Source organism: Taudactylus pleione, unplaced genomic scaffold (genome assembly GCF_031769625.1).
Source record: "Taudactylus pleione unplaced genomic scaffold, aTauple2 ptg000110l, whole genome shotgun sequence".
In the NCBI taxonomy this organism is placed as follows: domain Eukaryota; kingdom Metazoa; phylum Chordata; class Amphibia; order Anura; family Myobatrachidae; genus Taudactylus; species Taudactylus pleione.
The window spans coordinates 7,667,636-7,738,153 of NW_028284512.1; the positions used below are offsets into that span (position 1 = coordinate 7,667,636).

At 53.4% G+C, this 70,518-nt stretch overlaps 2 protein-coding genes and 2 pseudogenes across 2 annotated transcripts; all 4 read right to left on the reverse strand.

Moving 5' to 3' along the window:
- Positions 1 to 35,748: 35,748 nt before the first annotated feature.
- On the reverse strand, positions 35,749 to 35,848 carry LOC148525201 (U2 spliceosomal RNA; annotated as a pseudogene).
- Positions 35,849 to 36,687: 839 nt separating this feature from the next.
- Positions 36,688 to 39,787, reverse strand: LOC148525202 (uncharacterized). The gene is made up of 2 exons (XM_088471149.1): positions 38,923 to 39,787; positions 36,688 to 38,214 (listed from the first exon to the last, which is right to left on the reverse strand). The coding sequence occupies exons 1-2, from the start codon at positions 39,785 to 39,787 to the stop codon at positions 36,824 to 36,826; spliced, it is 2,256 nt and encodes a 751-aa protein (XP_088327275.1). The 3' UTR covers positions 36,688 to 36,823.
- Positions 39,788 to 40,242: 455 nt separating this feature from the next.
- On the reverse strand, positions 40,243 to 41,697 carry LOC148525203 (uncharacterized). The gene has a single exon (XM_088471138.1). The coding sequence runs from the start codon at positions 41,695 to 41,697 to the stop codon at positions 40,243 to 40,245; it is 1,455 nt and encodes a 484-aa protein (XP_088327264.1).
- Positions 41,698 to 42,176: 479 nt separating this feature from the next.
- On the reverse strand, positions 42,177 to 42,276 carry LOC148525204 (U2 spliceosomal RNA; annotated as a pseudogene).
- Positions 42,277 to 70,518: the final 28,242 nt, after the last annotated feature.

The window sequence follows — 70,518 nt, forward strand, 5'->3', positions numbered from 1 at the left end:
GGCACAATTGCTCCAGTGTGTACCTGGCTTTAGGGCTTGATTCATAGGTCGATGCCAATGCATCCATGACTGCATCTTTTTAAGCAGTGTGACTGCGTCTTCATGCTAATGCCACAGCCAATGGGATTCATAGAGAGATGCCCACCGGCTGTGGCGCTGATCTGCCGCTGTACGTATTTAGACTCGCCATCGGCCACCATGGAACATCACAGCAGCACTCTGGAGATACAGATTATCCGTCTGAACATGGGCTCCCAAATCGGCACAACTGCAGCATAAGTCGCTGTCGCTGAACTCAACGCCCACGTCTGTCCAGCCAACCTCCAGGAATGCCAAATGATATTGCCTCTGTCTGCATCCATGTGGGTTTTTAGAAGTGGAGATGATTCCCATAGCAACCAATCAGTTTCTAGCTATTATCTTGTAGAACAGGGGTGGCCAACCCGCGGCTCTCGAGCCGCATGAGGCACTTTTGAGCTTCTAATGCGGCTCCCGGCTCGGCAGACCCCCATTAATACTGAGAACAGTGGTCTCTAAAGCCATCAGAGACTAAAGAAACCGCTGATCTCTTCAGAGGCCAGCGTTCCCAGTAATGCAGTGCGCGTGTGACGTCATGACGTCAACCGCGATGTGATGAGCCTGCGCGTCTGCTAGATCCAGTTAGATCCAGAAGGTGGCGGAAGCAGCAGCAGTTACGGCAAGACTCGGGAGCCCTGACGGCGTGGAGCGGTGCCAGCATCAAGGTAAGTTTCTTCATAAGGGTGTGGGCGGTTAGGGGGAGCTAGTGCTGGGGGCACTTTCTTAGGGGGCATAACTACAGGGAGCATTGCAGGAGGGGCACAGCTATAGGTGGCATTGCAGAAGGGGCACAACTGCTGCAGGCATTGCTTAATGGGCACAACTACAGGGGGCATTGCAGAAGGGGCACAACTACTGGGGGGCATTGCATAATGGAGCCAGCTACAGGGGGCATTGCAGAAGGGGCACAGCTACAGGGGCATTGCATAAGGGCTACAACTACTGGGGGCATTGCTTAATGGGCACAGCTACAGGGGGCATTGCATAAGGGCCACAACTAATGGGGGCATTGCTTAATGGGCACAGCTACAGGGGCTTTAAATAAGGGCCACAACTACGGGGGCATTGGTTAATGGGCACAGCTACAGGGGGCATTGCATAAGGGCCACAACTAATGGGGGCATTGCTTAATGGGCGCAGCTACAGGGGACATTGCAGAAGGGGCACAACTACAGAGGTCATTGCATAATGGGCACAGCTACAGGGGCATTGCTTAATGGGCACAGCTACAGGGGGCATTGCATTAGGGCCACAACTACTGGGGGCATTGCTTAATGGGCACAACTCCAGGAGGGCACTGCATATGGGGCACAACTACAGGGGTACAGCATAATGAGCACTGGCATTCTCAATGTATTTTATGTGGATGTATATTTTATGTGGATCTGGCTTGTTTCTGTGAACGCGGCTACTTCGATGTTTTCTATATTCTATATTGCTCTGGCTTTTTCTTTCACTTCAACAGTGAAAAATGTATATTGGGAAGATTATGTAAAATGTGTATTTTCAACGTGCTGGGCTCACCCCCAGCGTGACTAAAAACGGGGGTGTGTCACAAGGTCATGCTGCTGCAAATGTCATACCAAAGGCGTGCTCATAAAAATGGGGCGTGGCCTTGTGACAGCTAGGTCACGCCCCATATGCCCCATATGCGCGTGCATGCTATTGGCTCTTTCGCTTGACTAAATATATATTTTGGCTCTTTGCCTCTGACTAGTTGGCCACCCCTGTTCTAGAAGGTGCTAGATAAATGTTAAGTAGAATCTGATTGGTTGCTATGAGCAACATCTCCACTTCTAAATACCTGCACTTTAGTAAATATACCCTTTACTCTGCTCTGGAACTCCCGTCCCTGGAGAGCTATACTACAGGGCAGGATAAGGCAGAGACAGTGGGAAAACAAGGATGGAGGGATAATAGTCCTTTGTAGCAATGCATTGCAGAAATTAAACTTAAAAACATGATACTATGGACTCTGGGCTGGATTCTCAGTCAGACAAGACTGCAAGTGCGGATGTCCAGATTTACTACCTCATGCTAATGTGAGTATCAGTCCGTCTATGCGAGTATCTGTCTGTCTTCATGCGGATAGTTGCATCGTCCAGGGTTTTTCTGTCCACAGCCACAGCAGTCATCCTATGTATCGCCACTTATCCCATATGGCAGTGGTTCTCAAACTTGGGCCCTGATTTAGAGCCGGTCGCTATTTGCGCTCGCTTGTCCAGAAAATAGGGGTGGCTATTCAAATGAACCGTTCGCTGTTTGCGGTCTGTTCACGCCTCTAGGTCTGAACGAGCGAACAAAACTTGCGGTCGTTTTTTGGGAAACTACGCCCCCTGGCTGCTCGCATCCGACGTCATGTCCGCTATTTATTAGATTAATCGAGTACATCGATAAGCGTATGAACTGCTCGCTGTTCTTGTGGTTGGTTTTTGCTACCACAATTTTGCGAGCAGTTCTGGCTAAAAAAAAACCCAGTGACGTGGTCAATGACGCTGCTGTTTTAAATATGCACACCCATAAAACGCCCGTTTTGACCTTTAAACACGCCTGCGTTCTGATTTCCACTCCCCGTTTTCAAGCACCTTCCCCTGTTACCACCCACATACGCCTCATCCTGTCGCTCAAATTAGCAGGCATATGCTATTTTGCGAGCACATGAATTTTGGCCGCACTGACTGGTTCGCGCATGCGTATAACAATCTGTACGCATGTGCAGTTTGGCAAACATCGCTCGGAGCGAACGAGCTGCCGCTTATGAGTGGCTCTGAATGAGGTCCTTGGTCCTCAGGACCCCACACAGGTCATGTTTTCCAGGTCACCCAGCAGGTGCACAGGTGCATTCATTACTCACAAACACATTTTAAAAGATCCACAGGTGGAGCTAATTATTTCACTTGTGATTCTGTGAGGAGATCTGGAAAACATGCACTGTTTGGGATCCAGAGGACCAAGTTTGAGAACCTGTGCCATATGGAGTACAAAAGATCAGTCAAAAACAGACGTCTCTTTTCTGTCCGCACGCATAAAACAAGCGAAGTTTGGTTACACGCCCTCAGCCGCTCCCATGGCACTCGCTTAGGTTGTATCTTTTCCATGCCTTCCTGAGCTAACTGCCCAGTTGCGTTTCAGAAACGCCCATCTAGAGAGGACCATCCGAAATGGCATCCTCCATCATGACGCATATGCACGGTGCGGCACAGTCTACTGATTTATAATCAGGAGAAACATCGGCTTTTGGGCTTGCATTCATTTCAGGATCAGGATCTCTATGTGGTTGTATTAAGCTATAAATGTACCAATGTTGCTCTGCAGTGTACTGTGGCTGCTTTACCGGCTCAGAAAGAACATAATTCTGCAAGGATACAGCAAGGAGGATGGAGAAAATGTGGAGAGAGGGGGATGAAGACGTTATATGGGCAGGAATAAGCTATAGAAACATTAATACAATAATAACAGTGGTAATACAATCAGGCAATATGGAAAATATAGATGGTAGAGAATTCCCTGGATCACAGTATAGCCGCATACACACTGGACGACAATTGTGAATGATATGAACGATAACGATATAGTTGAACGATATATCGCTCATATTGTTCAGTGTGTATGCAGTAAACAACGGACGATGTGCGCTCCCGCGAGTCGTTAACGATATCCCCAGTCATCTGAGCATGCAAGGGATATCGTTAGCAATACCATGCTGTAGAATGCAGCATGGCCCCGCTCCCCCAACCCCCTTCGTCGCTCGTCGTTGCTGGCATCGGCAAGTGTGCATGCACTTACCTGTGCCGGCACTCCCGCCAGGCCCGTCGCTGCCGATGTTGCTCACTGGACACATCATCCAGTGTGTATGCGCCTTTAGACTCCATGTTATTCAGTGAAAGGAGAACCTGTTCCAAATGTAAATCAGGACATCAGTTAATTTGCATATGGAACCAGTGAGATGTCTGCAACTGAAGATAAACCGACCTCTGAATGCCGAGACTACCGACGTTGCTTATGGCTAATTTCCACAAATTCCATTTTTTTATACTAGAGATGTGAGCCGACCCCTGTGTTTTGGTTTTGTTTTCGGTTTTGGATCTGTATCTCCTTAGTGTTTTGGATCTGGATCTGGTTTTGCAAAACCACCCTTGCGTGTTTTGGTTTTGGTTTTGGATCTGGATCTTTTTTCAAAAAATTATAAAAACAGCTAAAATCACATAATTTGGACCTGTTTTTGTTCCTACAGTATTATTAACCATAATAACATTTATTCCCAGTCATTTGCAGTCAATTTTGACCACCTCACACTATTGATTTTTTCATCTAGGTTAGGACTAGGGCCAAAATGTTGCATCCAGCTAGCTGGCTGACTAAACTATGTTGCTGCTGTCTGATAATAAGTGCGGCTAACGCACACGCAGAAAAAAAATACATTTATATATATATATATATTAGGGGTGTGCACCAGCCACTTTTCGTGTTTTGTGTTTTGGATCTGGATCTTTCTTCGTGTTTTGGATCTGGATTGGTTTTGCCAAAACCACCCTTCCGTGTTTTGGGTTCTGGGTTTTGTGTTTTGGATCTGGATTTTTTCTTAAAAAATAAAGAAAAACGCTAAAGTCACATAAAATGGGCCTTTTTTTGTTCCTACGCTATTAATAACCCCAATAACATTAATTTCCACTCATTTCCACTCTATTCTGAACACCTCACACCTCACAATATTGTTTTTAGGCCAAAAGGTTGCACCGAGGTAGCTGGATGACTATGCTAAGCGACACAAGTGGGCGGCACAAACACGTGGCCCATCTAGGAGTGGCACTGCAGTGGCAGACAGGAAGCCAATCAGCGTTATGGTGCCCATTTGCATGTAGCACGAACCTGGGAGATCCGTGCTACATGCATCTGTGTGATTGGCACAGAGCAATGACAGGTCCGTGAGACCCGTCTGTGCTGCTGTGGTAAAAAAAAAAAAAAAAACCTGTGTAAAAAAAGAAAAAAATGGCGTGCACCCCCCAAAAAAGAGCAACCAGCCCCGGGCATTAGTAACCCAGTGCTGGGTGTGCTTAAATACAGGGGACAAATGACGTAGGGGTCCCCTGTACTTAAGCACAACCAGCACCGGGCTAGTCAGAACCAGCGCTGGTTGCCAAAATATGGGGGACAAACGACGTAGGGGTCCCCCGTATTCTGCGCAACCAGCTCTGGGCTCTGATCCGGTCCTGGTTCTGGAAATACAGGGGAAAAAAATGAGTAGGGTTCCCCTGTATGTTCCAGAACCAGCACTGGACTTTTTCTAGCGGGGGGCTGATGCCACAGCCAGGGGAGCCCTTTCACCGGGCCCCCCAGCCGCAGCATCAGCCCTGACCGCTAGTCAGCCCAGGCCGGGGATCCCTGGAGAGCTGGGGACCCCCCCAATAAAGGGGTCACCCTCTCCAGGGCACCCAAGGCCCAGGCTGATAGCCCGGGGCTATCCCCGCCACCCCTGGTGGCGGTGGGTGGCGGGTTGATTGTGTGGTGTGGTGTAAATAAAGAATATCAAACATTGTCTTTACAAGTAGAACTGCAAGTCCCAGCTAGCCTGCCCCGCATGCTGGTACTTGGAGAACCACAAGTACCAGCATGCAGGGCATTAAGGGCCCACTAGTACCTGTAGTTCACCTGTAAAAAAAATGTTTAAAAAAACACAGGACACACACACCGTGACAGTATAAGTTTATTTAACATACACACACACACACACACAAATGTACACATACTCACCTATGTAACCTGTAGCATCGGTCCACTTGTCCGGTAAAGTATCCATAGGGGACCTGTGAAAAAAAACATACTCACCATCTCCTATGCGAGGTTCTGTCCTCTTCGTTCCAAAGTAGGCATCCCCGGACTTGGCAAAAAAAAAAATCGAAAACGCGATCCACGAACTTAGTACCGTTCTATAGAACGGTACTTCCCGAATGAGAGCTTAGCGGCGGGGTATCACCATGGAGTCAATGGTGGGAACCGCAGGGTAAACTTTAATAGCCTTGCGGCTCCCACCATTGACTACAATGGAGGGAGCCTTTCATTGGCTGAGAGAGACGGGAGATGACCTCTCTCAGCCAATGAACGCTTAGCAGCAGGGTTTCCATGGTGATACCCCGCCGCTAAGCTCTCATTCGGGAAGTACCGTTCTATAGAACGGTACTAAGTTCGTGGATCGCGTTTTAGATTTTTTTTTTTGCCAAGTCCGGGGATGCCTACTTTGGAACGAAGAGGACAGAACCTCGCATAGGAGATGGTGAGTATGTTTTTTTTCACAGGTCCCCTATGGATACTTTACCGGACAAGTGGACCGATGCTACAGGTTACATAGGTAAGTATGTGTACATGTGTGTGTGTATCTATGTTTAATAAACTTATACTGTCATGGTGTGTGTGTCCTGTGTTTTTTTTAAACATTTTTTTACAGGTGAACTACAGGTACTAGTGGGCCCTTAATGCCCTGCATGCTGGTACTTGTGGTTCTCCAAGTACCAGCATGCGGGGCAGGCTAGCTTGGACTTGCAGTTCTACTTGTAAAGATAATGTTTGATATTCTTTATTTACACCACACCACACAATCAACCCGCCACCCACCGCCACCAGGGGTGGCGGGGATAGCCCCGGGCTATCAGCCTGGGCCTAGGGTGCTCTGGAGAGGGTGACCCCTTTATTGGGGGGGTCCCCAGCTCTCCAGGGATCCCCGGCCTGGGCTGACTAGCGGTCAGGGCTGATGCTGCGGCTGGGGGGCCCGGTGAAAGGGCTCCCCTGGCTGTGGCATCAGCCCCCCGCTAGAAAAAGTCCAGTACTGGTTCTGGAACATACAGGGGAACCCTACTCATTTTTTTCCCCTGTATTTCCAGAACCAGGACCAGATCAGAGGCCAGAGCTGGTTGCGCAGAATACGGGGGACCCCTACGTCGTTTGTCCCCCGTATTTTGGCAACCAGCGCTGGTTCTGACTAGCCCGGTGCTGGTTGTGCTTAAGTACAGGGGACCCCTACGTCGTTTGTCCCCTGTATTTAAGCACACCCAGCACTGGGTCACTAATGCCCGGGGCTGGTTGCTCTTTTTTGGGGGGGGCACGCCATTTTTTTCTTTTTTTACACAGGTTTTTTTTTTTTTTTACCACAGCAGCACAGACGGGTCTCACGGACCCGTCAGTGCTCTGTGTCAATCACACAGATGCATGTAGCACGGATCTCACGAGTCCGTGCTACATGCAAATGAGCACCATAATGCTGATTGGCTGAGAGCCATGACAGACGGCTCTGTCAGCCAATCAGCACTTTGCCCATTAAAAGCAAAGGCATTTTTTTTAAAATGGCCGCTCTAGGCAAAACCTCGAGATCCGACAGCAGATCTCGAGGTTTTGCCTCGGGAGAGGGATCCGGGGCAGACAGGGAGATCCGAGCTTGGGCTCGGATCGCCCCGGATCCCCGAAGTTCGGGTGGGTTCGGTTCTCAGGGAACCGAACCCGCTCATCCCTAATATATATATATATATATATATATATATATATTTGATATATATTTTTTTTTTTGTCCAGAGCTTGGGGTCCGGAGCACCCCTGACCGAGGCATCAGCGATTGACAACACAGGCAGCACTAGGTTGCTGCTGCCTGATGATAATAGGTGTGGCTAACACACACGCACACACAGAAAAAAACAGGCAGCAGCGATTGACGACACAGGCAGCACGCTACCAGCCCAGATGGACACAGCAGACGGCACCAGCCCAGATGGACACAGCAGATGGCACCAGCCCAGATGGACACAGCAGACGGCACCAGCCCAGATGGACACAGCAGACAGCACCAGCCCAGATGGACACAGCAGACGGCACCAGCCCAGATGGACACAGCAGACGGCACCAGCCCAGAAGGACACAGCAGACAGCACCAGCCCAGATGGACACAGCAGAAAGCACCAGCCCAGATAGACACAGCAGACGGCACCAGCCCAGATGGACACAGCAGACAGCACCAGCCCAGATGGACACTGCAGACACCACCAGCCCTACACTATCCACCCTCCATTTTCACTCTCCACAGCCGTAGTGAAATGGCGCCGATGCAGGGAATCCTTATAAAGCAGAGACGAAAGCACGCGAGCCGCGAGATTTCGTCTCTGAGAGGTTTTGCCTCGGTTTGAGATCCGGGGCCGGCGGGGGAACCGAACGCACGTTCGGTTCTCGCCCGGATCTCTAAATTCGGGTGGGTTCGGACCTATGAGATCCGAACCCGCTCATCTCTATTTTATACTAATAAAAATATCCAGCAGAAGGGACTTTAAAGACACTTTGCTGCACTTTGCAAAAGGCTACAACCACCTACTTAGCCCAGCCAAACAGAACGCCTGCTTGTATGGATGAATACAGACCACACCTATCAGTATTCTATGCGGCACTGTAAAAGAATGACATGATGGAATATATAACAGAATCAGCAATGGCACAAAACACGTGTAACCTCATGTAATATAATTTATCTCACTAGAATTGATCTGCAGCATTGATGACAGTACTGCTGGTTACTCACTCTACTTCCAGTACCATATCCTCATTTCCTAAATAGCCCCTGATTTATTTTATGCTGACAGACGCCTGGGATTGGCAGTGCATCAAGGCAAATTTTACCGTGGAGGAAAGTAAAGGGTTAACACTTGCACAATGCAATGACCAAAGCAATCTTACTCATAGAGGCTTAATATCTAAGGGAGTCTACACTATAGTTGGTCAAAGTGCTCCATCCATTCCACCATGTGCCATCTTAACACATCATTACCAATTAGTTTAGCAGCCATGTGAATTGCTTACGTTTTTTATTTAAAGCTATAAGTTTGGATATTATTATTATCCTTTATTTATATGGCGCCACAATTGTTCCGCAGCACCTAATAAAGTACATAAACAATTAAGCAGAACAAGAGAAAAGTGACTTACAGTACAAGACTGCAGAACAAGTACATGGAGTATAAATATTGCTGCAACAGCGGTCATAACACTCAAATACTGTAAGTAGTACGGTGGCAGAAGTCAAGGGTTAGGTGCCATAAATAATAGTAAGGGAAGGAAAAGTACATGGGGGAAGAGGGCCCTGCTCATGAGAGCTTACATTCTAAAGGGTAGGGGCAGACAGACAGGGGTGACACAGATGGGGTAGACAGTGAGCATGGGACAGAGTGTTAGGATGAGAGATGGAAGGCATTGATGAAGATGCATGTCTTAAGGGGCCATTTTAAGTTTTGTAGAGAGGTGGAGAGTCTGACAGGGAGAGGTAGAGAATTCCAGAGGTAGGGAGCAACATGTGCAAAATGTTGGAGGCAGTCATGGGCAGTAGTAATCAGTTGGCAGGAGAAGCAGGACTCATTAGTGGAGTGAAGAGGGTGGACAGGAGTGTGAAGCAGAGCTGGATTAAAGCTTTGGGTGGGCTCCCGGAGCACATAAGACTGGGGGGCCCTAGAGGGCAACATATGGGAAATGGGGATCAAGTGCTCATGTGCAAGCCTTGGCCACGCTATATATACGGCCATGGCCAAAAGTTTTGAGAATGACACAAGTGTTGGTTTTCACAAAAATTGCTGGCTCAGTGTTTTTAGACCTTTTTGTCAGATGTTACTATGGTATACTGAAGTAAAATTACAAGCATTTTATAAGTGTCAAAGGTTTTTATTGACCATTACATTAAGTTTATGCAAAGAGTTAATATTTGCAGTGTTGACCCTTCTTTTTCAAGACCCCTGCAATTCACCCTGGCAAGCTGTCAGTCACCTTCTGGGCCACATACTGACTGATGGCCGTCCATTCTTGCCCAATAAATGCTTGGAGTTTGTCAGAATTTGTGGGTTTTTGTTTGTCCACCCGCCTTTTGAGGATTGACCATAAGTTCTCAGTGGGATTAAGGTCTGGGGAGTTTCCTGGCCATGGACCCCAAATTTTGATGTTTTGTTCCCCGAGCCACTTAGTTATCACTTTTGCCTTATGGCAAGGTGCTCCATCATGCCGGAATAGGCATTGTTCGTCACAAAACTGTTCTTGGATGGTTGGGAGAAGTTGCTCTTGGAGGATGTTTTGGTACCATTCTTTATTCATGGCTGTGTTCTTAGGCAAAATTGTGAGTGATCCCACTCCCTTGGCTGAGAAGCAACCCCACACATGAATGGTCTCAGGATGCTTACCCTTTGTGCCCCCCCCCCAAATCATGCTCTAGTGTGAAGGGAGATAAGGTCAGAGATGTAACTGGGAGAAGAATGGGAGAGCAGGGCCTTAACTAGGGTGGTGCGACCGGTACACTCGCACAGACTGCACATGCCCTGTGGGCAGAACCGTCCACTTCCGCCCTTGATCACCCCCGATCAACTACCGCGGCCGCCCACGGTAATGTATAATAGTAGTGGTGTGCCCGGCTCCTTCTCTTCCGGGCGCACTGCTATTAATACACATTATAGCGGGCAGCGTTGCAGCTGCCTGCCCCCTGAGCTCTGCCATGTCCCCATCTGCTGTAATGTCTTCAGGAAATAGGAGAGAAGTCATGACTTCTCTACCAATACAGTCCCAGAGTGTCCTGTGCCAAGGAGCCGCCCGCTCCTTCGGCGTTGGGCTGCAGCCCAGAGCAGATGAGGTGGCACAAGGGAGAACAGAGACTGCGGCTTAACCCCGGGTCTCACAGTGACAATCTGAGGAGCTGAAGCTGTACAGGTAAGTGCTGAGAGACTTCAGGGGAGGGGGGACATTGTACTGTGTGGCATAATGTGTAAGGATGGGAGGAATTTGTACTGTGTGGCATAATGTGTAAGGGGGGGGATTTGTACTGTGTGGCATAATGTGTAAGAGGGGGGATTTGTACTGTGTGGCATAATGTGTAAGGGGGGAATTTGTACTGTGTGGCATAATGTGTAAGGGGGGGGAATTTGTACTGTGTGGCATAATGTGTAAGGGGGGGGAATTTGTACTGTGTGGCATAATGTGTAAGGGGGGGGATTTGTACTGTGTGGCGTAATGTGTAAGTGTTGGAATTTGTACTGTGTGGCATAATGTGTAAGGGGGGAGGAATTTGTACTATGTGGCATAATGTGTAATGGGGGAATTTGTATTGTGGGCATAATGTGTAAGGGGGGGATTTGTACTGTGTGGTATAATGTGTAATGGGGGGATTTTGTATTGTGGGCATAATGTGTAAGGGGGGGATTTGTACTGTGTGGTATAATGTGTAAGGGGGGGAGGAATTTGTACTGTGTGGCATAATGTGTAAGGGGGGAGGAATTTGTACTGTGTGGTATAATGTGTAAGGGGGGGATTTGTACTGTGTGGTATAATGTGTAAGGGGGGGAGGAATTTGTACTGTGTGGCATAATGTGTAAGGGGGGACTGTGTGGCATAATGTGTAAGTGTTGGAATTTGTACTGTGTAGCACAATGTGTAATGGGGGAATTTGTATTGTGGGCATAATGTGTAAGTGGCATTACTGCTATGTGGCGTAATGTGTAAGGGACACTACTATGTAGTGTAATGTGAATAAGGGCACTACTTGTGGTGTAATGTGAATTGGGGGTACTATAGTGTGTCCATGCCTTTTCCCTACGAGACCGCACCCCTTTTTTGGCCCATAGCACTTACTGTCCCTGTTTACAATGGGGGGAGGAGGGGGTCACCAAAGCTTTTTCTGGCACACGGCACCAAAATGTCTAGTTATGGCTCTGTGGGAGAGGATAAAGTTTACACAATTAAAAAGAAAGCTGGATACCAGTTAAGAAGGTTATATGAACATTGTTTGCTGCTTATGAAGCTCTGAGCTGCATGCAAAGTAGCTCAGTCGTCAGTATTTATACTGAGTAATACATTATATTCACTATATAAGTGTTCTTCGACATTGTAGTGTGCTGCTGCTGCTCTCTGGTGGTCACAGAGTATAACTACATTGCTTGTATAAGTATAGAAATGGTGTTAGAGAAATTAATAGCTTTCTACAGTAGTATAGAAGAATTGACAAAGCGGAGAAATGAGGGTGGTGTATTATTATCATAAATAGTGACTATTATCATAAGGAATGCCTCAATATATTGTCAGATCAGGATACATATAACATCTATAAACAATAAAATGCATAAAATTTTCAACGAGCAATTCAGATTACTGTACGTTTGTAAAAGGGATTTGATTAATTCAAAGGTGGAATTTGTGTTTAGATTTTAAAAGGCACATCATTCCTGCTTCTCATCAGTAGCCGTAGATCCATAAGAACCCCCCCCACCCCGACCCCCAAATAATAAGCCCATACAACAACGGGTTACACACATTTGCAAAAATATGATACGCAACCCACTGTTATATAGAAACCTGGATTATTACAGTGTGCTTCAATTACAAACACATATTTAAGCCTATAAAAACTGATTGAGCAACTTGCATGTTGTGCACTGTTTTGAGAAGTACAGTATATGGGGCCAGGTGGGGGTCCCCACCTCCCAGGAGATCCCCGGCTTGGAATGACCAGCTTGGGGTGATAATGCTTTGGCTGGGGTGACCTAGAGAAAGGATCCCCTCCCTGACTGTAGCATTACACCCTTACTGGAATTGAGGCTGGTTATGCTGGGGTTTGTGTTTTTTTTGGGGGGGCATGTCATTTTTTAAAAAACATTTAAGCATTTCATTCACAATAACAAAACAGAAACATACACAAATCACACTGGTCTGTGTATGTTTCTGCTAGACACGCTGCTCAGGAAGGGGTCTTTTTGAAACTTCTATTTGGACACCAAGGCCCTCATTCAGAGCCGTACGCTCTGAGCAGAGCGCACGCTCTGCATGAGGGCCGGGCTCCTTTTTCATGGAGCGTCCTCCTGGACGCTCGTATAGCTGTGGGTCACCACCCACAGGCTATACGAGCGTGCATTTTGATGGCCGCGATGGTCGTGACCATCGCGACCATCGAAATTGCGAGCCGGAGCCTGCGGTTGAGGTTTTCAACCGCAAGCTCCGGAGTGATTTTGGCTCTATCAGAGCCAAAATCACTCCCACTGACATCACTAGTGATGTCAGTGGGCCGGCTTCTGACGGGAGGCGTTCCCGTGGGAACGCCCCCGTCAGGGAGGCACGCCCCCGGCACGCCCACCAAAGGGGGCGTGCTGTCAATCAACATTGACAGCACGCCCCCTTTGATCGGACACAACGAGCGAAGGAAAGTCCTTCACTCGTCGTGTCTGGCGCATGCGCACGACGGAGCTCCCTCCGTCGTGCGCATGCTCAGTGCAGACCATCGACACACTTGCGGGCGTACAGCCGCTCGCGAGTGGGTCTGAATCAGGCCCCAAGTTTGCTAGTACTACACCCGTGATTATAATCACGATTTGTGGTAAATTCCCATGTTGTATTCCTGTCTAGGGAAAGTCTGCTGTGTTGAGACAATGGTGTATTAATTTCTATTTGTATTTCAGCTGCCTTTTAACTGTGAATTTGCCCGTGATTAGCTCTAAAGGTGCGGGAAATACTCCAGTTTTTGCAATAGTACATACCCGTGTTTGAAAAAATGAGTCAACACTTCCATACAGCCACATTCGGACCAACACGATTCTTAGTACATTTACCCCTTAGAATCTGTTGAATTGAACACGTCCCTTTAATCGAGCAGAATGTGTGTGCATGGAGGGGGGGGCTGAGAATTTGGATTTTCATGTTTTTGTAGACGGGTGAACGATTTCAAATATTTATACATTGTTCTTTTATTTAAGTGGGTATTTAATGTTTGCTTCTGTTGTGACCACATGTTGTATTATGAGTTTGAGTTGAGTACTTAGATCATCTGTGGCAGGGGCGGAACTAGCGGCGGTGCAGCTGGTGCCTTGCACCGGGGCCTGCTGTGGTGCAGGGGCCCATGGCCGCCTGCATCCAACAGCGCCGCTGCCCGCCTACCCGGTCGGACCCCATTAACTAAATGGTTGGAGCCGGAGCGGGCCCGCTTCGGCCGCTCCTGCTCCTACATGACAGAAACCAGCCGCAGCTCGGGCTCCTTGTTATGACACAGCGCGCGTGACGTCATGACGTCACGTGCGCTGTGTCATAAAAAGGGTCCGGGCTGCTGGAGTAAGAGGATCGAGAGGAGCCGCAGAGGAGAAATAAGGTTGCGGTGGTATGGAGGGAGTAAAAGAGGCTGACACACACATGCTGGGGCTGGGGAGGGAAACAGGCTGACACACGCTGGGGGGGGATGAAAGAAGCTGACATGCTGGGGGGGGAGAGGCTGACACGCTGGGGGGGAAGAGGCTGACACGCTGGGGGGGAGAGGCTGACACATGCAGGGGGGGGTAAGGCTGACCGGGGCTGGGGGGGAAAGAGGCTGACACATGCAGGAGGGGAAAGAGGCTGACACACGCTGGGGGGGGATGAAAGAAGCTGACATGCTGGGGGGGGAAGAGGCTGGCACGCTGGGGGGGAGAGGCTGACACGCTGGGGGGGGAGAGGCTGACACGCTGGGGGGGGAGAGGCTGACTGGGGCTGGGGGGGGGAAGAGGCTGACACATGCAGGAGGGGAAAGAGGCTGACACACGCTGGGGGGGGAAGAGGCTGACACGCTGTTGGGGGTGGAAAGAGGCTGACATGCTGGGGGGGAAAGAGGCTGACACATGCTGGGGGGGAAAGAGGCTGACACACGCTGGGGTGGGAGAGGCTGACACACGCTGGGGGGGAAAGAGGCTGACACGCTGGGGGGGGAGAGGCTGACACACGCTGGGGGGGAAGAGGCTGACACACACTGGGGGGGAAAGAGGCTGACACACTGAGGTTGGGACACACACTGGCAGGAGAACGAGGCTGACACACTGGGGCTGGACAGACTGGATTTACTTACCGGGGGGGCAGTGAGGGGTGGTGAAAAAACAAGGCTGGGCAGCAGGACAGACACTGTATTTAGTTACTGGGGGGGTGGTGAATAAATGTTGGGGTGCCAGGAATTGGCGGGGTGGGGTGGGGGGGTTTCCAAAGCATAGTCTTGCACCTGGGCCCACCACTCTCTAGTTCCGCCACTGATCTGTGGGGTCTCTAGTCTATATAAGTAGCAATACTGGGGAATTTCTAGGTTCTCTAATTGCCTGAAGGGGTCAATATATAAAACTCATAGCAGGAGAACACAGAAAGGGTGAACGGACAACATGCGCCTTCTGTTGACGATTGTGTAAGTGCTATTTGCATTTTTATAAATTACCTCCTTGTGCGATGGGACTTCTGTGTATGATTGGATGTCACCGTGGCAGTTAAGGGATGTCCCCTGGCTACAGCAGCTTTTTTTTAGCCTTCTGGGTGGTGTGACCACACTCTGCGCCCCTCCATGGCACTCATTACAGCTGATGAGTGTAGACAGACATAAGAATATATTATAGAGTTATTGCCAATGCTTGTAATCACTTCTGCAGATTTGTATATACAGTATCTAGCAAAGGATATGAGGAATTTGTGATCAGAATATTTACTGTCGCTTTGCAGCCCATGTGATGCAAATTCCTGCAAGGCCTACACTGATTATGCTTAAACATACCTCCCAAATGTCCCGATTTCAGGGGGACAGTCCCTCTTTTCAGGCACTGTCCTGATGTCCCACCCCTTACATGCCTACTCTCCCTGAAAGGCCAGAAGGTCGGCAAGTATGTCCCACCGGCCACCTGCAGGCCTCAGTATCCCGCGGGCAGTCGGGTGGTTGGGGGGTGACACTCTGTCACTGCTGCTCTAGCTACAGAGCAGTGGTTAACGGATGCCGTGAGCATGTGCCTGGCATCCATTTGGTGCCGGGAGAGGCTGGGGGCACCCTAGCAGTTGCTGGAGTGCTGGGCTCACCCCCAGAGTCACAAGAACAAGAAAAGTCATATACCGTTGGCGAGTGGCCTAACGTACATGAGGTCATTCCCCCTTGTGCGCATGCGAGAAGTCCTGACAGTCAATTTCACAATGTTGGGAGGTATGTTAAAATAATAATTGATTACGATTAAAATAAATTGCACTCACCTCAATCATGAAGATTGACATGCAGCAAGTACCTCTGTGAGGTGCAAGCACAAATAAGGGATGTTCTCACCTGTAACATCCTGCGAGGTGATAACCTGGTCCTGAAGTTAATCACCTCCACTGAGTCACTTCCATTGATAATGGGCTGCCCTGTACTCAGAAGACTCCACAGAAGCTGACAGCGGTCATCTATGACCCCACTGATGAAAATATTCTCTAATAATCTAATTTATATAAATTGTATTACACCAAGGAATCACACATGTATTTAGAGACCACTTATGTATATTGTGCCAAAGAGCTGATATTGTCAATTATATCACCACTCTTATGGCCAGGTTTAAGTTTTTTAGCCCCTTGGACTGCTTGAACGTGAGCTTAAGCAGTATACTAAAGGACAGGGCGAACGGTTATCTTGGTGATACATAGGGACCTATTCAGCATCAGGTGCTTCATGACACCCGATGATGAAGTATTCACCTTGCCGCAGAGGATACTTATCACCGGAGCAATTCATCATTGCTCCGGTGCGGGGACAGCTGCTATCACCGTGACTAGTAGCGCAGCTACAGAAGTAGCTGCGTTACTTACCTGTCCCCGTGGCCGGCTCTGACCTGCGGTCACACATGTGCAGAGCCACCCGGGAGTCAGTGAGGAGGCGGCGGAGTGATCTGCTCGGATCCCTCTTCGCATCCCCCGAACTCCTTCCCATGAAGATGGCGCTTGTTCTCGCAGGCAAACTCCTGAGTAGGAAACGTTTGCTGAATATCAGGTGGTCCATTTGGAGATATCTCCTGCGTTACCTTTTTGATGAATGGTCCAGACACTTAATTTCTACAACTGCAGGTGATAATGTTCATTTTCACCTGCTTTTGTAGAAATTAAGTGATGATTAACAGAGCCCTAGAGGAAATTCTGGGCCTGATACAGGGGTGGTCACAGTGCCGGCCGATGTTTTCAGTTTGCACATTGCGTTCCGAAGGTTACTGCCAAGAACCACGGGACAAATTTCGATGCAGAGAGAAGCAATTTCAGTGGGCGTTTCTGGTTGGCAACAGGGGTGTGGCTAGTCAGATGCAGACATGTCATGGGCTGATGCAATCTCTGATGATGTGACTGATGCATCCGAAGGTGCGTCTTAAAGCACACAGCTTCAGATTAGCGCTGCAGCCGGTGGGCGTATATGTATGAATCCCATCAGCTGTGGTATTAGCATAAACAGTCAGTTGCGCCTGCAATAGCGCGTACCTCTGAATCAAACCCTCTATTAGAATCAGTTTCTGTCTGGTTATTAGACCTTAGAAAATCTATTGATGCAGCACATTTACTGTTAGAGGCAAAGTGCTCTGCGATTTCCAGATTCCAGTGATGACAAGATAAAACACTGCATTCACTAATCTCCTGTATACCAGGGAACAGCATGGAAAAGCCAGGCAGGGGGATAAATAAGATTTACCTGAATACACTAATGGTGAGTGGGAGGTATCTGGATATGGAAATTATTAGGACATGCTAGGAACACATTTAATTAAAGCTATGGAGACAGCTGTGATTGAAGTGAGGCGAATGACTGGCCAAAAAAATAAACATTTTGCCCTGGATCCATCTGAAACAGTTGCCATTAGCCGTTCACACCTGTAATCAATTCTTATGTTAGATATGGAACCTGTGCACCTGTCACATTACCCCAAGGCTTCACCGAATGCAGCAAACACAGGAACATTTTCTGCCCCTTCCACTATGGAAATCACATTCTCAGCATTCATATTCTACTCTGGCTCTCAGCATGCAAAGCACACACATCCCCCTACTGCATGCATATCTCATCCTCCTGCTGCAGGAGACACATTAACATTACCCTGCGCTCCCTCAGGTAATGCTGAACATTCACAGTCTTTTTTTCTTGTTAAGGAAACACAGATCACTGCTGGCAAATAAATGTAGCCTGCCCATTGCACTTATCTGTCAGTTACTCTCAGGATAGAGCGGTGTTTATGGCTCATCTGTTCTACTTTCCACCACAAATCAACTGGTAATTAGGGGTGTGCACCGGCCACTTTTTCGTGTTTTGTGTTTTGGTTTTGGATCTGGATCTTTCTTCGTGTTTTGGATCTGGTTTGGTTTTGCCAAAACCACCCTTCCGTGTTTTGGGTTCTGGGTTTTGTGTTTTGGATCTGTATTTTTTTTTAAAAAAGAATAAAAACAGCTAAAATCACAGAATTTGTTGGTTTTTCTGCTCCTATGCTATTATTAACCTCAATAACCTTAATTTCCACTCATTTCCAGTCTATTCTGAACACCTCACACCTCACAATAGTGTTTTTATGTCCGAAAGGTTGCACCGAGGTAGCTGGATGACTATGCTAAGAGATACGAGTGGACGGCACAAACACGTGGTCCATCTAGGAGTGACACTGCAGTGGCAGACAGGATGGCAGTTTGAAAAACTAGGCCCCAAACTGTACATAATGCAAAGAAAAAAAAGAGGTGCAAGATGGAATTGTCCTTGGGCCCTCCCACCCACCCTTATGTTGTATAAACAGGACATGCACACTTTAACAAACCAATCATTTCAGTGCCAGGGTCTGCCACACAACTGTGGCTGAAATGATTGGTTCGTTTGGGCCCCCACAGAACAAGCTGGCAATTAATCTGTCCCTGCACAAACTGGCTCTACGGAGGCAAGATGTCGTCCTCATCCTCCTCATCCACCGATTCCTCACCCTCTTCAGTGTTGTGTACATCCTCATCCTCACAGAGTATTAATTCGTCCCCGCTGGAATCCACAACCACAGGTCCCTCTGTACGTTCTGTAGGCTGGTCTCCCTGTAATAGTTGATAATTCATTTTATGAACATCATCTTCTCCACATTTTGTGGAAGCAACCTCCTACGCCTTTCGCTGACAAGGTTCCCGGCTGCACTAAACACTCTTTCAGAGTACACACTGGAGGGGGGGCAACTCAGGTAAAATAGAGCCAGTTTGTACAGGGACCTCTAAATTGCTTCTTTTTCCTGCCAGTACAGGTACGGACTGTCTGACATGCCTACTTGGATGCTGTCACTGATGTAATCCTTTAACAGACAGACGCACGCTTGTCGCTGCTGCTTTGAGGATGCAAGTGCGGCTACAGCCCACACAATTCACAAAGACAGAAAAAAAAAGAAGAATATTTTTATTGTTTGTGGAGCGCACTTTGAGGGTTACACCACCCTTTAACAGACAGACGCACGCTTGTCGCTGCTGCTTTGAGCATGCAAGTGCGGCTACAGCCCACACAATTCACAAAGACAGAAAAAAAAAGAATATTTTTATTGTTTGTGTAGCACACTTTGAGGGTGTAACCACCCTTTAACAGACAGACGCACGCTTGTCGCTGCTGCTTTAAGGATGCAGGTGCGGCTACAGCCCACACAATTCACAAAGACAGAAAAAAGAAGAACAATATTTTTATTGTTTGTGGAGCGCACTTTGAGGGTTACACCATCCTTTAACAGACAGACGCACGCTTGTCGCTGCTGCTTTGAGGATGCAGGTGGAATCTAGACGGGATTTGGAACCAGGGACACACTACCTCCATCAATTGTCTAAATCCCACTGCACTAATGGCGGATACCGGACGCACATCTAACACCAACATAGCAGTCAAGGCCTCAGTTATACGTTTTGCTTCAGGATGACTGCTGTCGTACTTCATCCTCATCGCTTGGGACTGTTGGAAGGTCAATTGTTTAGTAAAAGTAGTGATGTTCCTACTTCCTCTCTGGGATGATGAACAACTCCCAGCAGCAGCAACAGCACTAGGAGGAAGTGGTTCTTGATCTTTCCGTATTTTATTTTTATCGGAGAAAGTTTGGTCCTCCATTTATGTTATATTGATATATACGTGCTGCTAAAGCGCACACAAACACAGAAAATATTTTTTTATTTTTGCTGGAGAGTAGTGCACTTTGTGGGTTACACCACCCTTTAAGAAATGAGCCAGCCGGCTCTTTACTTATGGGACACAGGCGCACGCTTGGCGCTGCTCCTTTGTTGATGCACTTGCAGCCACAGTGCACACAAGTCACAAACACAGAAAATAATTTTTCTTTTGGTTTGGACTGGAGTGTACTTTGGGGGTTACAGCACCCTTTAATGGTCAAGCCAGCCGGCCCTTTACTTATGACACAGGCACACGCTTGGCACTACTTTGTTGATGCACGTGCGGCTATTGCGCACACAATTCACAAACACAGAAAATAATTTTTTTTTTGGTTTGGACTGGAGTGTACTTTGGGGGTTACAGCACCCTTTAACGGTCAAGCCAGCCGGCCCTTTACTTATGACACAGGCGCACGCTTGGCACTACTTTGTTGATGCACGTGCGGCTACTGCGCACACAATTCACAAACACACAAAAAATATTATTTTTTTTAGCACTTAGGGGGAGCACCCCTGATGGACAGAGCACCCCCTGGACAACACTACAGCACCCCTTTAGGACTCGGACACTGCACAGGGCTTTGGAGTGGACACAGCCCCTATGGAGAACTGACTGCACAACACAGTCCAGCCAGCCCCTATGGACTTTGAAGTAGTGGACACAGCCCCTATTAACAACAGCAGCACACAACAACACAGCCAGCCCCTATGGACTTTGAAGTAGTGGACAACAGCAGCGCAGCGCAGCGCAGCACAGCACAGCACAACACTACTCTGCACTACACTACACTACACTACACAGCCCAGCCAGCCCTAACTCCCACCCTCCCTCTTCACTGTCCACAGCCGAGTGAGAAAATGGCGCCGAAGCGGGTACCTTATATAGGTTCCAAAACCCGTGAGACTCGGAAGGCGGGATGATGACGTTTTGCCTCGATTTCAGATCTGAGTCAGGCGGGAAAAGTCGAGCCTGACTCGGATCTGCCTCGGATCGGGGGGGCTCGGGGGGGTTCGGATTTCAGAAATCCGAACCCGCTCACCCCTACTGGTAATTAAACCTTTTCTAACTCCTATTTATTTATATGTGATCCTACATTGAAGACATAGGACCTGATTCAGACCCGCTCGCTCTGAGCGATTTTCGCCCATCTGTGCATGCGTATAATTCGCAGTGCGCGTGCGCAAGCCATTCGCTGCAATCTGATTTTGGTTGCTCGTAAGCCACTATCAGGTCGCTGATTTGAGTGACGGATAGTGCCGTTTGTGGGTCGTAACAGGGGAAGGTGTTTGTGAACGGGAGAGTGGTGCTGCGAACTCAGGCGTGTCTGACCGTCAAAACGGAATTTTAACGGCGTGCATAATTTAAAGGGCGCGTCATTGTACACGTCAGTTTGCATCCATTACGATGGAACTACTTGCAGTGCTTGTGGTTGCCCAAGGTCTATCACAAGCACCGTGTGTGCAGGCGATTGTTTCTTCCTCTGCCGATGTCTGCAGTCAATTAATAGAGTAACAGGTGTTACTCATTGCACTGTATAATAGCAAATTGTTTTGTCTATTTTGTTTGTTAATTGGATATTAAATAAGATACCAATTTCCAAAGAAATTTAAATTCCCAAACAATAGTCCCTATATTTTTAAAGTTCACAAATACATATTTTTTTTCTTTTTGTGGTTTTTAAAATGAAAGTGCTTTTTTGGTTGTGGAACTGCACATCCCAGCATGCCATTCCATGCCCAGCATGCCATTCCAGAGTAAATACTCTGGCTCTTGCAGGCCAGAGCTGGATGTGTTCTAGCATACTATTTTTATCAAAATATTTTATATTGCAAGAAGGTACAAAAAATATTCTGTCATTGAAGATTAATTTTGTTTTTTATTTATTTATTTTTTGGATTTTTGAAAATACCAACACCATAATATTTGCAATTTAATTTTCTAAAAATACATAATTGGAAAACATAAAAAAAATAAAATAAAATGTAATTCATTAAAAATACATGAATTTCTGGACGAATTTGGTTTTGGATTACCAACAGAAAATGAAGATGTGGACACACTTGCAGATGTGGGTGAGGAAAGTGTGCCTGTGCTGCCACCAAATGAGCCTCCTCCACCTCCTGCAAACACATCACCTCAAAATGTGGCAGGCCCATCACTTGGAACAATACAAAGTCAAGAAATTCCTTGTGGGCCTTCCAGGGGCACAAACCAGATTACATTTTTGGACATACATTTGGAAAGTTCTGGGTGAAATAAATTAAAGATCATCAATTGGATTTTTTCTAAGCTGAATTTACGGATCCGGGTGGACCATGCTGGCCTGGACAGCCTCCATGGCTGCTGCTTGCCTTAACACTGCCACCCTAAGCCCATCCAGGACTTCGGTTAAGGGGGGCAGTGGAGAATGGGGGAGACACAATTGATGGAGGTTGTGCTGTCACCCCATCCATCTGTAAGACTTTCAGCCATGTTACTTCCTAACAAATGGGTGAAAAAAAAAATTAATATAAAGTAAATAAAAAAAAACAGATGCCGAGCCAGATGTATGCAAATAATTACCAGACTCAGCATGTGGGTCATCTTGTGGAGGCTCCTGGTGGTCTACTTTTGCCTCCACCACTATCCTCCTATCTAAGGCCCCCAAATGTAGATGTTGGCTTTTGGTCAAAGCCAAGTTGTCAGGGAGGGGTCCCCCTGGCCATTAAAGTGTTTGATCTGCAAATTCAGCTTCATTTTGAGTTGACTGCAAAGGTCACTCCACCTTTTGATAAATTTGGCATCAATTAGTTTTATGCAAAAACATTTTAGTATGAGTGATATAGATATATAGACCATTTGGCTAACATTTTTTAGTTTTACTAATTATTTGTTTTGTTAACTAGAGAAAATATTTTTTTTCTACAGTAACCCAAAATACAAAATTTTTGGTAAAAACTTACATATTACGAAGAAAATAGGACTCAAAATGAGTGGAGTGCTTCCAATTGATGATCTTTGTAAATTTCACCCGGATTTTTTTCCAATCACAAAACGGAATCTTATGTCCAAAAGTGAATCTGGTTAGTGCCACCTGGATGAGTATATCTGAAACCCGACAAGGTTTAACTTGACTTTGTATCATTCCACTTGATGGGCCAGCCACATTTGGCGGTGATGTGTTTGTGCAGGAGGATCATCTGGTGTGAGATCAGTCACACTTTTCTCAGCCTCATCTGGAAGTGTATCCACTACTTCAATTTCTGAAGCAACTCCAAAACCAAATTCATCCAGAAATTAATGTATATCACTCATGCAGTCCTCTACATTGACCTCCTCAGAATCCATGAATGCAAATTTTTAAAAACCTGGCGTTGCTATTTATAGCAATATGCGTATGCGTCTGCTACTGTGCACCATTCCCATGCAGTGCACTACGCAATGCACAAGCAACCAACACACCCTTAAAAAATTGCCCCTCACAATTCCACACACTTTCACAAGGAGCTGTGTAGTGTTGGGAGTGCCCTACTAGACGCACAGGCATATCCTAGCTGTGGAATGAGGTGAGTCACATGATGTATGATAGGTGTTGTGTTGTTATAGATGTATTAAATCAACAAATGTCCTGTGTTTATCCACCATTTTTGAATGGCCAACCAATCAGACTGCACCCTAGTTGATATAAACTTTACACACTGTAATATTTGACATTGCCATCATGAGTTCCTTCAGTTTCAGTAGATGGGAGCTGCACATTCTGACCGGCATAATGGACCGGCGCCTGGGGCCCGTGGGCCCGCATGTGTCCTATCGCATAAAAATGTGGGCGTACGCGGAGGTGAGGAGAAGGCTTCGGTGCATGGGCTTCCGCCGTACAGTTGTGCAGCTGGAGAGGAGATGGTCAGATCTCCGGAGGCGGACCCCTGCCCTCCTTGATCAGTTGCGGGTGGATATCCGCCAAAGTAAGTAATGCATGTTATATGCATTCCATGGTGTATGCTTTGTGTTGTGTATGCCTTTCTGTGTGTGTGTGTGTTTATTGTATATTTTATGTGTTTGATGGCCTGTTTGTTAGCTTCATTTTAAGGTCTGCAGACATTTTTTTATTTTTTTTAAATGGCTGCCAACAAGTTTTAAGCCCTAATTTCAATACTGTGTTTGAAAAATAAGCACAACTGTTGTAGTCATTAGGTGTGTGTGTTGGTGTGTGCTCTTGCAATTCTATCTTTCTGGGGACTTTGGGTGGACAGCACACCAACACCGGTGGTAGATCTAGCACAGCGGGGACCTAAAATTAAGTCCCCGTGAGTCAAACCATTGGGGACGAAAGAGGAGGCGTGTCCCTGTTACCCCACATAGCAATAGGGCATGTCCCTGAAAATCACATTTCCAAGAGTATTATGGTTGTCGGTGTGCATGCCGTGCTGAGGGTGTGTGTTTAAGAGATCTCTGACCGACAAAAAAAAAAAAAAGGAAGAACGCTTTTGGGCACTGCTGCAATACTGATTTCAACCTGTAAGTGGAGACTGGGCTCCCCGTGGCAGCAGCGAGGCTTCCCGAAAAGACTAAAAAAAAATTACCGGGGTGCAGCTGCAGTGTTGCTGCGCATCCAACAGGGGGGCACCTGGGGGGCGTGTCCCCACCTTACACTCTCCCCATGTTTTAATTTCATGGGTGGCTATTTACAAAAAAATAAATAAATTTGGGGTGCAGTGGTGCTGTGCGTCTACCGGGGGGCATTTCTACATATTACACTCTCCCCATGTTTTAATTTCATGGGTGGCTATATAAACAAAAAAAATTGGGGTGCAGTGGCACTGCGCATTCATCGGGGGGGGTTCTGCACCTTACACTCTCCACATGTTTTAATTTCATGGGTGGCTATTCTTTCCCCCAAAACATTTTTTGGGGTGCAATGGTGCCACGTGTCCGCCTGGGGGGGGAATTTCTGCACCTTACACTCTCCCCATGTTTTAATTTCATGGGCGGCTATTTTTTTCCCCAATAAAAATTTTGGGGTGCAATGGTGCCATGTGTCCACCAGGGGGAGGAGGGGGCCCCTGGGGGGGGGGTGTTTCTCCACCTTACACTCTCCCCATGTTTTAATTTCATGGGTGGCTTTTTTTCCCCAAAAAATATTTTGGGGGTGCAATTGCACCACGTGTCCACCAGGGGGGAGGAGGCACCTGGGGGGGCATGTCCCCACCTTAGCACTCTCCCCATGTTTAATTTCATGGGTGGCTATTTAAAAAATACTCCCCTCTGCGGAGGCCCCAATGAGGTCGGATCAGGGTGCACGCGTCCGGCCGGAGCTTTCAAGGCCTCGGGAAAGAGAGGGAGAAGTCGCCGCTGAAGGTGGCGCGCAGCAACGATGCCATGACATCTGGGGGAATTCCTCCGCCGGATTGTTAGGAGCGGGCAAGAGAGAATGCCGGGGGGTCTACTCCCACCCGAGGGGGCCCAGGCCGGGCTCCATGAGACCCATGGGGACTCTGCGAGCAAGGTGGCCCCGGAGAGGGAACTAGGAGTGCGAGGGAGATACTGAGGGTGACCGGGGTGAGAGCCACTTCGCAGGCATGGTTCCTGGGTGGGCTGAACAGGGTGAACCTTCTCCCTTCCTTTACCAGGAGCGCGAGGGAGATACTGTGACTGAGCTGGCACGATCAGGGAACCAGAGGGTGACCGGGGTGAGAGCCCCTTCACAGGTGAGGTTCCTGGGTGGGCTGAAAAGGGCGAACCTTCTCCATCTCCCTTTACCAGGAGCGCGAGGGACATTCTGTGACTGAGCTGGCCCGATCAGGGAACCAGCGGGTGACCGGGCTGAAAGACCCATCGTTGGCGTGGTTCCCAGGTGGGCTGAACAGGGCGAACCTTCTCCCTCCCTTTTCCAGGAGTGTGAGGGAGATACTCTGACTGAGCTGGCCCCTTCAGGGGACCAGTGGGTGACCGGGGTGAGAGCCCGTTTCGCAGGCATGGTTCCCGGGTGGGCTGAATAGGGTGAACCTTCTCCCTCCCTTTACCAGGAGCGCGAGGGAGATACTGTAACAGAGCTGGCCCGATCAGGGAACCAGAGGGTGACCGGGGTGAGAGCCCCTTTGCAGGCGTGGTTCCCGGGTGGGCTGAACAGGGCGAACCTTCTCCCTCCCTTTATCAGGAGCGCGAGGTAGATACTGTGACTGAGCTGGCCCGATCAGGTGTTCAGGGTGAGAGCCCCTTCACAGGCGAGGTTCCTGGGTGGGCTGAACAGGGCGAACCTTCTCGATCACTTTACCAGGAGCGCGAGGGACATACTGTGAGTCAGCTGGCCCGATCAGGGAGCCAGAGGGTGAAAGGGGTGAGAGCCCCTTCGCAGGCATAGTTCCCGGTTGGGCTGAACAGAGCGAACCTTCTCCCTCCCTTTACCAGGTGTGCGAGGGAGATACTGTGACTGAGATGGCCCGATCAGGGAACCAGAGGGTGACCGGGGTGAGAGCCCCTTCGCAGGCATGGATCCTGGGTGGCCTGAACAGGGTGAACCTTCTCCCTCTCTTGACCAGGAGAGAGAGGGAGATACTGTGACTGAGCTGGCCTGATCAGGGAACCAGAGGGTGACCGGGATGAGAGCCCCTTCCAAGGCATGGTTCCTGGGTGGCTGAACAGGGTGAACCTTCTCCCTCCCTTTTCCAGGAGTGTGAGGGAGATACTCTGACTGAGCTGGCCCCTTCAGGGGACCAGTGGGTGACCGGGGTGAGAGCCCGTTCGTAGGCGTGGTTCCCGGGTGGGCTGAACAGGGTGAACCATCTCCCTGCTTTTACCAGGACCGCGAGGGAGATACTGTGACTGAGCTGGCCCGATCAGAGAACCAGAGGGTGACCGAGGTGAAAGCCCCATCGCAGGCAAGGTTCCCGTGTGGGCTGAACAGGGCGAACCTTCTCGCTCACTTTACCAGGAGCACGAGGGAGATACTGTGACTGAGATGGCCCGATCCGGGAACCAGAGGGTGACCGGGGTGAAAGCATCATGGCAGGCATGGTTCCTGGGTGGGCTGAACAGGGCGAACCTTATCCCTCCCTTTACCAAGAGCGCAAGGGAGATACTGTGACTGAGCTGGCCCGATCAGGGAACCAGAGGGTGACCAGTGTCAGAGCCCCTTCACAGGCGTGGTTCCTATGTGGGCTGAACAGGGCGAACCTTATCCCCCCTTTACCAGGAGCGCAAGGGAGATACTGTGACTGAGCTGGCACGATCAGGGAACCAGAGGGTGACCGGGGTGAAAGACCCATCGTTGGCGTGGTTCCCAGGTGGGCTGAACAGGGCGAACCTTCTCCCTCCCTTTTCCAGGAGTGTGAGGGAGATACTCTGACTGAGCTGGCCCCTTCAGGGGACCAGTGGGTGACCGGGGTGAGAGCCCGTTTCGCAGGCATGGTTCCCGGGTGGGCTGAATAGGGCGAAGCTTCTCCCTCCCTTTACCAGGAGCGCGAGGGAGATACTGTAACAGAGCTGGCCCGATCAGGGAACCAGAGGGTGACCGGGGTGAGAGCCCCTTTGCAGGCGTGGTTCCCGGGTGGGCTGAACAGGGCGAACCTTCTCCCTCCCTTTATCAGGAGCGCGAGGTAGATACTGTGACTGAGCTGGCCCGATCAGGTGTTCAGGGTGAGAGCCCCTTCACAGGCGAGGTTCCTGGGTGGGCTGAACAGGGCGAACCTTCTCGATCACTTTACCAGGAGCGCGAGGGACATACTGTGAGTCAGCTGGCCCGATCAGGGAGCCAGAGGGTGAAAGGGGTGAGAGCCCCTTCGCAGGCATAGTTCCCGGTTGGGCTGAACAGAGCGAACCTTCTCCCTCCCTTTACCAGGTGTGCGAGGGAGATACTGTGACTGAGATGGCCCGATCAGGGAACCAGAGGGTGACCGGGGTGAGAGCCCCTTCGCAGGCATGGATCCTGGGTGGCCTGAACAGGGTGAACCTTCTCCCTCTCTTGACCAGGAGAGAGAGGGAGATACTGTGACTGAGCTGGCCTGATCAGGGAACCAGAGGGTGACCGGGATGAGAGCCCCTTCCAAGGCATGGTTCCTGGGTGGCTGAACAGGGTGAACCTTCTCCCTCCCTTTTCCAGGAGTGTGAGGGAGATACTCTGACTGAGCTGGCCCCTTCAGGGGACCAGTGGGTGACCGGGGTGAGAGCCCGTTCGTAGGCGTGGTTCCCGGGTGGGCTGAACAGGGTGAACCTTCTCCCTGCTTTTACCAGGACCGCGAGGGAGATACTGTGACTGAGCTGGCCCGATCAGAGAACCAGAGGGTGACCGAGGTGAAAGCCCCATCGCAGGCAAGGTTCCCGTGTGGGCTGAACAGGGCGAACCTTCTCGCTCACTTTACCAGGAGCACGAGGGAGATACTGTGACTGAGATGGCCCGATCCGGGAACCAGAGGGTGACCGGGGTGAAAGCATCATGGCAGGCATGGTTCCTGGGTGGGCTGAACAGGGCGAACCTTATCCCTCCCTTTACCAAGAGCGCAAGGGAGATACTGTGACTGAGCTGGCACGATCAGGGAACCAGAGGGTGACCGGGGTGAAAGTCCCAGCACAGGAATGGTTCACGGGTGGGCTGAAAAGGCGAGGCATCCCTGCCCAGGCTCCAGGAGAGCATTGGAGATTCTGCAAGTGAGGCGTCCCTGCCCGGGCTCCAGGAGAGCATAGGAGATTCTGCGAGTGACGCAGCCCGGCCACGGCTCCAGGAGAGCATGGGAGATTCTGCGAGGGAGGCAGTCTGGCTAGCGCTCCAGGAGAGCATTGGATTTTCTGTGAGGGAGGCGTCCTGGCCAGGGCTCCAGGAGAACATGGGAGATTCTGCGAGCGATGCAGCCTGGCCAGGGCTCCAGGAGAATATGGGAGATTCTGTGAGCGTGGCGTCCCTGCCCGGGCTCCAGGAGAGCATGGGAGATTCTGTGAGTGAGGCGTCTTTGTCCAAGTTCCAGGAGAGCATGGGAGATTCTGCGAGGGGTTCATCCTGGCCAGGGCTGCAGGAGAGCATGGGAGATTCTGCAAGCGAGGCTTACCGGCCAGGGCTCCAGGAGAGCATGGGAGATTCTGCGAGTGAGGCATCCCGGTCAGGACTCCAGGAGAGCATGGGAGATTCTGTGAGTGGGGCGTCTCGGCCAGAGCTCCAAGAGAGCATGGGAGATTCTGCGAGAAAGGCATCCCAGCCAGGTCTCCAGGAGAAAATTTGAGATTCTGCGAGCGGGGCGTCCCAGCCCGGGCTCCAGGAGAGCATGGGAGATTCTGGGAGGGAGGCGTTCCGGCCAGGGCTCCAGGAGAGTATGGGTGATTCTGCGAGTGAGGCATCCCTGCCCTGGCTCCAGGAGAGCATGGGAGATCCTGGGAGCAAGGCATCCTGGCCAAGACTCCAGGAGAGCATGGGAGATTTTGAGAGCGAGGCGTCCCATCCAGGGCTCCAGGAGAGCATAAGAGATTCTCTAGGCGAGGCATCCTGGCCAGGGCTCCAGGAGAGCATGGGAGATTCTGGAAGCGAGGCATCCTGGCCCGGGCTCCAGGAGAGCATGGGGGATTTTGCGAGCGAGGTGTCCCGGCCAGCACTTTAGGAGAGCATGGGAGATTCTGCGAGGGAGGCGTCCCGGCCAGGGCTCCAGGGGAGCATGGGAGATTCTGTGAGCGGGGCATCCCAGCCAGGGCTCCAGGGGAGCATGGAAGATTCTGTGAGTTAGGCGTCCCAGCCAGGGCTCCAGGAGAGCAGGGGAGATTCTGTGTGCGGGGCGTCCTGGCTAGGCTCCAGTAGTGCATGGGAGATTCTGCTAGCAAGGCATCCCAGCCAGGGCTCCAGGAGAGTATGGGTGATTCTGCGAGTGGGGCGTCCCAGCCCGGGCTCCAGGAGAGTATGGGAGATTCTGCGAGTGAGTTGGCCCGGAGAGGGAACCAGAGGGTGACTGGGGTGAGAGCCCTTTTGCAGGCTTGGTTCCCAGTTGGGCTGAACAGGGCAAACCTTCTGCCTCCCTTAACCATAAACACGAGGGAGATACTATGACTGGCCTTGAGACCAACGGGGCTTCAGGAGAGTATGGGAGATTCTGAGAGAGAGGCGTTCCTGCCCTGGCTCCAGGAGAGCAAGGGAGATTCTGGGAGGAATGTGTCCCGGCCAGGGCTCCAGGACAGCATGGGAGATTCTGCAAGCAAAGCAGCCTGGCCATGGCTCCAGGAGAGTATTGGAGATTCTGCGAGTGAGGCTTCCCAGCCAGGGCTCCTGGAGAGCATGAGATATTCTGCGTGTGAAGTGACTCGGAGAGCTAACCAGGCGCGCGAGGGAGATACTGTGACTGAGCTGGCCCAGTCAGGGAACCAGAGGGTGACCGGGGTGAGAGCCCCTTTGCAGGCATGGTTCCTGGTTGGGCTTTTTGATTGAAAAAAGCATTCTTTATTAACATAAAGGTAGCAAAAAACATACATAAATCACACATACAAGTGTACTGTGTCGCAGCACAGCTTCAACGGAATACACTATCAAACATAATCAAACATACTATATAATGCATTGCAAAACATATAGCACAAGACATCCTATACTATACATGATACACTGCACTATTCATTCAGAACTTAAACAAAAACAACAATCAACAAGGTCTATGGGTGTGGAGGGTAGAGGGGAGGGGAGGGGAAATCACAGAACTGAAGTTTTTATTGAAAGACAGACACATATATGGGAAGGGTGAATAAATAGAAAGACATATCAATAAAACATCAGTATCTGTGAAAAGGGGGGAAGGGGGCCACTGTCCCAGTCCTTGTTGGACAGTCACACATGGGGAGAGGGGCAGAAGGGGGGTTTAGTCCTCTTCTTCCTCAGGGCTGTCCATGATGGAATAGTCTCTTAGCAGGCTGTGGATCAGTCTGCGACAGTCCTGGATGGACATCCTCTCCCTCCTGAGAATGAGGCGGTTCCTGGCAAGCCACAAAGCGTCCTTAACACAGTTCATAAGGCGCCAGGCCTCCTGGATTGCCCCATAAGTGTGGGTGCCAGGAAACAGTCCATAAAGTACCGAGTGGTACGAAAGGTTGCTCCTTGGCACACAGTCTTTGAGTTCATTTTCCAGGGCATCTAACAACAACTGTGCATAAGTACAGTCCCAGAACAAGTGCATAGATGTTTCCTTGTGAGAGATGCACCAGGGGCAATGTCTGTACCTGCACAGGTTACGGGAGTGCATGAATGTCCTTAGGGGCAGACCCCCTTGGATTGCCATCCATGACATGTCCTTGTGTCTATTTGTGAGCCTTTTGGAGGCCACATTTTCCCATACCTGCTTGGCAGTTGCTGAAGGGAGCCCTGGAATAGGCTCCATAACGTCTTTGGCTCTGATGAGCTTGTGGATAGTCTTAGGTTTCCACAAGTCAGGTTTAACTCCCTCCAGTTGGTGCTCCCTCACAAACTTTGACACATCCAGGTAGAACCAGGGAGTGTTCCAGTTGTAAGGGATGGAGCTGTCCCACTTAGCCCAGCCTAGGGCCCTCCAAAGGAGTAGGAGGAAAAAGCGAGACATGGAGTTTCCTGCAGAGTCATTATCAGTCTCACACAAAGTCCTGCGGATACAGTTGCACACAAAGAAGGCTCGCAGCATGGTGGGGATATCTGGTATTCCCTTTCCACCTTTGAGGGGCTCCTTGTACATAACTGTCCGCTTTACTCTGTCCATCTTGGAGCCCCAGATGAAGTGAAACACTGCCCTTGTGATGGCCCTGCAGACCGTGACCAGAGGTGGCCAGGCCTGCGCTGTGTACTGCAGAACGGGAAGGATCTCGTTGCGCAGTACAAGTGCTTTTCCTTCGATGGTAAGGTCTCTGAGGCTCCACAGTCCAATTTTTTGCCTTACAGTGGCAAGTCTTTCGTTCCAGCACTTCAGGGCCGCACCTTCACCACCAAGCCAGACTCCCAGAATTTTGATGAAGTCCGGCTTGACAGCAAAGGGGAATGGAGCGGAGGATGACAGGTGCCACTGCCCGAACAGCATAGCCTCTGACTTCCCGCAGTTGACCTTTGCCCCTGAAGCTCGGCCGAAGCTCTGGCAGGTCTGGACGAGTGCTGTCACCGAACTCTGGTCAGCGCAGAAGACAGTGACGTCATCCATGTACAGCGAACACTTGGCCTCTCTACGGTTTGGACCCGGTGTGATGACCCCTCTGATCTCTGGTTTCCGTCTGATGCATACAGCCAGGAGCTCTATAGCAAACAAAAAGAAGAGGTGAAAGGGGGCAGCCTTGTCTGACCCCAGATAGAATAGGAAAGGGGTCAGTCTTCCAGCCGTTCACCAACACCGAGCTGTGAATATCAAGGTACATCAGGTTAACATACGTGCAAAACATTTCACCAAGCCCAAATCTCTGCAGGACCCTACCCATCAACTCATGTGAGACAGGGTCAAAGGCCTTCTCCTGGTCAAGGCTGACCAGAGCCGCATGCACGTTCCGGTCCTTGATGTAGTGGACCGTGTCTCTGAGGAGGGCAAGGCTATCTGCAATCCTGCGGCCAGGAATGCCGCAGGTCTGGTCCGGGTGAATGATCTGTTTGATGACAGCCTTCAGCCTGTTGGCAAGTACCTTGGCCAGGATCTTGTAGTCCACGTTCAGGAGAGAGATGGGCCTCCAATTTTTCAGCTCGCATCTCTCCCCCTTACGCTTATACAAGATCGTGATCAGTCCCTCCCTCAGTGAAGGAGGCATTTTGCCCTCCACCACCATCTCCTTGTACAGCTCGAGCAGGTCCGGGCCAATGAGGTCCCACAGCGCTACATAGAGCTCTGCTGGGAGACCATCACTGCCCGGGGTCCTGCCCTGCCTAAAGGATTTAGCGGCAGAGTGCAACTCCTCCAACACCAAGGGAGCATCCATGGCTGCTTTACCTGCAGGATCAATAGTGTTAGTGATACCTGACAGGAACTCATCAGCCACAGCACTGTCCATCGTCTTTGGGGAGTAGAGGTCGCCATAGTAGTCTGTGATGACCTTCATGACGCCCTCCTTCCCCTGCCTGGGAATACCGGTCTCATCTCGCAGCTCAGTCAGGGGCGTGTGGCCAGAGTGGAGTTTCCTGAAAAAGAAAGAGTTACATATCTCACCCTTCTCCAGGTTCCCGACCTTGGAACGGAAGACGATGCGTCTGGATTCCTCCTCGAAGTGCCCTTTCAGGCTCTTCTTGGTCTCCTCCAGATCATCTCTCACATCCCAGCCGCACCATTGGAGGTCCTGCAGGGACTGCAGTTGTCTCTGCAGTCCCTTGAAGTTCCTCTTTCAGTCGCACGCCTGTTGTCTACCTTTGACCTGAAAGAAACTGCGAATGTTAGCCTTAACATATTCCCGCCAGTCACTCATACAATCAAAATAGCATTTATCATTCTTCCATGTGATGTAGGCATCCTTAAGCTCCTCCAGCACCTCCTCCCTTTCCAACAGAGCACAGTTCAACTTCCAGGAGCCTGGGCCAGGAGGGAAACCATTGCCCAGGACTCCTTGGAAGAGAATGGCCCTGTGGTCAGAGAAGAAGCAGGGGACCATAGCATGCCTATTCTGCTTCACTGCTCTAGAGGTAAACACAAAGTCAATGCGGGAATGCACCGAGCCATCGGGGCAGCTCCACGTGTAATTCACAGAGCCAGCCCCCATGGAGCCCACAGCATCCCACAGAGAAGCTTCAGTTACCATTTCTATGAGCAGTTTAGATGTCAAATCAAGCTTAGCAGTGTTACAGGTGCTGCGTCCATCCTCCTCCATGGGGCAGTTGAAATCTCTGGCCATCACTACTGCCCTAGTGGTTGCGAGCTGCAGCCGCAGGGTCTGGAAAAGCTCCAAACGCTCATTCTTACCAGGGGGTGCATACACACAGATTAGCCTAATAGGCTCACCTGCCCAGGAGCCGTCTACGATAAGCAATCTGCCGCAGACAAGCTCCTGAACAGAATCTAGTGTGAAGAGGCTCCCCCTAACAAGAATGGCGACCCCTGCAGACTTACACTCACTCCCACCAGACCAATAGGATGGACCATGAGACCACTGCCGACCCAGATGTCTATAGGACCTGGAAAAAGGAATAGAGCATTCCTGCAACATGTAAACATCACATTTCTGAGTATCTAAAAATGCAAACACAGACTGTCTTCTAAACTTATCCTTAATACTCCAAACATTAATGGTAAAAAGGGAAAAAGACACCATTAGTTGGGAGAAAAAAGGTTAGAACACAGAAAATACATTTAGCTACCACTCTTGTCGGGCGGTGCTTCCTCTTGAACGGCTGCTGGATCGCCCTGTTGGGGCGGCTGCATACAGCTCTGGATCAGCTGTTCGATCAAGTTGTCAGCATTCAGGTCAGGTACTACCTCCTCCACGAGGCTTTCCACCATCGCCTCCATCTCGTCCTCCAGTAGAAGAGGGTTCTCGACCTGCTCTACCGCCAACTTCTTGGAAGGATTGGGGTCAGCAGCTGGGCTGTCAAACTCCTTTCGCTTCCTACTCGTCTGTTAAGTGCCTGCAGAGGATACAAGAGGGGGAAACTCTTCCTCGGAGAGGAGTGAGACAGGGGGGGTGGAAGAGACAGTGGGATGGAGAAGGGAGTGGGAGAAGGGGGAGGGGTTGTGCCAGCAGTGGGGATGGGAGTTGCTGTCACAGTGGGAGGAGGGAGTGGGGTAGGATGGGTGGGAAGGGGTGGGGTAGGAAGGGTAGGACGGGTGCGAGGGAGTGGGGTGGGGGTGGAAGGTTTCTTACCCTCCTGGCGCCTCTGCTGGCCTTGTCCAGTCACTGCTGCCACATAGGATTTCGCCCTATTGGGGCAGTCTCTGTAGACATGGTTCACCTCCCCACAGAGGTTGCATGTCTTCTGAGTGGGGCAATCCTTGGTGTCGTGTCCTGCCACCTTGCAATTCTTGCAGGCTGCCACCTTGCAGTCTCTCCCAAAGTGGTCCTTCCCACCGCAGGTCTTGCAGATCCGTGGCTGGTCAGGATAACTGAGAAATCCAGCAGATGCCGAAGGTCTCTGTCGTCATGTCCGGCATCTTTCCCTCCACCTCCTTCAGCTTCATCACCACGGTCTGCCTCATCCAGGGCTCCAAGGCTGGGGTACCCTTGGGCTGGGCCTGGCTGGGCTTCCCGGGGGCTGTTGCTGGAGGGGCGGTGGAGGTGGATGGGACCTGGTCGGGCAGAGATTCGGCCGGCTTTGGTCCCTTCTTTCCCGTCTTCTTCCTGGCAGAGGTGGCTGGAGCGGAGGCTGGAGCTGGCACCGGGGTTGGGGCAGCTGAGGCCATCTCTCCTGCTTCTTGCCCGGGGTCGAAGTGGGGCTGGAGAAGGGTCTGCGCTGGTCGGAGGTCGAAGGTCGCTTTTGCAGAGGGCAGAGCAAACAAGTCTAGCCCAATGCCGGTCGAAGTTCTTCCTCGTCGCAGTCGCAGGGTCTGGTCGCCGCTGGTCCGAGGTCGAAAGTCGCCTTCGCAGAGGGCAGATCCAACAAGTCTAGCCCAATGCTGGTCGAAGTCCTTCCTTGTCGCAGGGTCTGGTCGTCGCTGGTCGGAGGTCGGCTTCACAGAGGGCAGAGCAAACAAGTCTAACCCTCTGCTACTTGTAGTCCTTCCTCGTCGCAGTCGGTCTGGGGGACGCTGGTCGGAGATCGGCAGTCGCTTCTCCAGAGGGCAGAGCAGGCAAGTCTCACCCTCAGCAGGTCGAAATCCTTCTTCCTCCCAGCAGTCCTCGTTCAGCTTCCTCGGCCGGTGCAGGTCCAGAAAAAATGCAGCAGCAGGTCCTCTGGAGCCTGAGTGTAATCAAAGTCCAGTCAGTCCGCACTGATAAGAACAGATACTACACTTGATCTTAGCAAAAAGGCCGAGAAGCGATCCTTCTCCCTTACTTTACCAGGAGCGTGAGGGGGATACTGTGGGAGCAGGCCTGATAAGGGAACCAGAGGACAGGGGTGTATTTAGTGGTCCGAGCACCCCTGGCAAACCAAGGGAGAGACACACCCCTCCAAGGACTGATTTTACTGGAAAAAAAACTAACTCTGGGGGTAGTTTAATTCACACACATGTAGAAATAGGGAGAATATTTTTTCTATTTCCCCTTTTAATATATATATATATATATCTTTTATAAACTTACTCTATTGTACCCACTATTTATTAATTTATTTATGCAAAAAAACCCACAGGAAAATATTGCAAACATTGCGTCAAAAACAAACAAAATGCATGAAGGGTAAAACAATTCACATATATTTAAATAGAGCTGTCTATACTGCATTATGCTTTTTAACAACTCCACCTTATAATTCACTAAGATGACAGCCCACAATGGTCCTTTCCTAAAACCCACATAAGAATAAAGACTGTCCGTGTCCATTTGGTCCTATTCACCCAACATGACAGTATTTTTTTTTTTTTTTTGAAAAAGCATTCTTTATTAACATAAAGATGGCAAAAAACATACATAAATCACACATACAAGTGTACTGTGTCGCAGCACAGCCTAAACCCAATACACTATCAAACATAATCAAATATACAATATAATGCATTGCAAAACATATAGCACAAGACATCCTATACTATACATAATACTTTGCATTATTCATTCACTACTTAAACAAAAACCACAATCAACAAGGTCTATGGGTGTGGAGGGTAGAGGGGAAGGGAGGGGGGAATCACAGAACTGAAGTTTTTATTGAAAGACGGACACATATATGGGAAGGGTAAATAAATAGAAAGACATATCAACAAAACATCAGTCTCTGTGAAAAATGGGGGAAGGGGCCACTGTCCCAGTCCTTGTTGGACAATCAAGCATGGGGGGAGGGGGCAGAAGAAGGGGGGTTTAGTCCTCTTCTTCCTCAGGGCTGTCCATGATGGAATAGTCTCTTAGCAGGCTGTGAATCAGCCTGCGACAGTCCTGGATAGACATCCTCTCCCTCCGCAGAATGAGGCGATTCCTGGCAAGCCACAAAGCGTCCTTAACACAGTTCATAAGGCGCCAGGCCTCCTGGATTGCCCCATAGGTGTGGGTGCCAGGAAACAGTCCGTAAAGTACCGAGTGGTACGAAAGGTTGCTCCTTGGCACACAGTCTTTGAGTTCATTTTCCAGGGCATCTAACAACAACTGTGCATAAGTACAGTCCCAAAACAAGTGCATAGATGTTTCCTCGTGAGAGATGCACCAGGGGCAATGTCTGTACCTGCACAGGTTACGGGAGTGCATGAATGTCCTTAGGGGCAGACCCCCTTGGATTGCCATCCATGACATGTCCTTGTGTCTATTTGTGAGCCTTTTGGAGGCCACATTGTCCCATACCTGCTTGGCAGTTGCTGAAGGGAGCCCTGGAATAGGCTCCATAACGTCTTTTGCTCTGATGAGCTTGTGGATAGTCTTTGGTTTCCACAAGTCAGGTTTAACTCCCTCCAGTTGGTGCTCCCTCACAAACTTGGACACATCCAGGTAGAACCAGGGAGTGTTCCAGTTGTAAGGGATGGAGCTGTCCCACTTAGCCCAGCCTAGGGCCCTCCAAAGGGGTAGGAGGAAAAAGCGAGACATGGAGTTTCCTGCAGAGTCATTATCAGTCTCACACAAAGTCCTGCGGATGCAGTTGCACACAAAGAAGGCTCGCAGCATGGTGGGGATATCTGGTATTCCCTTTCCACCTTTGAGGGGCTCCTTGTACATAACTGTCCGCTTTACTCTATCCATCTTGGAGCCCCAGATGAAGTGAAACACTGCCCTTGTGATGGCCCTGCAGACCGTGACCAGAGGTGGCCAGGCCTGCGCTGTGTACTGCAGAACGGGAAGGATCTCGTTGCGCAGTACAAGTGCTTTTCCTTCGATGGTAAGGTCTCTGAGGCTCCACAGTCCAATTTTTTGCCTTACAGTGGCAAGTCTTTCGTCCCAGCACTTCAGGGCCACACCTTCACCACCAAGCCAGACTCCCAGAATTTTGATGAAGTCCGGCTTGACAGCAAAGGGGAATGGAGCGGAGGATGACAGGTGCCACTGCCCGAACAGCATAGCCTCTGACTTCCCGCAGTTGACTTTTGCCCCTGAAGCTCGGCCGAAGCTCTCGCAGGTCTGGACGAGTGCTGTCACCGAACTCTGGTCAGCGCAGAAGACAGTGACGTCGTCCATGTACAGCGAACACTTGGCCTCTCTACGGTCTGGACCCGGTGCGATGACCCCTCTGATCTCTGGTTTCCGTCTGATGCATACAGCCAGGAGCTCTATAACACAAACAAAAAGAAGAGGTGAAAGAGGGCAGCCTTGTCTGACCCCAGATAGAATAGGAAAGGGGTCAGTCTTCCAGCTGTTCACCAACACCGAGCTGTGAATATCAAGGTACATCAGGTTAACATACGTGCAAAACATTTCACCAAGCCCAAACCTCTGCAGGACCCTACCCATCAACTCATGTGAGACACGGTCAAAGGCCTTCTCCTGGTCAAGGCTGACCAGAGCCGCATGCACGTTCCGGTCCTTGATGTAATGGACTGTGTCTCTGAGGAGGGCAAGGCTATCTGCAATCCTGCGGCCAGGAATGCCGCAGGTCTGGTCCGGGTGAATGATCTGTCCGATGACAGCCTTCAGCCTGTTGGCAAGTACCTTGGCCAGGATCTTGTAGTCCACGTTCAGGAGAGAGAAGGGCCTCCAATTTTTCAGCTCACATCTCTCCCCCTTACGCTTATACAAGATCGTGATCAGTCCCTCCCTCAGTGAAGGAGGCATTTTGCCCTCCACCACCATCTCCTTGTACAGCTCGAGCAGGTCCGGGCCAATGAGGTCCCACAGCGCTACATAGAGCTCTGCTGGGAGACCATCACTGCCCGGGGTCCTGCCCTGCCTAAAGGATTTAGCGGCAGAGTGCAACTCCTCCAACACCAAGGGAGCATCCATGGCTGCTTTACCTGCAGGATCAATAGTGTTAGTGATACCTGACAGGAACTCATCAGCCACAGCACTGTCCGTCGTCTTTGGGGAGTAGAGGTCGCCATAGTAGTCCGTGATGACCTTCATGACGCCCTCCTTCCCCTGCCTGGGAATACCGGTCTCATCTCGCAGCTCAGTCAGGGGCGTGTGGCCAGAGTGGAGTTTCCTGAAAAAGAAAGAGTTACATTTCTCACCCTTCTCCAGGTTCTCCACCTTGGAACGGAAGATGATGCGTCTGGATTCCTCCTCGAAGTGCCCTTTCAGGCTCTTTTTGGTCTCCTCCAGATCATCTCTCACGTCCCAGCCGCACCGTTGGAGGTCCTGCAGGGACTGCAGTTGTCTCTGCAGTCCCTTGAAGTTCCTCTTTCGGTCGCACGCCTGTTGTCTTCCTTTGACCTGAAAGAAACTGCGAATGTTAGCCTTAACATATTCCCACCAATCACTCATGCATTCAAAATAACATTTATCATTCTTCCATGTGATGTAGGCATCCTTCAGCTCGGCCAGCACCTCCTCCCTTTCCAGCAGAGCACAGTTCAACTTCCAGGAGCCTGGGCCAGGAGGAAAACCATTGCCCAGGTCTCCTTGGAAGAGAATGGCTCTGTGGTCAGAGAAGAAGCAGGGAACCATAGCATGCCTATTCTGCTTCACTGCTCTAGAGGTAAACACAAAGTCAATGTGGGAATGCACCGAGCCATCGGGGCGGCTCCACGTGTAATTCACGGAGCCAGCCCCCATGGAGCCCACAGCATCCCGCAGAGAAGCTTCGGTTACCATTTCTATGAGCAGTTTAGATGTCAAATCAAGCTTAGCAGTGTTGCAGGTGCTGCGTCCATCCTCCTCCATGGGGCAGTTGAAATCTCCGGCCATCATTACTGCCCTAGTGGTTGCGAGCTGCAGCCGTAGGGTCTGGAAAAGCTCCAAACGCTCATTCTTACCAGGGGGTGCATACACACAGATTAGCCTAATAGGCTCACCTGCCCAGGAGCCGTCTACGATAAGCAATCTGCCGCAGACGAGCTCCTGAACAGAATCTAGTGTGAAGAGGCTCCCCCTAATAAGAATGGCGACCCCTGCAGACTTACACTCACCCCCACCAGACCAATAGGACGGACCGTGAGACCACTGCCGGCCCAGATGTCTATAAGACCTGGAAAAAGGAATAGAGCATTCCTGCAACATGTAAACATCACATTTCTGAGTATCTAAAAATGCAAACACAGACTGTCTTCTAAACTTATCCTTAATACTCCTCACATTAATGGTAAAAAGGGAAAAAGACACCATTAGTTGGGAGAAAAAAGGTTAGAACACGGAAAATACATTTAGCTACCACTCTTGTCGGGCGGCGCTTCCTCTTGAACGGTTGCTGGGTCGCCCTGTTGGGGCGGCTGCATACAGCTCTGGATCAGCTGTTCGATTAAGTTGTCAGCATTCAGGTCAGGTACTACCTCCTCCACGAGGCTTTCCACCATCGCCTCCATCTCGTCCTCTAGTGGAAGAGGGTTCTCGACCTGTTCTACCGCCAACTTCTTGGAAGGGTCGGGGTCAGCAGCTGGGCTGTCAAACTCCTTTCGCTTCCTGCTCGACTGTTGAGTGCCTGCAGAGGATACAAGAGGGGGAAACTCTTCCTCGGAGATGAGAGAGACAGGGGGGGTGGAAGAGACAGTGGGATGGAGAAGGGAGCGGGAGGGAGAGGGGGGAGGGGTTGTGCCAGCAGTGGGGGTGGGAGTTGCTGTCACAGTGGGAGGAGGGCGTGGGGTAGGATGGGTGGGAAGGGGTGGGGTAGGAAGGGTAGGACGGGTGCGGGGGGGTGGGATGGGGGTGGAAGGTTTCTTACCCTCCTGGCGCCTCTGCTGGCCTTGTCCAGTCACTGCTGCCACGTAGGATTTTGCCCTATTGGGGCAGTCTCTGTAGACATGGTTCACCTCCCCACAGAGGTTGCATGTCTTCTGGGTGGGGCAATCCTTGGTGTCGTGTCCCGCCACCTTGCACTTCTTGCAGGCTGCCACCTTGCAGTCTCTCCCAATGTGATCCTTCCCACCGCAGGTCTTGCAGATCCGCGGCTGGTCCGGATAACTGAGAAATCCAGCAGATGCGCCCAGGGAGAACTGTGGCAGGTGCACAACTCCATCGGGGCTCCAGTTGTCTTTTAGGAGCTTGACGATGACAGCCCACTTGCCTGTCCAGAAGCCATTCCTGTCCAGGATCTTGGAGGGCTCCTTGATCACCGTGCAGAAACGGCCCAGGAAAGTGGCGATGTCCTTGCCAGGCGTGTGTGGGTTCCGCATTGAAACCGTCACCCGCCTCTCCTCTCTTTGAATAGGGCAATTGCCCACAAAGCGAGAGAAAGGGGATTCAGGCCTCGCCGCTTTCACCGCTTCCCAGTACCTCTTGCAGATTGCAATGGAGGCAAAGGTCACATAAAAGATCCCCTTGAGATAGTTCTGTATGCTGAGGGTTTCAGCAGTCGAGAACCCCTGCTCAAGGACCATCTTCTTGCCGAAGGTCTCCGTCGTCATGTCCGGCATCTTTCCTTCCACCTCCTTCAGCTTCATCACGACGGTCTGCCTCATCCAGGGCTCCAAGGCTGGGGTACCCTTGGGCTGGGTCTGGCTGGGCTTCTCGGGGGCTGTTGCTGGAGGGGCGGTGGAGGTGGATGGGACCTGGTCGGGCAGAGCTTCGGCCGGCTTCGGTCCCTTCTTTGCCGCCTTCTTCCTGGCAGAGGTGGCTGGAGCGGAGGCTGGGGCTGGCACCGGGGTTGGAGCAGCTGAGGCCATTTCTCCTGCTTCTTGCCCGGGGTCGAAGTTGGGCTGGAGAAGGGTCTGCGGCGGTCGGAGGTCGGAAGTCACTTTCGCAGAGGGCAGAGCAAACAAGTCTAACCCAATGCCAGTCGAAGTCCTTCCTCGTCGCGGTCGCAGGGTCTGGTCGCCGCTGGTCGGAGGTCGGGAGACGGCTTCACAGAGGGCAGAGCAAACAAGTCTAGCCCAATGCTGGTCGAAGTCCTTCCTCGTCGCAGGGTCTGGTCGTCGCTGGTCGGAGGTCGGTTTCACAGAGGGCAGAGCAAACAAGTCTGACCCTCTGCTACTTGTAGTCCTTCCTCATCGCAGTCGGTCTGGGGGACGCTGGTCGGAGATCGGCAGTCGCTTCTCCAGAGGGCCGAGCAGGCAAGTCTAACCCTCGGCAAGTCGAATCCTTCTTCCTCTCAGCAGTCCTCTTTCAGCTTCCTCGGCCGGTGCAGGTCCAGAAAAAATGCGGCAGCAGGTCCTCTGGAGCCCGAGTGTAGTCAAAGTCCAGTCAGTCAGCACTGATAAGAACAGATACTACACTTGATCTTAGCCAAAAGGCCGAGAAGCGATGGAAGTCCCGATGAGGATTTGAAAAAGGGCCCGATGCTGGGACCCAGTTCCAGGAGGCTGGGTAAAATCTGCCAGTGCCCCGCAAAAGGTGGCGCACAGCAGTGATGCCGTGACATCCGGGGTAATTCCTCGAGTGGATTCACAGATGGCGAAGAGGCATGAGAGAGCCAGGAAGAGATCCGTGGGGATGAGGCATCCCAGCCAGGGCTGCAGGAGAGCATGGGAGATTCTGTGAGCGAGGCATCCCAGCCAGGGCTCCAGGAGAGCATGGGAGATTCTTGAAGTGAGGCGTCCCGGCCATGGCTCCAGGAGAGTATGGGAAATTCTGGAAGCGAGGCATCCCAGTTAGGGCTCCTAGAGAGCATGGGATATTCTGTGAGCGAGGCGTCCCGGACAGGGCTCCAGGACAGCATAGCATGGGAGATTCTGTGAGTGAAGAATCCGAGCCAGGGCTCCAGGAGAGCATGGGTTATTCTGTCAGTGAGGTGTCCCGGCCAGGGCTCCAGAAGAGCATGGGAGATTCTGCGAGCGAGGTGTCCTGGCCATGGTTCCAGGACAGCATGGGAGATTCTTGGAGAGAGGCATCCCGGCCAGGGCTCCAAGAGAGCATGGGAGATTCTTGAAGCGAGGTGTCCCGACCATGGCTCCAGGAGAGCATAGGAGATTCTGGAAGCGAGGCATCCCAGTTAGGGCTGCATGAGAGATACTGTGAGTGAGGTGGCCTGGCCAGATCTCCAGGAGAGCATGGGAGATTCTGAGAGCGAAGCATCCCAGCCAGGGCTCCAAGAGAGCATGGGATATTCAGCGAGCGAGGCATCCTGGCCAGGGCTCCAGGAGAGCAAGGTAGATTCTGCGAGCAAAGCATCCCGGCCATGGCTCCAGGAGAGCATGGGAGATTCTGGAAGCAAGGCATCCCAGCCAGGGCTACAAGAGAGCATGGGAGATTCTGTGAGTGAGGCGTCCCGGCCAGGGCTCCAGGAGAGCATGGGAGACTCCAGGAGAGCCAAAGCCCTGGCCAGGGCTCCAGGAGTGCATGGGAGATTCTGCGAGCGAGGTGTCCCAGCCAGGGCTCCTGGAGAGCATGGACATGTTGTGAGCGAGGCATCCCATCCAGGGCTCCAGGAGAGCATGGGAGATTCTGTGAGCCAGGCATCCCTGCCAGGGCTCCAGGTGAGCAAGGAAATGTTGTGAGCAAGGTGTCCTGGCCAGGGCTACAGGAGAGCATGGGAGACTCTGCGAGTGAGGTGGCCCAGCCAGGGCTCCAGGATAGCAAGGGAAATTCTGTAGGCAATCTGTAGGCAATCCCAGCCAGGATTCCGGGAGAGCATGGGAGATTCTGTGAGCGGGGCATCCCAGACAAGGCTCCAGGAGAGCAGGGGAAGTTCTGCGAGTGATGCATCCCAGCCAGGGCTCCAGGAGAGCATTGGAAATTCTACGAATGAGGTGTCCCAGCCAGGGCTCCAGGAGAGCATGGGAGATTCTGCGAGCGATGCGTCACTGCCAGTGCTCCTGGAGAGCATGGACATGTTGTGAGCGAGGCGTCCCAGCCAGGGCTCCAGGAGAGAGCATGGGAAATTCAGCGAAAAAGTCATCCCAGCCAGGGCTCCAGGAGAGCATGGGAAATTCTGCAAGCGAGTCGTACCTGGCAGGGCTCCAGGAGAGCATGGACATGTTGTGAGCAAGGCGTCCCAGCCAGGGCTCCAGGACAGCATGGACATGTTGTGAGCGAGGCGTCCCAGGCAGGGCTCCAGGAGAGCATGGACATGCTGTGAGTGGGGCATCCCAGCCAAGGCTCCAGGAGAGCATGGGATATTCTGCGATCGAGACGTGCCAGCCAGGGGTCCAGGAGAGCAAGGGAGGTTCTGCGAGTGAGGCATCCCAGCCAGGGCTCCAGGAGAGCATGGGAGATTCTGCGATTGAGGTATCCCAGCTAGGGCTCCAGGAGAGCATGGGAGATTCTGTAAGTGAGGCATCCCAGCCAGGGCTCCAGGCAAGCATGGACATGTTGTGAGCGAGGCATCCCAGACAGGGCTCCAGGAGAGCATGAGAAATTCTATGTGCGAGGCATGCCAGCCAGGGCTCCAGGAGAGCATGGACTTGTTGCAAGCGAGGCGTCACAGCCAGGGCTACAGGAGAGCATGGGAGATTCTGCGAGTGAGGCGTCCCAGCCAGGGCTCCAGGAGAGCATGTACTTGTTGCGAGCGAGGCGTCCCAGCCAGGGCTCCAGGAGAGCATAGGAAATTCTACAAATGAGTCATCTGAGCCAGGGCTCTAGGAGAGCATGGGAGATTCTGCGAGTGAGACGTCCCTGCCAGGGCTCCAGGAGAGCAGGGACATTTTGAGAGCAAGGCGTCCCAGCCAGGGCTCCAGGAGAGCATGGGAGATTCTTCGAGAGAGGCATCCCATCCAGGGCTCCTGGAGAGCTTGGGAAATTCTGTAGGTGAGGCGTCCCAGCCAGGGCTCCAGGAGAGCATGGGAGATTCTGCGATTGAGGCGTCCCAGCCAGGGCTCCAGGAGAGCATGGACATGTTGTGAGCGAGGCATCCCAGCCAGGGCTCCAGGAGAGCATGGACATGTTGTGAGCGAGGCATCCCAGCCAGGGCTCCAGGAGAGCATGGGAGATTCTGCGAGCGAGGCAACCCTGCCAGGGTACCAGGAGAGCATGGGAGATTCTGCGAGCGAGGCATCCCTGCCAGGGCTCCAGGAGAGCATGTACTTGTTGCGAGCGAGGCGTACCAGCCAGGACTCCAGGAGAGCATTGGAAATTCTACGAATGAGGCATCCCAGCCAGGGCTCCTGGAGAACAAGGGAGATTCTATGAGCGGGGCATCCCGGACAAGGCTCCAGGAGAGCATGGGAAATTCTGCGAGCGAGGAGTCCCAGCCAGGGCTCCAGGTAAGCATTGGAAATTCTGCGAATGAGGCGTCTCACCCAGGGCTCCTGGAGAGCATGGGAGATTCTGCGAACAAGTCGTCCCAGCCAGGGCTCCAGGAGAGCATGGGAAATTCAGTGAATATGTCGTCCCAGCCACGGCTCCAGGAGAGCATGGGAGATTCTATGAGCGTGGCATCCCGGACAAGGATCCAGGAGAGCATGGGAAATTCTGTGAGTGAGGCATCTCAGCCAGGGCTCCAGGACAGCATGGACATGTGAGCGAGGCGTCCCAGCCAGAGCTCCAGGAGAGCATGGGAGATTCTGTGAGCGAGGAGTCCCTGCCAGGGCTCCAGGAGAGGATGGACATGTTGTGAGCGAGGCATCCCTGCCAGGGCTCCAGGAGAGCATGGGAGATTCTGCGAGCGAGGTGTTCCTGCCAGGGCTCCAGGAGAGCATGGGATATTCTGTATGTGATGTGTTCTGGCCAGGGCTCCAGGAGAGCATGGACATGTGAGCGAGGCGTCCCAGCCAGGGCTCCAGGAGAGCATGGGAGTTTCTGTGAGTGAGGCGTCTCAGCCGGGGCTCCAGGACAGCATGGACATGTTGCGAGCGAGGCATCCCAGCCAGGGCTCCAGGAGAGCATGGGATATTCTGTATGTGATGTGTTCTGGCCAGGGCTCCAGGAGAGCATGGACATGATGTGAGCGAGGTGTCCCAGGCAGGGCTTCAGGAGAGCACGGGAGATTCTGCAAGCGAGGTGTCCCAGCCAAGGCTCCAGGAGGGCATGGACTTGTTGTGAGCGAGGCATCCCAGCCAGGGCTCCAGGAGAGCATGGGAGATTCTGAGAGTGAGGCATCCCAGCCAGGGCTCCAGGAGACCATGGGAGATTCTGTGAGTGAGGCGTCCTGGACAGGCCTCCAGGAGAGCTTGGGAGATTCTGTGAGCAAGGCGTTCCTGCCAGGTCTCCAGGAGAGCATGGGAGACTTTGTAAACAAAGCATCCCAGCCAGGGCTCAGGAGAGCATGGCAGATTCTCCGAGCGAGGCATCTCAGCCAGGGCTCCAGGACTGCATGGACATGTTGTGAGCGAGGCGTCCCAGCCTGGGCTCCAGGAGAGCATGGGAGATTCTGCAAGCAAGGTGTCCCTGGCAGTGCTCCAGGAGAGCATTGGAGATTCTGCGAGGCGTCCCAGCCAGGGCTCCAGGAGAGCATGGACATGTTGTGAGCGAGTCGTCCCAGCCAGGGCTCCAGGAGAGCATGGGAGATTCTGCGAGTGAGGCATCCCCGCCAGGGCTCCAGGAGAGCATGAACATGTTGTGATCGAGGCGTCCCAGCCAGGGCTCCAGGAGAGCATGGGAGATTCTGCAAGTGAGGCGTCCCTGCCAGGGCTCCAGGAGAGCATGGACATGTTTTGAGCGAGGTTTCCCAGCCAGGGCTCCAGGAGAGCATGGGCATGTTTGGAGCGGGGTGTCCCAGCAGGGCTCCAGGAGAGCATGGTAGATTCTGTGAGCGTGGCGCCTCAGCCACGGCTCCAGGACAGCATGGACATGCTGTGAGCGAGGCGTCCCAGCCAGGGCTCCAGGAGAGCATGGGAGATTCTGTGAGTGAGGCGTCCCCGCCAGGGCTCCAGGAGAGCATGGACATGTTGTGAGCGAGGCGCCCCAGCCAGGGCTCCAGGAGAGCATGGGAGATTCTGCGAGCAAGGCATCCCAGCCAAGGCTCCTGGAGAGCATTGGAGATTCTGTGAGTGAGGCTTCCCTTCCAGGGCTCCAGGAGAGCATGGACATGTTGTGAGCTAGGCAACCCAGCCAGGGCTCCAGGAGAGCATGGGAGATTCTGTGATCGAGGTGTCCCAGCCAGGGCTCCAAGAGAGCATGGGCATGTTGTGAGCGAGGCGTCCCAGACAGGGCTCCAGGAGAGCATGGGAGATTCTGCGAGCGAGGCGCCCCTGTCAGGGCTCCATGAGAGCATGGACATGTTGTGAGCGAGGCTTCCCAGCCAGGGCTCCAAGAGAGCATGGGAGATTCTGCGAGCGAGGTGCCCCTGTCAGGGCTCCATGAGAGCATGGACATGTTGTGAGCGAGTCTTCTCAGCCAGGGCTCCAGGAGAGCATGGGAGATTCTGTTAGCGAGGTGTCCCTGCCAGGGCTCCATGAGAGCATGGGAGATTCTGCGAGTGAGGTGTCCCAGCCAGGGCTCCAGGAGATCATGGGATATTCTGTATGCGATGTGTCCTAGCCAGAGCATGGGAGACTCCAGCAGAGCCAGAGCCCCGGCCAGGGCTCGAGGAGAGAATGGGAGATTCTGCGAGCAGGGCATCCTGGCCAAATCTCCAGGAGAAGAATGGAAGATTCTGTGAGCAGGGCGTCCCGGCCATAGCTCCAGGAGAGCACGGGAGATTCTGGGAGCGAGGCATCCCAGCCAGGGCTCCAGGAGAGCATGGGAGATTCTGTGAGTGAGAGTCTCAGCCAGGGCTCCATTACAGCATGGACATGTTGTGAGCGAGGCATCCCAGCCAGGGCTCCAGGAGAGCATGGGAGATTCTGCGAGTGAGAGGCATCCCTGCCAGGGCTCCAGGAGAGCACGGACATGTTGTGAGCAAGGCATCCCAGACAGAGCTCCAGGAGGGCATGGACATGTTGTGAGTGAGGCATCCCAGCCAGGGCTCCAGGAGAGCATGGACATGTTGTGAGCGAGGCATCCCAGCCAGGGCTCCAGGAGAAGAATGGAAGATTCTGTGAGCAGGGCGTCCCGGCCATAGCTCCAGGAGAGCACGGGAGATTCTGGGAGTGAGGCATCCCAGCCAGGGCTCCAGGAGAGCATGGGAGATTCTGTGAGCGAGAGTCTCAGCCAGGGCTCCAGGACAGCATGGACATGTTGTGAGCGAGGCGTCCCAGCCAGGGCTCCAGGAGAGCATGGGAGATTCTGCGAGTGAGAGGCATCCCTGCCAGGTCTCCAGGAGAGCACGGACATGTTGTGAGCGAGGCGTCCCAGCCAGGCCTCCAGGAGAGCATGGGAGATTCTGCGAGCGAGGCATTCCAGCCACGGCTCCAGGAGATCATGGACATGTTTTGAGCGAGGCATCCCTGCCAGGGCTCCAGGAGAGCATGGGAGATTCTGCGAGCGAGGCATCCCTGCCAGGGCTCCAGGAGAGCATGGACATGTTGTGAGCGAGGCATCCCAGCCAGGGCTCCAGGAGAAGAATGGAAGATTCCGTGAGCAGGGCGTCCCAGCCATAGCTCCAGGAGAGCACGGGAGATTCTGTGAGCGAGGCATCCCTTCCAGGGCTCCAGGACAGCATGGACATGTTGTGAGCGAGGCGTCCCAGCCAGGGCTCCAGGAGAGCATGGGAGATTCTGCGAGTGAGGCGTTATGGCCAGGGCTCCAGGATAGCATGGTAGATTCTGTGAGCAACTCAGCTTGGCCAGGGTTCCAGGAGAGTATCAGAGATTCTGCGAGTGAGGCTTCCCGGCCAGAGCTCCAGGACAACATGAGATATTCTGCGAGTGAAGTGGCTCGGAGAGCTAACCATGAGCACGGGGGAGATACTGTGACTGATCTGGCCCAATCAGGGAACCAGAGGGTGACCGGGGTGAGAGCTCCTTTGCAGGCATGGTTTCTGGTTGGGCTGAAGAGGGCAAATCCTCTCCCTCACAAGGAACTGGCAACCTCCTCCAATGACTGATTTATCTGAAAAAAAAACTAACACACACTGGGGGTAGTATAATTCACACACATGTAGAAATAGGGAGAATATTTTTTCTATTTCCCCTTTTAATATATATATATATATATCTTTTATAAACTTACTCTATTGTACCCACTATTTATTAATTTATTTATGTAAAATAACTACAGGAAAATATTGCAAACATTGTGTCAAAAACAAACAAAATGTATGATGCGTAAAATAATTTACATATATTTAAATAGAGCTGTCTATAATGCGTTATGCTTTTTAACAACTCCACCTTATAATTCACTAAGATAACAGCCCACAATGGTCCTTTCCTAAAACCCACATAAGAATAAAGACTGTCCGTGTCCATTTGGTCCTATTCACCCAACATGACAGTATCCACAACCTACAAGGATCATGGCTAAACTCTCAATGTGAAGAAAAATAAATTTACTATACTTACACTGGGGGTTGTTCAATTTACACACCTGTAGAAATTGGGAATATATATATATATATATATATATTTGTATACTTTTTGCAGTTATAAAACATACTACAAGCAATTAACTGTTTATTAATTTCTATATGTCAACAACACAGGGAAAAATGGCATCAATAACAAACAAGATGCATTGTGGACAAGATAATTTGCATATATGCAAATTACCTTGCGAACAGAGCCTTGTGGTTGATGTGTCACTCTTTTGCTGCATGATTGTCATATGGGAATCAGCGAGTGGTGATTGGTATATGGTGGGTATTGTGGGGGAAGAGATATGTTAGGAAAAAGAAAAAAAAATTTAGTCTCTCTAATTTTAAATGTTTCTGATATAAAGGGACATATAAGCCTGATACATATTAACAATAAACGGAGGACACTGGTAAGAGCGGATGGAATAATTTGCTGTTGACTGCGGAACACTGGTAAGAGAAGACAACGAGACTGAAGATCATTTACTAATGACAACAGTCGGCGGCGAGGGCCATCTATGCCAATAGGAAGATACGCCCCTACCAGAGGGTGACCATGGTGAGAGCTCCTTTGCAGGTGGTTTTCCCGGTTGGGCTGAACCGGGTGAATCTTCTCCTTCCCTTTACCAGGAGCACGAGAGAGATACTGTGACTGGCGGTGAGACCAACGGGGCTCCAGGAGAGCATGGGAGATTCTGCGAGTGAGGCATTCCGGCCAGTGCTCCAGGAGAGCCACCTGGTGGCAGACAGGGGAAAGGCAACCTCCGGAAGTCCCGATGAGGTTTTGAAAATGGGCCCGATGCCGGGACCCAGTTCCAGGAGGCTGGGTAAAATCCACCGGTGACCCGCAAAAGGTGGCGCGCAGCAACGATGCCGTGACGTCCGGGGGAATTCCTCAGGCGGATTCACAGTTGGCAAAGAGGTGAGAGAGAGAGAGCCAGGAAGAGACCCGTGGAGATGAGGCATCCCAGCCAGGGCTCCAGGAGAGCATGGGTGATTCTGTGAGTGAGGCATCCCGGCCAGGGCTCCAGGAGAGCATGTGAGATTCTGCGAGCGAGGCGTCCCTGCCAGGGCTCCTGGAGAGCATGGACATATTGTGAGTGAGGCATCCCAGCCAGGTCTCCAGGAGAGCATGGGAAATTCTGCGAGCGAGGTGTCCCTGGCAGGGCTCCTGGAGAGTATGGGAGATTCTGCGAGTTAGGCATCAAGGCCAGGGCTCCAGGAGAGCATGGACATGTTGTGAGAGAGGTGTCCCAGCCAGGGCTCAGGAGAGCATTGGAAATTCTGCGAGCGAGTTGTCCCAGCCAGGGCTTCAGGAGAGCATGGGAGATTCTGTGAGTGAGGCTTCCCTGCCAGGGCTCCAGGAGAGAGCATGGATATGTTGTGAGCAAGGCGTCCCAGCCAGGGCTCCAGGAGAACATGGGAGATTTTGCGAGCGAGGCATCCCAGCCAGGGCTCCAGGAGATTTGGTGAGCGAGGCATCCCTTCCCTGTGGCACACTGCCACCCGGTGGCAGACAGGGGAACTGCAACCTCTGGAAGTCCCAATGAGGTTTTGAAAAAAGGCCAGATGCCTGGACCCAGTTCCAGGAGGCCGGGTAAAATCCAGCAGTGCCCCGCAAAAGGTGGCGTGCAGCAGTGATGCCGTGACGTCCGGGGGAATTCCTTGAGTGGATTCACAGATGGTGAGATTCTGTGAGTGAGGCATCCTGGCCTGGGCTCCAGGAGAGCGAGGCATCCCAGCCAGGGCTCCAGGAGAGCATGGACATGTTGTGCGCGAGGCGTCCCAGCCAGGGCTCCAGGAGAGCATGGGAGATTCTGTGAGCGAGGTGTCTCAGCCAGGGCTCCAGGAGAGCATGGATATGTTGTGAGCGAGGCATCCCTGCCAGGGCTGCAGGAGAGCATGGGAGAATTTCCAAGTGAGGCATCCTGGACAGGGCTCCAGGAGAGTATGGGAGATTCTGCAAGTTAGGCATCCCTGCTAGGGCTCCAGGAGAGCATGGACATGTTGTGAGCGTGGCGTCCCAGCCATGGCTCCAGGAGAGCATGGACATATTGTGAGCGAGGTTTCCCAGCCAAGGCTCCAGGAGAGCATGGACATATTGTGTGCGAGGCGTCCCAGCCAGGGCTCCAGGAGAGCATGGACATATTGTCAGCGAGGTGTCCCAGCCAAGGCTAAAGGACAGCATGGGAGATTCTGCGAGCAAGGGCTCCCTGGCAGGGCTCCAGGAGAGCATGGGAGATTCTGCGAGCAAGGCGTCCCAGCCAGGGCTCCAGGAGAGCATGGACATGTTGTGAGCAAGGCAGCCCAGCCATGGCTCCAGGAGAGCATAGACATGTTGTGAGCGAGGTGTCCCAGCCAAGGCTCCAGGAGAGCATGGGAGATTATGCAAGAGAGGTATCACTGCCAGGGCTCCAGGAGAGCATGGACATGTTGTGAGCGAGGCATCCCAGCCAGGGCTCTAGGAGAGCATGGGAGATTCTGCGAGCGAGGCATCCCTGGCAGGGCTCCAGAAGAGCATGGGAGATTCTGCGAGTGAGGTATCCCTGCCAGGGCTCAAGGAGAACATGGACATGTTGTGATCGAGGCATCCCTGCCAGGGCTCTAGGAGAGCATGGGAGATTCTGCGAGCGAGGCGTCCCTGGCAGGGCTCCAGGAGAGCATGGGAGATTCTGCGAGCGAGGCATCCCAGCCAGGGCTCCAGGAGAGCATGGACATGTTGTGAGCGAGGCGTCCAAGCCAGGGCTCCAGGAGAGCATGGACATGTTGTGATCGAGGTGTCCCAGCCAAGGCTCCAGGGGAGCATGGGAGATTGAGCAAGTGAGGCATCCCAGCCAGGGCTCCAGGAGAGCATGGACATGTTGTGAGCGAGGTGTCCCAGCCAAGGCTCTAGGAGAGCATGGGAGTTCTGCGAGCAAGGCGTCTCTGCCAGGGCTCCAGGAGAGCATGGGAGTTCTGCGAGCTAGGCTTCTCTGCCAGGGCTCCAGGAGAGCTTGGACATGTTGTGAGCGAGGTATCCCATCCAGGGCTCCAGGAGAGCATGGGAGATTCTGCAAGCAAGGTATCCCTGCCAGGGCTCCAGGAGAGCATGCACATGTTGTGAGCGAGGCATCCCAGCCCGGGCTCCAGGAGAGCATGGGAGATTCTGCTAGCGAGGCGTCCCTGGCAGGGCTCCAGGAGAGCATGGGAGATTCTGCTAGCGAGGCGTCCCTGGCAGGGCTCCAGGAGAGCATGGGAGATTCTGTGAGTGAGGCGTCCCTGCCAGGGCTCCAGGAGAGCATGGATTTGTTGTGAGTGAGGCATCCCAGCCAGGGCTCCAGGAGAGCATGGGAGATTATGTGAGCGAGGCGTCCCTGCCCAGGGCTCCAGGAGAGAGCATGGATTTGTTGTGAGTGAGGCATCCCAGCCAGGGCTCCAGGAGAGCATGGACATGTTGTGCACGAGGCATCCCAGCCAGGGCTCCAGGAGAGCATGGGAGATTCTGCGAGCGAGGTGTCTCAGCCAGGGCTCCAGGAGAGCATGGATATGTTGTGAGCGAGGCGTCCCAGCCAGGGCTCAAGGAGAGCATGGGAGATTCTGCGAGTGAGGCGTCCCAGCCAGGGCTCCAGGAGAGTATGGGAGATTCTGCGAGAGAGGCATCCCAGCCAGTGCTCCAGGAGAGCATGCACATGATGTGAGCGAGGCATCCCAGCCAGGGCTCCAGGAGAGCATGGGAGATTCTGCGATCAAGGCGTCCCAGCTAGGGCTCCAGGAGAGTATGGGAGAATTTCCGAGTGAGGCGTCCTGGACAGGGCTCCAGGAGAGCTTGGACATGTTGAGAGTAAGGCATCCCTGCCAGGGCTCCAGGAGAGCATGGACATGTTGTGAGCGAGGTGTCCCAGCCAGGGCTCAGGAGAGCATTGGAGATTCTGCGAGCGAGGTGTCCCAGCCAGGGCTCCAGGAGAGCATGGGAGATTCTATGAGTGAGGCGTCCCTGCCAGGGCTCCAGGAAAGAGCATGGATATGTTGTGAGCAAGGCGTCCCAGCCAGGGCTCCAGGAAAGCATAGGAGATTCTGCGAGCGAGGCGTCCCTGCCAGGGCTCCAGGAGAACATGGGAGATTTTGCGAGCGAGTCATCCCAGCCAGGGCTCCAGGAGATTCGGTGAGTGAGGCATCCCTTCCCTGTGGCACACTACCACCCGGTGGCAGACAGAGGAACTGCAACCTCTGGACGTCCCGATGAGGTTTTGAAAAATGTCCTGATGCCTGGACCCAGTTCCAGGAGGCCGGGTAAAATCCAGCAGTGCCCCGCAAAAAGTGGAGTGCAGCAGTGATGCCGTGACGTCCGGGGGAATTCCTCGAGTGGATTCACAGATGGTGAGATTCTGCAAGTGAGGCATCCTGGCCTGGGCTCCAGGAGAGCGAGGCATCCCAGCCAGGTCTCCAGGAGAGAATGGGTGATTATGCAAGTGATGTGTCCCAGCCAAGGCTCCAGGAGAGCATGGACATATTGTGAGAGAGGTGTCCCAGCCTAGACTCCAGGAGAGCATGGGAGATTCTCCAAGCGAGCCATCCCAGCCAGGGCTCCAGGAGAGCATGGAAATGTTGTGAGCAAGGCATCCCATCCAGGGCTCCAGGAGAGCATGGGAGATTCAGCGAGCGAGGTATCCTTGCCAAGGCTCCAGGAGAGCATGGACATGTTGTGCGCGAGGCATCCCAGCCAGGGCTTCAGGAGAGCATGGGAGATTCTTTGAGTGAGGGATCTCAGCCAGGGCTCCAGGAGAGCATGGATATGTTGTGAGCGAGGTGTCCCAGCCAGGGCTCCAGGAGAGCAAGGGAGATTCTGCGAGTTAGGCGTTCCAGCCAGGGCTCCAGGAGAGCATGGGAGATTCTGTGAGCGATGCGTCCCTGGCAGGGCTCCAGGAGAGCATGGACATGTTGTGAGTGAGGTGTCCCAGCCAGGGCTCCAGGAGAGCATGGACATATTGTGAGCGAGGTGTCCCAGCCAAGGCTGCAGGAGACCATGGGAGTTCTGTGAGCGAGCCATCCCAGCCAGGGCTCCAGGAGAGGATGGGAGATTCTGCGAGCGAGGCATCCCTGTCTGGGCTCCAGGAGAGTATGGGAGATTCTGCGAGAGAGGCGTCCCAGCCAGTGCTCCAGGAGAGCATGCACATGATGTGAGTGAGGCATCCCAGCCAGGGCTCCAGGAGAGCATGGGAGATTCTGCGAGCAAGGCATCCCAGCTAGGGCTCCAGGAGAGTATGGGAGAATTTCCGAGTGAGGCGTCCTGGACAGGGCTCCAGGAGAGCTTGGACATGTTGTGAGTAAGGCAGCCCAGCCTGGCTCCAGGAGAGCATAGATAGACATGATGTGAGCGAGGAGTCTCAGCCAAGGCTCCAGGAGAGCAAGGCAGATTCTGTGAGCGAGGCGTCCCAGCCAGGGCTCCTGGAGAGTATGGGAGATTCTGCGAGTTAGGCATCCCTGCCAGGGCTCCAGGAGAGCATGGACATGTTGTGAGCGAGCCGTCCCAGCCATGGCTCCAAGAGAGCATGGACATATTGTGAGCGAGGTTTCCCAGCCAAGGCTCCAGGAGAGCATGGACATATTGTGAGCGAGGCGTCCCAGCCAGGGCTCCAGGAGAGCATGGACATATTGTGAGTGAGGTGTCCCAGCCAAGGCTCCAGTAGAGCATGGAAGATTCTGCGAGCGAGACGTCCCAGCCAGGGCTCCAGGAGAGCATGGACATATTGTGAGCGAGGCATCCCAGCCAGGGCTCCAGGAGAGCATGGGAGATTCTGCGAGCGAGGCTTCCCTGGCAGGGCTCCAGGAGAGCATGGGACATTCTGCGAGCAAGGCGTTTCAGCCAGGGCTCCTGGAGAGTATTTGAAATTCTGCGAGTTAGGCATCCCTGCCAGGGCTCCAGGAGAGCATGGACATGTTGTGAGTGAGGTGTCCCAGCCAGGGCTCAGGAGAGCATGGGAGATTCTGCGAGCGAGGCATCCCTACCAGGGCTCCAGGAGAGCATGGGAGATTTTGCGAGTGAGGCATCCCAGCCAGGGCTCCAGGAGATTCGGTGAGTGACGCATCCCTTCCCTGTGGCACACTGCCATCCAGTGGCAGATAGGGGAACTGCAACCTCTGGAAGTCCCGATGAGGTTTTGAAAAATGGCCTGATGCCTGGACCCAGTTCCAGGAGGCCGGGTAAAATCCAGCAGTGCCCCGCAAAAGGTGGCGCACAGCAGTGATGCTGTGATGTCCGGGGGAATTCCTCGAGTGGATTCACAGATGGCGAGATTCTGCGAGTGAGGCGTCCTGGCCAGGGCTCCAGGAGAGTGAGGCATCCCAGCCAGGGCTCCAGGAGATCATGGGAGATTATGCGAGTGACGTGTCCCAGCCAGGGCTCCAGGAGAGCATGGACATTTTTTTGTGCGAGGCGTCCCAGCCAGGGCTCCAGGAGAGCATGGGAGATTCTGCGAGCAAGGTCTCTCAGCCAGGGCTCCAGGAGAGCATGGACATGTTGTGAGCGAGGCGTCCCAGCCATGGCTCCAGGAGAGCATGGACATATTGTGAGCGAGGTTTCCCAGCCAGGGCTCCAAGAGAGCATGGACATATTGTCAGCGAGGTGTCCCAGCCAAGGCTCCAGGAGAGCATGGGAGATTCTGCGAGCGAGGCGTCCCTGGCAGGGCTCCAGGAGAGCATGGAAGATTCTGCGAGCAAGGCATCCCATCCAGGGCTCCAGGAGAGCATGGGAGATTTTGCGAGCAAGGTATCCCTGCCAGGTCTCCAGGAGAGCATGCACATGTTGCGAGCGAGGCGTCCCAGCCAGAGCTCCAGGAGAGCATGTACATTTTGTGAGTGAGGAGTCCTAGCCAAGGCTCCAGTAGAGCATGGGAGATTCTGCGAGCGAGGCGTCCCTGCCAGGGCTGCAGGAGAGCATGGACATATTGTGAGCGAGGCATCCCAGCCAGGGCTCCAGGAGAGCATGGGAGATTCTGCAAGCGAGGCGTCCCTGGCAGGGCTCCAGGAGAGCATGGGACATTCTGCGAGCAAGGCATCTCAGCCAGGGCTCCTGGAGAGTATGGGAGATTCTGTGAGTGAGGCGTCCCTGCCAGGGCTCCAGGAGAGCATGGATATGTTGTGAGCGAGGCGTCCCTGCCAGGGCTCAGGAGAGCATTGAAGATTCTGCGAGCGAGGTGTCCCTGCCAAGGGTCCAGGTGAGTATGGGAGATTCTGCGAGCGAAGCGTCCCAGCCAGGGATCCAGGACAGCATGGACATGTTGTGAGCGAGGCGTCCCAGCCAGGGCTCCAGGAGAACATGGACATATTGTGAGCGAGGTGTCCCAGCCAAGGCTGCAGGAGAGCATGGGAGTTCTGTGAGTGAGCCATCCCAGCCAGGGTTCCAGGAGAGGATGGACATGTTGTGAGCGAGGCGTCCCAGCCAGTGCTCCAGGAGAGCATGTTTATGATGTGAGCGAGGTGTCCCAGCCAGGGCTCCAGGAGAGCATGGGAGATTCTGCGAGCGAGGCGTCCCTGGAAGGGCTCCAGGAGAGCATGGGAGATTTTGCGAGTGAGGCATCCCAGCCAGGGCTCCAGGAGATTCGGTGAGTGAGGCACACTGCCACCCGGTGGCAGACAGGGGAACTGCAACCTCTGGATGTCCTGATGAGGTTTTGAAAAAGGGCCTGATGCCTGGACCCAGTTCCAGGAGGCCGGGTAAAATCCAGCAGTGCCCCGCAAAAGGTGGCACGCAGCAGTGATGCTGTAACGTCCGGGGGAATTCCTTGAGTGGATTCACAGATGGCGAGATTCTCCGAGTGAGGTGTCCTGGCCAGGGCTCCAGGAGAGCGAGGTGTCCCAGCCAGGGCTCCAGGAGAGCATGGACATGTTGTGAGCGAGGCGTCCCAGCCGGAGCTCCAGGAGAGCATGGGAGATTCTGTGAGCGAGGCATCCCAGCCAGAGCTCCAGGAGAGCATGGGAGATTCTGTGAGTGAGGCGTCCCTGCCAAGGCTCCAGGAGAGCATGGGAGATTCTGTGATCGAGGTGTCCCAGCCAGGGCTCCAAGAGAGCATGGGCATGTTGTGAGCAAGGCGTCCCAGACAGGGCTCCAGGAGAGCATGGGAGATTCTGCGAGCGAGGCGCCCCTGTCAGGGCTCCATGAGAGAGCATGGATATGTTGTGAGCAAGGCGTCCCAGCCAGGGCTCCAGGAAAGCATAGGAGATTCTGCGAGCGAGGCGTCCCTGCCAGGGCTCCAGGAGAACATGGGAGATTTTGCGAGCGAGTCATCCCAGCCAGGGCTCCAGGAGATTCGGTGAGCGAGGCATCCCTTCCCTGTGGCACACTACCACCCGGTGGCAGACAGAGGAACTGCAACCTCTGGACGTCCCGATGAGGTTTTGAAAAATGTCCTGATGCCTGGACCCAGTTCCAGGAGGCCGGGTAAAATCCAGCAGTGCCCCGCAAAAAGTGGAGTGCAGCAGTGATGCCGTGACGTCCGGGGGAATTCCTCGAGTGGATTCACAGATGGTGAGATTCTGCAAGTGAGGCATCCTGGCCTGGGCTCCAGGAGAGCGAGGCATCCCAGCCAGGTCTCCAGGAGAGAATGGGTGATTATGCAAGTGATGTGTCCCAGCCAAGGCTCCAGGAGAGCATGGACATATTGTGAGAGAGGTGTCCCAGCCTAGACTCCAGGAGAGCATGGGAGATTCTCCAAGCGAGCCATCCCAGCCAGGGCTCCAGGAGAGCATGGAAATGTTGTGAGCAAGGCATCCCATCCAGGGCTCCAGGAGAGCATGGGAGATTCAGCGAGCGAGGTATCCTTGCCAAGGCTCCAGGAGAGCATGGACATGTTGTGCGCGAGGCATCCCAGCCAGGGCTTCAGGAGAGCATGGGAGATTCTTTGAGTGAGGGATCTCAGCCAGGGCTCCAGGAGAGCATGGATATGTTGTGAGCGAGGTGTCCCAGCCAGGGCTCCAGGAGAGCAAGGGAGATTCTGCGAGTTAGGCATTCCAGCCAGGGCTCCAGGAGAGCATGGGAGATTCTGTGAGCGATGCGTCCCTGGCAGGGCTCCAGGAGAGCATGGACATGTTGTGAGTGAGGTGTCCCAGCCAGGGCTCCAGGAGAGCATGGACATATTGTGAGCGAGGTGTCCCAGCCAAGGCTGCAGGAGACCATGGGAGTTCTGTGAGCGAGCCATCCCAGCCAGGGCTCCAGGAGAGGATGGACATGTTGTGAGCGAGGCATCCCAGCCAGGGCTTCAGGAGAGCATGGGAGATTCTGCGAGCGAGGCATCCCTGTCTGGGCTCCAGGAGAGTATGGGAGATTCTGCGAGAGAGGCGTCCCAGCCAGTGCTCCAGGAGAGCATGCACATGATGTGAGCGAGGCATCCCAGCCAGGGCTCCAGGAGAGCATGGGAGATTCTGCGAGCAAGGCATCCCAGCTAGGGCTCCAGGAGAGTATGGGAGAATTTCCGAGTGAGGCGTCCTGGACAGGGCTCCAGGAGAGCTTGGACATGTTGTGAGTAAGGCAGCCCAGCCTGGCTCCAGGAGAGCATAGATAGACATGATGTGAGCGAGGAGTCTCAGCCAAGGCTCCAGGAGAGCAAGGCAGATTCTGTGAGCGAGGCGTCCCAGCCAGGGCTCCTGGAGAGTATGGGAGATTCTGCGAGTTAGGCATCCCTGCCAGGGCTCCAGGAGAGCATGGACATGTTGTGAGCGAGGCGTCCCAGCCATGGCTCCAAGAGAGCATGGACATATTGTGAGCGAGGTTTCCCAGCCAAGGCTCCAGGAGAGCATGGACATATTGTGAGCGAGGCGTCCCAGCCAGGGCTCCAGGAGAGCATGGACATATTGTGAGTGAGGTGTCCCAGCCAAGGCTCCAGTAGAGCATGGAAGATTCTGCGAGCGAGACGTCCCAGCCAGGGCTCCAGGAGAGCATGGACATATTGTGAGCGAGGCATCCCAGCCAGGGCTCCAGGAGAGCATGGGAGATTCTGCGAGCGAGGCTTCCCTGGCAGGGCTCCAGGAGAGCTTGGGACATTCTGCGAGCAAGGCGTTTCAGCCAGGGCTCCTGGAGAGTATTTGAAATTCTGCGAGTTAGGCATCCCTGCCAGGGCTCCAGGAGAGCATGGACATGTTGTGAGTGAGGTGTCCCAGCCAGGGCTCAGGAGAGCATGGGAGATTCTGCGAGCGAGGCATCCCTACCAGGGCTCCAGGAGAGCATGGGAGATTTTGCGAGTGAGGCATCCCAGCCAGGGCTCCAGGAGATTCGGTGAGTGACGCATCCCTTCCCTGTGGCACACTGCCATCCAGTGGCAGATAGGGGAACTGCAACCTCTGGAAGTCCCGATGAGGTTTTGAAAAATGGCCTGATGCCTGGACCCAGTTCCAGGAGGCCGGGTAAAATCCAGCAGTGCCCCGCAAAAGGTGGCGCACAGCAGTGATGCTGTGATGTCCGGGGGAATTCCTCGAGTGGATTCACAGATGGCGAGATTCTGCGAGTGAGGCGTCCTGGCCAGGGCTCCAGGAGAGTGAGGCATCCCAGCCAGGGCTCCAGGAGATCATGGGAGATTATGCGAGTGACGTGTCCCAGCCAGGGCTCCAGGAGAGCATGGACATTTTTTTGTGCGAGGCGTCCCAGCCAGGGCTCCAGGAGAGCATGGGAGATTCTGCGAGCAAGGTCTCTCAGCCAGGGCTCCAGGAGAGCATGGACATGTTGTGAGCGAGGCGTCCCAGCCATGGCTCCAGGAGAGCATGGACATATTGTGAGCGAGGTTTCCCAGCCAGGGCTCCAAGAGAGCATGGACATATTGTCAGCGAGGTGTCCCAGCCAAGGCTCCAGGAGAGCATGGGAGATTCTGCGAGCGAGGCGTCCCTGGCAGGGCTCCAGGAGAGCATGGAAGATTCTGCGAGCAAGGCATCCCATCCAGGGCTCCAGGAGAGCATGGGAGATTTTGCGAGCAAGGTATCCCTGCCAGGTCTCCAGGAGAGCATGCACATGTTGCGAGCGAGGCGTCCCAGCCAGAGCTCCAGGAGAGCATGTACATTTTGTGAGTGAGGAGTCCTAGCCAAGGCTCCAGTAGAGCATGGGAGATTCTGCGAGCGAGGCGTCCCTGCCAGGGCTGCAGGAGAGCATGGACATATTGTGAGCGAGGCATCCCAGCCAGGGCTCCAGGAGAGAATGGGAGATTCTGCAAGCGAGGCGTCCCTGGCAGGGCTCCAGGAGAGCATGGGACATTCTGCGAGCAAGGCATCTCAGCCCGGGCTCCTGGAGAGTATGGGAGATTCTGTGAGTGAGGCGTCCCTGCCAGGGCTCCAGGAGAGCATGGATATGTTGTGAGCGAGGCGTCCCTGCCAGGGCTCAGGAGAGCATTGAAGATTCTGCGAGCGAGGTGTCCCTGCCAAGGGTCCAGGTGAGTATGGGAGATTCTGCGAGCGAAGCGTCCCAGCCAGGGATCCAGGACAGCATGGACATGTTGTGAGCGAGGCGTCCCAGCCAGGGCTCCAGGAGAACATGGACATATTGTGAGCGAGGTGTCCCAGCCAAGGCTGCAGGAGAGCATGGGAGTTCTGTGAGTGAGCCATCCCAGCCAGGGTTCCAGGAGAGGATGGACATGTTGTGAGCGAGGCGTCCCAGCCAGTGCTCCAGGAGAGCATGTTTATGATGTGAGCGAGGTGTCCCAGCCAGGGCTCCAGGAGAGCATGGGAGATTCTGCGAGCGAGGCGTCCCTGGAAGGGCTCCAGGAGAGCATGGGAGATTTTGCGAGTGAGGCATCCCAGCCAGGGCTCCAGGAGATTCGGTGAGTGAGGCACACTGCCACCCGGTGGCAGACAGGGGAACTGCAACCTCTGGATGTCCTGATGAGGTTTTGAAAAAGGGCCTGATGCCTGGACCCAGTTCCAGGAGGCCGGGTAAAATCCAGCAGTGCCCCGCAAAAGGTGGCACGCAGCAGTGATGCTGTAACGTCCGGGGGAATTCCTTGAGTGGATTCACAGATGGCGAGATTCTCCGAGTGAGGTGTCCTGGCCAGGGCTCCAGGAGAGCGAGGTGTCCCAGCCAGGGCTCCAGGAGAGCATGGACATGTTGTGAGCGAGGCATCCCAGCCGGAGCTCCAGGAGAGCATGGGAGATTCTGTGAGCGAGGCATCCCAGCCAGAGCTCCAGGAGAGCATGGGAGATTCTGTGAGTGAGGCGTCCCTGCCAAGGCTCCAGGAGAGCATGGGAGATTCTGTGATCGAGGTGTCCCAGCCAGGGCTCCAAGAGAGCATGGGCATGTTGTGAGCGAGGCGTCCCAGACAGGGCTCCAGGAGAGCATGGGAGATTCTGCGAGCGAGGCGCCCCTGTCAGGGCTCCATGAGAGAGCATGGATATGTTGTGAGCAAGGCGTCCCAGCCAGGGCTCCAGGAAAGCATAGGAGATTCTGCGAGCGAGGCGTCCCTGCCAGGGCTCCAGGAGAACATGGGAGATTTTGCGAGCGAGTCATCCCAGCCAGGGCTCCAGGAGATTCGGTGAGCGAGGCATCCCTTCCCTGTGGCACACTACCACCCGGTGGCAGACAGAGGAACTGCAACCTCTGGACGTCCCGATGAGGTTTTGAAAAATGTCCTGATGCCTGGACCCAGTTCCAGGAGGCCGGGTAAAATCCAGCAGTGCCCCGCAAAAAGTGGAGTGCAGCAGTGATGCCGTGACGTCCGGGGGAATTCCTCGAGTGGATTCACAGATGGTGAGATTCTGCAAGTGAGGCATCCTGGCCTGGGCTCCAGGAGAGCGAGGCATCCCAGCCAGGTCTCCAGGAGAGAATGGGTGATTATGCAAGTGATGTGTCCCAGCCAAGGCTCCAGGAGAGCATGGACATATTGTGAGAGAGGTGTCCCAGCCTAGACTCCAGGAGAGCATGGGAGATTCTCCAAGCGAGCCATCCCAGCCAGGGCTCCAGGAGAGCATGGAAATGTTGTGAGCAAGGCATCCCATCCAGGGCTCCAGGAGAGCATGGGAGATTCAGCGAGCGAGGTATCCTTGCCAAGGCTCCAGGAGAGCATGGACATGTTGTGCGCGAGGCATCCCAGCCAGGGCTTCAGGAGAGCATGGGAGATTCTTTGAGTGAGGGATCTCAGCCAGGGCTCCAGGAGAGCATGGATATGTTGTGAGCGAGGTGTCCCAGCCAGGGCTCCAGGAGAGCAAGGGAGATTCTGCGAGTTAGGCATTCCAGCCAGGGCTCCAGGAGAGCATGGGAGATTCTGTGAGCGATGCGTCCCTGGCAGGGCTCCAGGAGAGCATGGACATGTTGTGAGTGAGGTGTCCCAGCCAGGGCTCCAGGAGAGCATGGACATATTGTGAGCGAGGTGTCCCAGCCAAGGCTGCAGGAGACCATGGGAGTTCTGTGAGCGAGCCATCCCAGCCAGGGCTCCAGGAGAGGATGGACATGTTGTGAGCGAGGCATCCCAGCCAGGGCTTCAGGAGAGCATGGGAGATTCTGCGAGCGAGGCATCCCTGTCTGGGCTCCAGGAGAGTATGGGAGATTCTGCGAGAGAGGCGTCCCAGCCAGTGCTCCAGGAGAGCATGCACATGATGTGAGCGAGGCATCCCAGCCAGGGCTCCAGGAGAGCATGGGAGATTCTGCGAGCAAGGCATCCCAGCTAGGGCTCCAGGAGAGTATGGGAGAATTTCCGAGTGAGGCGTCCTGGACAGGGCTCCAGGAGAGCTTGGACATGTTGTGAGTAAGGCAGCCCAGCCTGGCTCCAGGAGAGCATAGATAGACATGATGTGAGCGAGGAGTCTCAGCCAAGGCTCCAGGAGAGCAAGGCAGATTCTGTGAGCGAGGCGTCCCAGCCAGGGCTCCTGGAGAGTATGGGAGATTCTGCGAGTTAGGCATCCCTGCCAGGGCTCCAGGAGAGCATGGACATGTTGTGAGCGAGGCGTCCCAGCCATGGCTCCAAGAGAGCATGGACATATTGTGAGCGAGGTTTCCCAGCCAAGGCTCCAGGAGAGCATGGACATATTGTGAGCGAGGCGTCCCAGCCAGGGCTCCAGGAGAGCATGGACATATTGTGAGTGAGGTGTCCCAGCCAAGGCTCCAGTAGAGCATGGAAGATTCTGCGAGCGAGACGTCCCAGCCAGGGCTCCAGGAGAGCATGGACATATTGTGAGCGAGGCATCCCAGCCAGGGCTCCAGGAGAGCATGGGAGATTCTGCGAGCGAGGCTTCCCTGGCAGGGCTCCAGGAGAGCTTGGGACATTCTGCGAGCAAGGCGTTTCAGCCAGGGCTCCTGGAGAGTATTTGAAATTCTGCGAGTTAGGCATCCCTGCCAGGGCTCCAGGAGAGCATGGACATGTTGTGAGTGAGGTGTCCCAGCCAGGGCTCAGGAGAGCATGGGAGATTCTGCGAGCGAGGCATCCCTACCAGGGCTCCAGGAGAGCATGGGAGATTTTGCGAGTGAGGCATCCCAGCCAGGGCTCCAGGAGATTCGGTGAGTGACGCATCCCTTCCCTGTGGCACACTGCCATCCAGTGGCAGATAGGGGAACTGCAACCTCTGGAAGTCCCGATGAGGTTTTGAAAAATGGCCTGATGCCTGGACCCAGTTCCAGGAGGCCGGGTAAAATCCAGCAGTGCCCCGCAAAAGGTGGCGCACAGCAGTGATGCTGTGATGTCCGGGGGAATTCCTCGAGTGGATTCACAGATGGCGAGATTCTGCGAGTGAGGCGTCCTGGCCAGGGCTCCAGGAGAGTGAGGCATCCCAGCCAGGGCTCCAGGAGATCATGGGAGATTATGCGAGTGACGTGTCCCAGCCAGGGCTCCAGGAGAGCATGGACATTTTTTTGTGCGAGGCGTCCCAGCCAGGGCTCCAGGAGAGCATGGGAGATTCTGCGAGCAAGGTCTCTCAGCCAGGGCTCCAGGAGAGCATGGACATGTTGTGAGCGAGGCGTCCCAGCCATGGCTCCAGGAGAGCATGGACATATTGTGAGCGAGGTTTCCCAGCCAGGGCTCCAAGAGAGCATGGACATATTGTCAGCGAGGTGTCCCAGCCAAGGCTCCAGGAGAGCATGGGAGATTCTGCGAGCGAGGCGTCCCTGGCAGGGCTCCAGGAGAGCATGGAAGATTCTGCGAGCAAGGCATCCCATCCAGGGCTCCAGGAGAGCATGGGAGATTTTGCGAGCAAGGTATCCCTGCCAGGTCTCCAGGAGAGCATGCACATGTTGCGAGCGAGGCGTCCCAGCCAGAGCTCCAGGAGAGCATGTACATTTTGTGAGTGAGGAGTCCTAGCCAAGGCTCCAGTAGAGCATGGGAGATTCTGCGAGCGAGGCGTCCCTGCCAGGGCTGCAGGAGAGCATGGACATATTGTGAGCGAGGCATCCCAGCCAGGGCTCCAGGAGAGAATGGGAGATTCTGCAAGCGAGGCGTCCCTGGCAGGGCTCCAGGAGAGCATGGGACATTCTGCGAGCAAGGCATCTCAGCCCGGGCTCCTGGAGAGTATGGGAGATTCTGTGAGTGAGGCGTCCCTGCCAGGGCTCCAGGAGAGCATGGATATGTTGTGAGCGAGGCGTCCCTGCCAGGGCTCAGGAGAGCATTGAAGATTCTGCGAGCGAGGTGTCCCTGCCAAGGGTCCAGGTGAGTATGGGAGATTCTGCGAGCGAAGCGTCCCAGCCAGGGATCCAGGACAGCATGGACATGTTGTGAGCGAGGCGTCCCAGCCAGGGCTCCAGGAGAACATGGACATATTGTGAGCGAGGTGTCCCAGCCAAGGCTGCAGGAGAGCATGGGAGTTCTGTGAGTGAGCCATCCCAGCCAGGGTTCCAGGAGAGGATGGACATGTTGTGAGCGAGGCGTCCCAGCCAGTGCTCCAGGAGAGCATGTTTATGATGTGAGCGAGGTGTCCCAGCCAGGGCTCCAGGAGAGCATGGGAGATTCTGCGAGCGAGGCGTCCCTGGAAGGGCTCCAGGAGAGCATGGGAGATTTTGCGAGTGAGGCATCCCAGCCAGGGCTCCAGGAGATTCGGTGAGTGAGGCACACTGCCACCCGGTGGCAGACAGGGGAACTGCAACCTCTGGATGTCCTGATGAGGTTTTGAAAAAGGGCCTGATGCCTGGACCCAGTTCCAGGAGGCCGGGTAAAATCCAGCAGTGCCCCGCAAAAGGTGGCACGCAGCAGTGATGCTGTAACGTCCGGGGGAATTCCTTGAGTGGATTCACAGATGGCGAGATTCTCCGAGTGAGGTGTCCTGGCCAGGGCTCCAGGAGAGCGAGGTGTCCCAGCCAGGGCTCCAGGAGAGCATGGACATGTTGTGAGCGAGGCATCCCAGCCGGAGCTCCAGGAGAGCATGGGAGATTCTGTGAGCGAGGCATCCCAGCCAGAGCTCCAGGAGAGCATGGGAGATTCTGTGAGTGAGGCGTCCCTGCCAAGGCTCCAGGAGAGCATGGGAGATTCTGTGATCGAGGTGTCCCAGCCAGGGCTCCAAGAGAGCATGGGCATGTTGTGAGCGAGGCGTCCCAGACAGGGCTCCAGGAGAGCATGGGAGATTCTGCGAGCGAGGCGCCCCTGTCAGGGCTCCATGAGATCATGGACATGTTGTGAACGAGGCTTCCCAGCCAGGGCTCCAAGAGAGCATGGGAGATTCTGTGAGCGAGGTGCCCCTGTCAGGGCTCCATGAGAGCATGGACATGTTGTGAGCGAGTCTTCTCAGCCAGGGCTCCAGGAGAGCATGGGAGATTCTGTTAGCGAGGTGTCCCTGCCAGGGCTCCATGAGAGCATGGGAGATTCTGCGAGTGAGGTGTCCCAGCCAGGGCTCCAGGAGATCATGGGATATTCTGTATGCGATGTGTCCTAGCCAGAGCATGGGAGACTCCAGCAGAGCCAGAGCCCCGGCCAGGGCTCGAGGAGAGAATGGGAGATTCTGCGAGCAGGGCATCCTGGCCAAATCTCCAGGAGAAGAATGGAAGATTCTGTGAGCAGGGCGTCCCGGCCATAGCTCCAGGAGAGCACGGGAGATTCTGGGAGCGAGGCATCCCAGCCAGGGCTCCAGGAGAGTATGGGAGATTCTGTGAGTGAGAGTCTCAGCCAGGGCTCCAGGACAGCATGGACATGTTGTGAGCGAGGCGTCCCAGCCAGGGCTCCAGGAGAGCATGGGAGATTCTGCGAGTGAGAGGCATCCCTGCCAGGGCTCCAGGAGAGCACGGACATGTTGTGAGCAAGGCATCCCAGACAGAGCTCCAGGAGGGCATGGACATGTTGTGAGTGAGGCATCCCAGCCAGGGCTCCAGGAGAGCATGGACATGTTGTGAGCGAGGCATCCCAGCCAGGGCTCCAGGAGAAGAATGGAAGATTCTGTGAGCAGGGCGTCCCGGCCATAGCTCCAGGAGAGCACGGGAGATTCTGGGAGTGAGGCATCCCAGCCAGGGCTCCAGGAGAGCATGGGAGATTCTGTGAGCGAGAGTCTCAGCCAGGGCTCCAGGACAGCATGGACATGTTGTGAGCGAGGCGTCCCTGCCAGGGCTCCAGGAGAGCATGGGAGATTCTGCGAGCGAGGCATCCCTGCCAGGGCTCCAGGAGAGAATGGACATGTTGTGAGCGAGGCATCCCAGCCAGGGCTCCAGGAGAAGAATGGAAGATTCCGTGAGCAGGGCGTCCCAGCCATAGCTCCAGGAGAGCACGGGAGATTCTGTGAGCGAGGCATCCCTGCCAGGGCTCCAGGACAGCATGGACATGTTGTGAGCGAGGCGTCCCAGCCAGGGCTCCAGGAGAGCATGGGAGATTCTGCGAGTGAGGCGTTATGGCCAGGGCTCCAGGATAGCATGGTAGATTCTGTGAGCAACTCAGCTTGGCCAGGGTTCCAGGAGAGTATCAGAGATTCTGCGAGTGAGGCTTCCCGGCCAGGGCTCCAGGACAACATGAGATATTCTGCGAGTGAAGTGGCTCGGAGAGCTAACCATGAGCACGGGGGAGATACTGTGACTGATCTGGCCCAATCAGGGAACCAGAGGGTGACCGGGGTGAGAGCTCCTTTGCAGGCATGGTTTCTGGTTGGGCTGAAGAGGGCGAATCTTCTCCCTCACAAGGAACTGGCAACCTCCTCCAATGACTGATTTATCTGAAAAAAAAACTAACACACACTGGGGGTAGTATAATTCACACACATGTAGAAATAGGGAGAATATTTTTTCTATTTCCCCTTTTAATATATATATATATATATATCTTTTATAAACTTACTCTATTGTACCCACTATTTATTAATTTATTTATGTAAAATAACTACAGGAAAATATTGCGAACATTGTGTCAAAAACAAACAAAATGTATGATGCGTAAAATAATTTACATATATTTAAATAGAGCTGTCTATAATGCGTTATGCTTTTTAACAACTCCACCTTATAATTCACTAAGATAACAGCCCACAATGGTCCTTTCCTAAAACCCACATAAGAATAAAGACTGTCCGTGTCCATTTGGTCCTATTCACCCAACATGACAGTATCCACAACCTACAAGGATCATGGCTAAACTCTCAATGTGAAGAAAAATAAATTTACTATACTTACACTGGGGGTTGTTCAATTTACACACCTGTAGAAATTGGGAATATATATATATATATATATATATATATATATATATATATATATATTTGTATACTTTTTGCAGTTATAAAACATACTACAAGCAATTAACTGTTTATTAATTTCTATATGTCAACAACACAGGGAAAAATGGCATCAATAACAAACAAGATGCATTGTGGACAAGATAATTTGCATATATGCAAATTACCTTGCGAACAGAGCCTTGTGGTTGATGTGTCACTCTTTTGCTGCATGATTGTCATATGGGAATCAGCGAGTGGTGATTGGTATATGGTGGGTATTGTGGGGGAAGAGATATGTTAGGAAAAAGAAAAAAAAATTTAGTCTCTCTAATTTTAAATGTTTCTGATATAAAGGGACATATAAGCCTGATACATATTAACAATAAACGGAGGACACTGGTAAGAGCGGATGGAATAATTTGCTGTTGACTGCGGAACACTGGTAAGAGAAGACAACGAGACTGAAGATCATTTACTAATGACAACAGTCGGCGGCGAGGGCCATCTATGCCAATAGGAAGATACGCCCCTACCAGAGGGTGACCATGGTGAGAGCTCCTTTGCAGGTGTGGTTCCCGGTTGGGCTGAACCGGGTGAATCTTCTCCTTCCCTTTACCAGGAGCACGAGAGAGATACTGTGACTGGCGGTGAGACCAACGGGGCTCCAGGAGAGCATGGGAGATTCTGCGAGTGAGGCATTCCGGCCAGTGCTCCAGGAGAGCCACCTGGTGGCAGACAGGGGAAAGGCAACCTCCGGAAGTCCCAATGAGGTTTTGAAAATGGGCCCGATGCCGGGACCCAGTTCCAGGAGGCTGGGTAAAATCCACCGGTGACCCGCAAAAGGTGGCGCGCAGCAACGATGCCGTGACGTCCGGGGGAATTCCTCAGGCGGATTCACAGTTGGCAAAGAGGTGAGAGAGAGAGAGCCAGGAAGAGACCCGTGGAGATGAGGCATCCCAGCCAGGGCTCCAGGAGAGCATGGGTGATTCTGTGAGTGAGGCATCCCGGCCAGGGCTCCAGGAGAGCATGTGAGATTCTGTGAGCGAGGCGTCCCTGCCAGGGCTCCTGGAGAGCATGGACATATTGTGAGTGAGGCATCCCAGCCAGGTCTCCAGGAGAGCATGGGAAATTCTGCGAGCGAGGTGTCCCTGGCAGGGCTCCTGGAGAGTATGGGAGATTCTGCGAGTTAGGCATCAAGGCCAGGGCTCCAGGAGAGCATGGACATGTTGTGAGAGAGGTGTCCCAGCCAGGGCTCAGGAGAGCATTGGAAATTCTGCGAGCGAGTTGTCCCAGCCAGGGCTTCAGGAGAGCATGGGAGATTCTGTGAGTGAGGCTTCCCTGCCAGGGCTCCAGGAGAGAGCATGGATATGTTGTGAGCAAGGCGTCCCAGCCAGGGCTCCAGGAGAACATGGGAGATTTTGCGAGCGAGGCATCCCAGCCAGGGCTCCAGGAGATTTGGTGAGCGAGGCATCCCTTCCCTGTGGCACACTGCCACCCGGTGGCAGACAGGGGAACTGCAACCTCTGGAAGTCCCAATGAGGTTTTGAAAAAAGGCCAGATGCCTGGACCCAGTTCCAGGAGGCCGGGTAAAATCCAGCAGTGCCCCGCAAAAGGTGGCGTGCAGCAGTGATGCCGTGACGTCCGGGGGAATTCCTTGAGTGGATTCACAGATGGTGAGATTCTGTGAGTGAGGCATCCTGGCCTGGGCTCCAGGAGAGCGAGGCATCCCAGCCAGGGCTCCAGGAGAGCATGGACATGTTGTGCGCGAGGCGTCCCAGCCAGGGCTCCAGGAGAGCATGGGAGATTCTGTGAGCGAGGTGTCTCAGCCAGGGCTCCAGGAGAGCATGGATATGTTGTGAGCGAGGCATCCCTGCCAGGGCTGCAGGAGAGCATGGGAGAATTTCCAAGTGAGGCATCCTGGACAGGGCTCCAGGAGAGTATGGGAGATTCTGCAAGTTAGGCATCCCTGCTAGGGCTCCAGGAGAGCATGGACATGTTGTGAGCGTGGCGTCCCAGCCATGGCTCCAGGAGAGCATGGACATATTGTGAGCGAGGTTTCCCAGCCAAGGCTCCAGGAGAGCATGGACATATTGTGTGCGAGGCGTCCCAGCCAGGGCTCCAGGAGAGCATGGACATATTGTCAGCGAGGTGTCCCAGCCATGGCTAAAGGACAGCATGGGAGATTCTGCGAGCGAGGGCTCCCTGGCAGGGCTCCAGGAGAGCATGGGAGATTCTGCGAGCAAGGCGTCCCAGCCAGGGCTCCAGGAGAGCATGGACATGTTGTGAGCAAGGCAGCCCAGCCATGGCTCCAGGAGAGCATAGACATGTTGTGAGCGAGGTGTCCCAGCCAAGGCTCCAGGAGAGCATGGGAGATTATGCAAGAGAGGTATCACTGCCAGGGCTCCAGGAGAGCATGGACATGTTGTGAGCGAGGCATCCCAGCCAGGGCTCTAGGAGAGCATGGGAGATTCTGCGAGCGAGGCATCCCTGGCAGGGCTCCAGAAGAGCATGGGAGATTCTGCGAGTGAGGTATCCCTGCCAGGGCTCAAGGAGAACATGGACATGTTGTGATCGAGGCGTCCCTGCCAGGGCTCTAGGAGAGCATGGGAGATTCTGCGAGCGAGTCGTCCCTGGCAGGGCTCCAGGAGAGCATGGGAGATTC

Coding starts and splice junctions, on each gene's coding strand:
- LOC148525202 (XM_088471149.1), bottom strand. CDS start 39,787: ATGGCCGGAGATTTCAACTGCCCCATGGAGGAGGATGGACGCAGCACC. Junction 38,215..38,922: donor GGCTGATGAGTTCCTGTCAG/GTATCACTAACA, acceptor TTTGTGTTATAG/AGCTCCTGGCTGTATGCATC.
- LOC148525203 (XM_088471138.1), bottom strand. CDS start 41,697: ATGGCCTCAGCTGCTCCAACCCCGGTGCCAGCCCCAGCCTCCGCTCCA.